Here is a 71,225-nt window from a genome sequence, read left to right on the forward strand (position 1 = left end):
ATGTAACACATGTAGTAGTTTACATTAAGAATTGTAATGAGAGGAGAGATCACGAAACTTTAAAGTAGCTTTCAAATGTACATATCGATAGCAACTGATCGTATTATGTCATCACCATTCATTTCATTAACATAATATATCCTTCTCTTACAAGCAAAAGAAAATGGCATATCCCAAGTCGGTAGAACTCCAAAAGTGATATTTTTATTTTATTTTACCCAAAGTTAAGCTTACTACCGTATCACTTACGAAAAGTGAAACACAATAGAAACCACCAAATAACACCACATGTTAGTATACGATATTATTTAGGGAAATGTGATTTGAGATTTTCAAAATAATTTAGTAAATTTCTTTATAAACATGGGACTCACCAAATAACACATGTTAATGTAGTACATTATTTAGGAAGGTGTAATTTGAGAATTTTAGGAAAGGTGGGACTTTTGACAATTTTCGGCTTAATTATGAGGTAGTAAGGAGGGTCAGATATTTGGGTAATGTATATACAATCGTTATACCCTACACCACGGCACACATAGCATTGTGCGCCGCGCGTCTCCCAAAACGACGTCATTTTGGGAGGCGCGGTAGAAAGTTGCTGGGATTATGTGTATTTGTTCACACAGTTATGTGTATTTGTTCATACAGTTATGTGTATTGGTTCATACAGTTATGTACATTTTTTATACAATTATGTACATTCTTTTTATACAATTATGTACATCCGAATCAGAGAATTTGTGTGTATTATGTTAATAGTTGATGTGTATTATGTTAAAAGTTTATGTTTATTATGTATTATGTTAGATTATGTGTATTATCTTTTAAAAAGAGTATGTATATTTTGTTATATAATTATGTACATTCATGTATACAATTATGTGTATTCTAGTATAACATTATGTACATTCTTGAACAGCGGATTTTTTTTTAAAGAAAAAACTACTGTTATTCACTGGGGCGGGAAATTAAAAAAAAAAAAAAAATTAAAACGACGTCGTTTTGCATCTGGGCGCATAGTGCAACGCGCGCCGTGGTGTAGGATATAAATTGCCATGTATATAGTACGAGAAAAATGGTCTCAAAAGCAGTAGTTTATATGGGTTCTTCAACAAATTAAAAATGGTGGGAATTATTAAAGAGAAGAATGATTCCCCTCTTCTAAAGAAATGATTGTAACTGATGTAGTAAATACAATGGATACTATTAATTCGTAAAGTCTACGATCGGGTTCGATTTCAGCCCTTTTCTTAATCTGTTTGTTGGTTTAAAATCTTGAACTCGAGTTACGTGATAGTGGGTTAGAGGTTCTAGGATTTAAGGTAAGGTTTAAAAATTGCTAAAAGTCCTTCTATACCGCATTTAATTAATGTGGTATTTATAGAGAGTATCAAGGAACAACTTATCAATTTCTCGGCATGCACGGCACGTGAAACACATGCAAAGGGTGAGGCCGGTGGTCCATATTGATCCGTCCACGTGTTTGAAGATTCCTATCGCTATAGGGTCCGCTATCGTTGTGCTCAGCTGGTGCTCCAAGTACCGAAGGTTAGATGCTCAGTCCCAACCTAAAGTGATCGAGGAAATCAGATCAGTACTGATCTCCAATCGGTTAGCGGCACCCTCTCGGTCTGGGATCCAAACCGGGGAGACACGCGCTTGGGTCGGTCTTGATCAGACCAGGCTCAGTTGAAATATTGGCCTCCATACCGGTCAAATGTAGACTACAATATGGTTGGAAAATTATCCCTATCAATAAGATATTGATGAATTCAGGTTAAGTTAGGGTTGATGATTTTTCATACTTTAAGAGAGGACAATAAATGTGCTAATCTTTTGACTACGTTAAGTTAATTGGGTAACTAGAACAACAGAGTGTTGATTCAACCTTTGGAGTGTATTAGATCATCACCAACCCAATTACATCAAAATACCAAAAATCTACACTAAATGTCACATCAAATTTTTACACCAAATATTATTCTATACTAAAATAATTTGATTTCTCAAAATTTAAAAGTTTATTAGTTCAAATTTAATTAATTTAATATAAAATATAATTTGTGGAGTAAATAATAATATTTTAGTACAATTTAATTTTAGATGTAATCATTTTAATTTTGTTAAATTATATTTTATGTAGTTTAATTTTTAATTAATTCATATTTAATATTAATCTTATTTTAATTGTCTTAAGATCTTTCAAATGATATAATTTATGTTTAATAATATAAAATTTATATATAAGTATTTTAACAAAATACATAAATTCATTAAAATAAAATAAATAATACAAAATGAATTAACACAAACAAACATGAGCAAAACAATAATATAATTTTTTTTTTTAGAAAAAAAAATAGTGTCGATGAGCAGTGTTACGTCATATTTGGCACAACACTATTCAAGATCGGCAAAAATTTGCCATTTTACCATATGCATTGAAGACGAAATTTGCCATTTTTTGTGTTGCTACCTTTGGAGATAGTCTTAGGCAACAACTTTGTTTGGATGCATTTGGGATATTACTGGATGAGTTATGTCTTAATTACAAACTTTTGTGCTCTAGTTGTGCTTGGTTTGTTTTCATTTTTTTTTTTTTTTTGAAAACGTTTTCATTGTTTTTAGTTTTTCTTGATTGTAATTTACTAAGGGTTTTATTAAACTAGACTTATCATAAACGGGTACTCGACAAATTATAATTTGCACAATACATTGTGCACATTAAGAGTTTATGCATATTATGTTAAGAGTTTATGTGTATTATGTTAAGAGTTTATATGTATTATGTTAAAATTATGTGTATTGTGTTAGAAGTTTATGTATATTATACTCTACAATTATATACATATGAAACAAAAAAATTTTAAAGCGCACAATAAATTATGCGTTTTGGTGCACCATATAATAATTGCTGATACTCGGAGTAAATCAAATAATGAGCACAAATGGGTAAAATAATGGACATATGGGTCCTTTTGACCCACAAAATAAATATTAGGCTACTGGGCCAAAATACATGCCTAAATTGGGCTATTACAAAGTGATACAAGTTGCTAAGTGCCACCGCCCACCAGGGGCTATTAACAATCATTATTCCATAGGTCAGGGTCCACAAATTTGTGTGACCCATAAATAAAAAATACATTTTTAATATATTAAAAGTATGTTATTTGTATATATAAAATATATTATTTGAAAGTACATGATCTTTTATATATTATCAAATAATGTATATTCAGTATACAAATAATGTAGTTTTAGTATATTAAAAATGTATATTGCATTTATGGTTCACATAGCTATGTGGACCATGGTCCACAATAATTTGCCTCAAAGAACAAAGACAAGGATTTATTATGAATATAATAGGAACACAAGCATAATCTTGCCTGCCTATTATCATCCCTATCAGAAGTGAAACATAACATATTAAAGGAACCAGAAAGAATCCAATTGCCTCTGTTATAACAAAGCTGAGGTCAATAAAACTGGAGATATATAAAAGGAGAAGATTATCATTCTATTACTCCATAATAATACTATAATAGTCATAATCATGTAGCAGCTATGGCTTTAAGCAACTTCCAACAACTAATTGGAAATGTATACAAAAGCTGCTATTCTGTTCTATTAGATAATATCATCTGATTGATGACTATGTTACTGCTAGCTATTACATTGCTGCAAATGGATACATTATTACATAGAATATTTACCATTTCTTGATAGTTCTACTACTTTGTCATCACCTGTAGCTCCCTTTACTGAATCCAATGGAATTTTATCCTTTGCTAACTCCACGTCGCTTTCCTCACTGGCAGTAACTTCTTCCACAGGTTTGTATCTATAAAACCGGGCACACGTGACATAGTACACGAGATTTAGTGCCTGTATACCTGTTATGAGCCAGTAGTAGTTTTCCAACTTTCCCCTATTCAGATTCCGGTCTGGTAGCCAGTTCCCTTCTTGGCCCCTGCCGGTATAGCTGTGCACTAAAGATACCACAAGGGTGCCCATGTAACTTCCGATTGAAGAAGTTAATGAGTTCAGCGCAGCTGCAGTGCTTCTCATGCTTTCTGGGGATTGCTCAATGAGAAACTCAAGGTGCCCAACTGACATGAAAACTTCAGCTATTCCATGGAGGCAATACTGGGGAATTAACCAGAACACACTAATAGGTATGATGGCAGCGGGTTCATCAAGTAGGTTATAACGTTCAGCAACTGCTTTTCGCTTGATCTCAATGAGAGCTGACACAATGGTGGCAAGGATGTTAACTGCAAACCCTATACCCATTCTCTGTAGGCATGTAATGCCTGCAGGATTTCCAGTGAATCTGCGAATAAAAGGTACAAAAACACGCTCATAGAGAGCGAGGCCAATAAGCACAGTCAAGACAGTAAAGACAGACATGGTGGCTGGAGGAATTTGGAAGGAATGGGATTGGGACAGGTGACGATCCATACTGCGTGCTTGTTGGATAGTAAAGCTGCCAACATGTGAATATGAAGTGATGAGCAATATTCCCGCGGCCCAAACAGGTACCATCCTGAGAATGCACTTCAGTTCCTCCACTCTATGCACTGTAGCAAGCCTCCACAGCTTTGGCTGGTTAGATTCTCTCATGTCAGAATCATCAACCACAGCTGCTCGGTCAATAAACCTTGAAACATCAGCACCACAAAGTATATCCAAGTAAGTTAAATGGTCCTCTCTGCAAATTAATGGTCTTTCTTCTTCTTTTCTAAAGCTTAGTGTTTTCAAGCGTGTAGCTAGATAAATGTAACATCAAGAATTCAAGATTAACCTTTTATTTATTAAGCAGCTGGGCTTTTAGTTTGATTCACATTTATAGCCACACAAACTATATTGATTATAGAATTTAACTTTTAATAATGTATCTTACTTGAACTGATCAGTATGCAGAAGCCTCCCATTGGATGAGATTGCAGCATCGAGTTCTTTATTTTCATATAGGTGACTAGAATCAGCAGGTATGGCAACATTCCTCTTCTTCACAGATGCAACAATTACCTGTGCCAATCTTATCAATGGACTTCCTCCAGGTTTTACTTTTCTGTAAAGAGGGGATCCTAAAACAAAAGCAACAACTGATAACCCCATAGCAATGGTTGGAATTCCTAGACCCCAAGCCCAACTGACATTATCTTGGATATAAACAATAACCGTCAGAGAGGTTAATGTGGCCAATCCCATGCAGAAATAATACCAATTATAGAAGTTCCATTTACGACCCTCTACTTTTGCCTTTGTCATGTCAATCTGATCAGCAGCAAAAGTAATAACACAAGGCCGAATGCCTCCCGAACCAATAGATGTCAGGAGTAGACAGATATAGAGAACCCAGAGCTGCAGGTTTGAAGCTTCCGTGCAGTTCTTCTTGGTGGGGCATGGTGGAGGACGGAGCTGTGGCATGATTGCCGAGGTAGTGATACTTACCATTCCCTGTAACATGCATATGGTAGATCAAGCTCCAAATATATAAAAAAGATAACAAATTGCATATTTTGCGTTTTTGGACTAAATTATCTAGTTAGATCTTTGTCTATAGTTCATGAGCCAGATGCATAGCTAATGTTGTCACTTGAAGTATACTGTTTATCATCCAATAAGTATGCTTCTGTAAGAAAGATGGGAACTCATATACACTGCAAGAGAGAGAGAGAGAGATACCAACACATAAATGATAGATCCAACAATGATAGTCCAAAATCGGCCAGCAAAAGAATCAGCAATTAGAGCACCAACAAGCGGCATGAAATTGGAGGTTCCACCAAAGTTGGTAAGGGTATTAGATGCCTTAACAAGAGGCAAATTTAGCACCTCTGTCAGGTATGTTATCATGTTGGCATGAAAACCAACAGCCGCAAATCTATCGCATATTTCATTAGCTGTCAAAACACAGAAAGGAATCGTTAAATCATAATCTGGCATCAGTTCCTATACTTATAACTAATACAGAAAGTTATGCCAAACATTAAAACATACTAAAGCCATATCTAATTCTCTGGTCTCTTTATCTTTTCATCATTTACTCAGAAATAAATCCTTCTGAGATAACGAAGGCAAAACATGAAGACTGCCAAAGATCAGAAACACTAAATTTTGAGATTCAGAATGCTACTAATCAGTTAAAGAAACAAGAGCAATGCAACATACACTATACCATTGAAGCAGTATGAAGAGCACGGGCATGGTTTGTAATCATATCATTATCTTTTTCTTTATGATCTGGTGAACCATCACATAAGCCTTCAACTTATGATCTAATTAAGCACTCAAGCACTATATTTAGAAGAAAGAATTAATAGACAATTTAATCAAGAGCCATCTGCTCGTTCAGGTCAAGAATAGCAAAACCCACCAAAATATACACTGCCATTTCAAAGCTCCCAACGAAACAACTGCTTTTCCAGTTATCGTATCATTAAGAGATGGAATTTTCGGTAGATTTCCAGCCAGTGAAGAAGAAACTCTGCTGGGAATTTTATCAAACACATCCCATCCCCTACAAATCAACTACCCCATGAGCATCGCTATCCCTTCTGGGCCAAGATTTTCCCTCCCGGCCGGCGGCCGGCGGGTTTTCCTTCTCTTCGCCGTGATCAGTATCGCGTTTCTTTCTTTTGTGTTTGGGCGGGAATTTCAACAGAAAACGGGTAGCCATTATGATTGCCACCGCCGACGGATAGTTAAATTCAGTATATTTGAAATTAATATTCCAATCGTCTCATTTTATATGTGATTCCAGGCTGAATTAAAATTATTTTTAATTTTATTTTTTTAATTTAAATTAATTATCTTATATATTTAAAAATTATATTAAAACTATAATTAAATATAAAAATATAAATTTAAAAATAATTTTAAAATATTACTAAAGAAAATTAGCTAAGAAGAAACAATAATTTGATTAATAAATACGGAGTAGTAAATAAGACATATAAAAATGTGATAAAGTTAACTTTAACGGATGAAGGTTTAAAAAAAAATCTTTAATTATTGGCATGTTGATTGAATTAACACAGCTCATATAAATATATTTAATTAAATTAAAGGGTGCAAATTTAATTAAATTAATCTTATAATTAACTTGATTATCACATGATTTTAATTTCGTCTCTTCATATAGTCTATTGTTAAAATAAATAAAATAACGTATAAGAGCATCTTTATTTATTTTTTTCAATAGTAATTTAGGTTCAAAACATTTGTACAATTGCATTACTGCCAAGTTTGTTTTTTTTTTCAATATTTTATATTATCTGTTGTGTGTTTTACTGCCTAAGTTTTGTTTTTTTTTTTTTTTTTTAATATATACTACTGCCAAGTTATTTATACACTTTATGATTTAAATAATACAATATTTTTCCATATATCAGATTCAGACCGGCCTCCACACTGAACTTTGAAAATAATTTCTGAATCAATAAACGCAGTAAAATCTGCATCATATATCAATGATTCCTAGTTAAGAATATAATAATAATAATCTGGAAGTCATTTTAAAATTAAAGTGATTAAAAAATTATATATCGATATTTATGTGTTTCATTAAATATATGCATTAATACAATGCGAGGCGGTTGAAAAAACATTTATGGCATTGATGAATTAAAAGGAGCGAGAAACTAGATTGAGGGAATCTTATTTGGATCACAACAACTATATATCATCATAAACATATATAATCAATTCAACTTGAATTCATTGAATTGAAGCAGTGAAATTATGGAAGAATATAATTGAAGGTGAGAGGGAGAGTGCATGTGAAGTTACTACACATACCAAGGATAAATGGCATTGTTCTAATGCCACCAAGCTTCCTCTTCCTGCCACTGCTACTTGTTTTCTTCTCCTCTTCTTCTCCATTTTTAAGAGCTTTGTCCTCCACCTTCATGTCTGCACCATCCATGTTTGGCCTGCCTGCAGCAGGAAATATATATATGCAGAGAGAGAGAGAGAAAGAGAGAGAGAGAGAGAGAGAAAGGGAGAATATATATAGATTTGTTTTGTAATTGCAGAAGCTGTATGTGCAGGAATTGAACACTGAGCTATAAAGACTGGTGTGTTGGGACTATATATATACATTAATTTCAATGTTCAAATGTTATGTCATGCATGTGATGCTTGTCCATGTTGTTTTGTTTCCTAGCTACACATACATATATGATCAGTTTATATATATATATATGAGTACATTATTGTTTTTGTAATTACTCTCTAGCTTTATATTATCCACCAAAGGGCAATATAATAACCAACTATAATCAATCATATATAACATATATTAATGGATTAGGTCAAGAAAAGGGGCATGCACATCATATCACACTCAAAAAATACTCCCCATGCCGATGTACATAAACTTTTAAGTGTTTTTTCATTATATTTAAAATACATTTGGTGCTAAGACAAACTTTTCTAAAACTTTTAAAGGTCATTTATGCACCAATACTAACTAACTATATTTAACCTCACATTACATTCTCTTGTATTTCATGTTTTAATTTCTTGTTCCCATACTATCTAAACTATATATATATATATATATATATATATATATATATATATATATATACACGAGAATCATGGTACACTCACTCGATCGACCATCCCTCTCGAGACATCGCCCTGTTTGGTAAACATAGTTAGCTTATCGGTCAATTTTGACTTATTTGACCACTATTAGTTTGATTTAGTTAAATAACCAATATGAGTGTTTGATTAATCAGCTTTTTGTAATAGCTTATTGCTTTAAAAGGCTAAAATTTAAAAAGTTTTTCAAAACAGCTCTTTTGATCAATTTTTTAAAAAGTTATTTTGCATGTAATCAGCTATCAACTAACAGTTAATTTACTAAACATCTTTCTACAATCAACTAATGCTATCAAGTAGTCAAACTTATTAACCAATCAGTTAACAGATATTTACCAAACACTCTTATATCTATGTACTAGCATTTTGTAAGCGCAATGCGCGAAAACTTATGCCCAATATTAAAATATTTGTAAGTAACAAAATTTAAAAAATTAGTTAAAATTAAATTTTGCAATTTCTTAAAGTGATGATACTTTTGAATTATCATATATTTGAATAATATAGTGATCAAAACAAAAAAAAAAATAAATTATATTTTTATATAATAATAATTTACAAATAATACTAAGCTAACACTCATATATATGATATATTGATATGGATACCACAAATAATATACATTATATATATATATATATATATATATATATATATATATATATATATATATATATATATATGATACACATATATAATTTAACATTCATATAAATATTTAATTAAAATATAATTTATAATTAAATTAATTGTTATATGATAATTTTAATAAAATGATAATTAAAAATAGGAAAAAGATATGATAGATGTAGGTGTATGGTGAGATTGGTAGATATATTAAAAACTAACGGTATTATAACGGTGTAAGGGTGATTTTGTCCAATGCAAATGAATGTACAACAATTAAAGCAAAATGTATATATTTATTAGCATATAAAAAGGGGACAAAAATCAAGGACATAACTTGTGTTGACAATTATTATGTTTTTAGATTTTAGATATGTATATAACTCATGATTTTATTGTAAAGAGTCTTTATCTTTTGACCGTTGGTTTCGGACATTCCTAAGGGGTTTCAATTATTATGAGTTGAAGTGCATCACTATAAGCTTGAACCCTGCAGAAAGGTTAAGCTAACACAAAATCTCTGTTAGATCAGACTTTGATTAACGTAGAGTACAGTTGTTAACACAAAATCTCTGTTAGATCAGACTTTGATTAACGTAGACTACAGTTGATATATATATATATATATATATATATATATATATATATATATATATATATGATTTGATGTGGCGGCCTTCTCCCATGCGTTCATTTTGGAACAATGGATGACCTCAAATCAATGGTTGAAAATGGATGAAAAGGAAGAAATGCGATGACATTTTTGTAATTTTGTGTACTATATATATTTTTGTGGTGCACTAAGTGATGGTTTGTGATGCACTACTAAGTGATTGAAAATCAATGAAAATGGCAAAAGTGCAGTAGTGACATTTTTATAATTTTGTACAATATGTATATTTTTGTGATGCACTAAGTGTTGTATGTGGTGTACTGGGCATTTCTTTGTGGTGCACCATCAAGTGGCTGGAAAAAAAAATGTAGTGAGTTCAATAGACCCGTTGAGTAGTACCATTAAGTTGGACCAACGGGTCTACTGAACCCGTTGATATGCCCCATGACCAACGGAGGTTTGACACCCTCGTTGAGTGGTGCACTAAGGGTTGATCTGTGGTGCACTTAGAGTTGTTCTGTGGTGCACACAGGAATTCTTGATGGTGCATTGGACTCAAAGCACCACCAAGCATATCCAAATGCACCAGTATATTATTTTTCCAAAAGGTTGAACCCCAACCCGACAAAGCATCTGGGATGATGTAAATCATGGTAACTCAACTGAACATTGTTCTGTGGTGCACACGGGAATTCTTGGTGGTGCATTGGACTCAAAACACCACCAAGCATATCCAAATGCACCAGTATATTATTTTTCCAAAAGGTTGAACCCCAACCCGACAAAGCATCTGGGAGGATGTAAATCATGGTAACATGAACCATGGAGGTTAGACCTTTGCTTACTGTGCACAAGGAGCCCCCTCACTTTGAGAGGTTGCTCCCACACTGCCGCTGGTGAGACTCGATCCCTGTTCATTCTTCCAAACTTTCACCTCTATAACCAGTTGAGTTACCCATGCAGGCGCACCAGTCCATTATTGAAATTACCAACGGTTGATCTGTGCTCATCCAATGGTCGCGATATGTCCGCACAATAGAGGTGGCCACGAGCCGATTCAGGATTGAACCAGTCATGAATCAACCCGGAAAAAAAAAAAAAAATCGAGCATGGGCTTCATCAGGCCTAGCCTGGATTGGGACCGACTTGTATAGGGCTGGTCCATGTCTTATTACAAACAAGCCCGGTGCCCATCTCAAAACCGACCCAGGATCGAGTTCAGGGCCCTAACCAGCCCAAGCACGGCCTAGGCCCGGACCTTCCCCATATGAGTTTGAATTAAAAAATAAAGTGTTTTCAATTTTTTAGATAATGTTTCTTTCAATACTATATCTATAGATTTTTTTTTTTTTTTACTTGAACCTTACATTTACCTGTTAATTGTCAATTATTGCATATTATATATTGTATTCATATTCTAATTTTATGTGTTCAAGGACTTCAAAGTTTGAGTGATTATGTTAAACTGGTTAGAAAATGTGCTAAATGATTTAAATACAATAGAAACAATATATATATATATATATATATATATATATATATATATATATATATAGAGAGAGAGAGAGAGAGTGAGAGTGAGAGTGAGAGAGAGAGGTTAAAATATTGTGAGCACAAACATGAAATAACATGATTTTAAAAAACATTTTAGTTAAAAGTAAAAAAAAAAAAAAAAAAAAAAAAAAAAAAAAAAAAAAAAACATTTTAAGTTAGTAGAAAATATTTTTTTTTTAAAAGGAACCAACTTAATTTATTAAATCAGTAGATAGAACATCAACAAGAAAAGGAGGAGGGCAACCAATCCACTCCTTGCAATCTGACATAGAAACGGCATGCCTTGCAACAGCATGTGGGCTGCACGATTCGCAGATCGCTTAGTAAAACTAAAAATTACATCGGTAATCTGAGATGCAATTGCCTTTATGTCATCTAAAATTAACCCAAAAGACGAATGAAAGAATTCAGAAGATAGAGCGTTAACAGTGAGTTGTGAATCAGACTCCACATCCACATTCCAACGATTCAATCCTTTAAGCCAACTGAGAGTAGTAAAAAATATTATTAAGTTTTAATTTTGAAATGAATGGTTCACTGGTATCTGATTGTCCCCTTCCTATGTAATAAAAAAATATTATTTCAAATAAACGAATTATAATTATTTTATATATAAAAAGAAATAAATCATAAAATCTTGGGCCTAGCCTTGAATCGGCCCAAGAAAAGCCCGGGTCTAAGCCCGGACTTTGGCCACCTCTACCGCATAGGAGGATTAATCGGTGCCTAGGCGTCCGTGTATTTTTTATTTTTAAAAAATTGTTTAAATTTTTGTAATTTTTTAAAACTTGATAATTATAAACTATTTAATACTTTAATAGTAAATACTAAAATATTAAATATTAACTTAAAAAGCATCTAGAGTTTGAACAATTTAGTTTTATTTCGCTCAAAACGATGTGGTTTTGTGAGAAATAACACATTTAAAAAAGAAGGGAATAATAGTTAATCGGCTGATTAGGTGACTTAGACGGTCAGCGCCTAGGCAGCCGACCAGCCACCTAAACCACTGATTATGGTTGTACGCTAGGCGGACGACCAGCGCCTAGCGCCTACGGATTTAAAGATAGACCTATGGAAGAAACTAAATGAGAAATTTAAAATGCATGTGTGCAGTGTGCATATCAGCATATGGAGCATTATTATGATGTGTGCATATTACGCATGTTCTTATGTTGTACACAAAACATGCTTAACATGCACACATGCTCCATATGCACATGCGCGTTTTTAAATCCCTAATTAATCTTATCCATAAATATTTTTTTTAATGCACTAGATTGGTTCTCATATACTCATGGGGGTTGGTTTTCATAAGAACATCACTATATATATATATATATATATATATAGGGATGCACTCAGGTGCGAATAAGTGCTCAGGAGGGAAATGCGAACGAATCAGCGCGTGACACGTGTCCAGATCTAATAACTTAAAAAAAACGCGGTGACATTTTCGTAAATAATTGAACATCGAAGTGCAAGTAAAATCACTTACAAGTGCACCTTCACCTATAAGTGCATGTAATTTTGCCTTGTTAGCATTCACTTTCCGCAAACATTCATGTACCTGGGTGTGCTTATAAGTATATGTGCAACTATTTATAACTATAGGTGCAACTACTTATAACTATAGGTGCACCTACTTTCACCTATAAGTGCATGTAATTTTGCCTTGTTAGCATTCACTTTCCGCAAACATTCATGCACCTGTGTGTGCTTATAACTATCTGTGCAACTATTTATAACTATAGGTGCAACTACTTATAACTATAGGTGCACCTACTTTCACCTATAAGTGCATGTAATTTTGCCTTGTTAGCATTCACTTTCCGCAAACATTCATGTACCTGGGTGTGCTTATAAGTATATGTGCAACTATTTATAACTATAAGTGCAACTACTTATAACTATAGGTGCACCTACTTTCACCTATAAGTGCATGTAATTTTGCCTTGTTAGCATTCACTTTCCGCAAACATTCATGCACCTGTGTGTGCTTTTAACTATCTGTGCAACTATTTATAACTATAGGTGCAACTACTTATAACTATAGGTGCACCTACTTTCACCTATAAGTGCATGTAATTTTGCCTTGTTAGCATTCACTTTCCGCAAACATTCATGCACCTGTGTGTGCTTATAACTATATGTGCAACTATTTATAACTATAGGTGCAACTACTTATAACTATAGGTGCACCTACTTTCACCTATAAGTGCATGTAATTTTGCCTTGTTAACATTCATTGATTTGAGTTCAGCGGGTAGTAATACCCCTAAAAACCACTCGCAAACATTCATACACCTAGGTGCAACTACTTATGACTATATGTGCAACTACTTAGAACTATAAGTGCAACTACTTAGAACTATAGGTGCAACTAAGTATTGATGCTCAGTGTAAATTTTTACTTGCACCTATAATACATTTTACATGCACTTGTAATACATTTTACTTGCACTTCGATGTTCAATTATTTACGATAATGCCACCGCATTTTTTTTTAAAAATCAGTGTTTCTCATCCATTAGATCTGGACACGTGGACGAACAGAATTCATTCCTATTTCGCGCCTGGGCGAAGCATTCGCACCTGAGTGCGATTATATATATATATATATATATATATATATATATATATATATATATATATATATAAAAGATTATGTGAAACAATTGCCTTAGGTGAAAAATAGAGTTTAATTATATCCGTAGATGGAGCTCCAAATCAAGGGTCCAAATTGGAGATATTTATAAAAAAAATAAAATAAAATAAAATAAAATAAAACGCGGTGGCATTATGGTAATTTTGTTTACATAAGTTAGTTTTTTAAGAGCATTTGATCTTGAATGAATCACTAATTACTAATTTTATTTGAATAATGTGATCGTTTATGATTTGTGTTGATGATCATGCATTAAATTTACTCTTTTAAATAATTTTTTCATATTTTTCTACCTAAGAGTACATATTTTTGCCTTTCCAGAGTTCTAGTGCATCTTTTTATGCCTTGCATAGCACTATGTTGTGTCTTACTGTGGTCATTACTTTTAAAATCGTAAGTGTTATATATATATATATATATATATATATATATATATATATATATATATATATATATATATATAAAATTCAATTCCCGTGCGGTTAAATTTGAGCCATTGATCGTTCTTAAATCAACGTCCAGGATTACCAAAATTTTAAAAAAAAAAAAAAAACGCGGTGGCAATTTGGTAATTTTTCCATCTAAGTCAAATTTAAGGTGCGTGAGTTTTGTGCTTAAGGTGCGTGGGTTTTGTGCTTAAGGGTGCGTGAGTTTAGTGCTTAAGTTGCGTGCATTTGTGCTTAAGGTACGTGAGTTTTGTGCTTAAAGTGCGTTGGATTTGTGCTTAATGTGGATAGTTATTAAAACGTAAGGTGTGTGGGTTTCCTTCTTAAGGGGGTGTTTAATTGGTTGGATAGAAAACATTTTCCATGGAAAATGTTTTCCTATAAAAAGTGAAGGAAAATGATATTTTATGTTGTTTGGTTGGATGGAAAACATTTTTCATTGGAAAAAGTTTTCCTTTTAAGAATGAGGAAACCCAATTCCTAGTTCATCCTAGGTATTTTGTTTTCCATGGAAAACTAATATGACAATTTTACCCTCACCATTCTTTATTAATTACTTTTATTATTATTATTATTATTATTATTATTATTATTATTATTATTATTATTATTATTATTATTATTATTATTATTATATTATTGTTGTCTAAGGATATATTTGTCATTATATTCATTATTCCTTACCATTCCAAACTCAACCAAACAATGAAATTCATATTCCCAGTAATTTCTTTTTCACCAACCAAACAATGTAATCTATTTTCTTGGAATTTATTTTCCATTGAATTTCAATTCCATTTCCCTTCAAATATTTTCTAGCAAATACCAAAAGTGGTCGGAACAAGGCTTTTGACTTGATTTAAGATCACTTTCAGGTGGTCGGAAATTTCAAAATTTCCAACAGTGGAAGGTGCGTGATTTGTATGCTTAAGATGCGTCATTTGTGTGAAATTTAAGGTGAACCATTTTAAAACCTTAGGTGCAACAACGCAGAAAATTCTGTATGCAATAATGTACAATTATGTGAATGAGCTTACTCACTACTGCAACGAGTCCAAAAAAAAAAAAAAAAAACAGGGAATAATATTTTAAAAATCTTTTATTTGAAGTGATTGATTTTCACATTTTTATGGATTAGATTTGTCCAGACAAACTTATGGGAATGAATGGACTCATATGATCATTAGTCTATATAAAACACCTGCTTAGACGTATAGTAGTACAAAGTTGTTAATTAAAGAGATGGAGTTGAACGTCTTTTAATTTGCTGGAATCATATCATATGCATGTATGTATGTGTGTTGTATTATAGCTGGTTGTAAAAGGTACAAAAAACAACTATATATAGCATTATATTATTTAGCTAGGTGATGTATGTATCCATGGAATCTGCAGAAACTTGCGAGGGAAAACCGACAATGTTGACACAGACATCATTTTATACAGTCATGGATCATATATGTTTTTAGCACCACATGCTGCATATATGCGTACGTGTATTTTCATAAGAGAATATAATTGAAGACCAATCCTATAATATCATATCATATCAATAGCCTTTGCACCACACAAAAAAAGAAAAAAAAAATCAAATTTCTGAAATCCTTTTAGTTTTTCCGTTTCCTTTTCTGGGTGCTTCAATTCTTGCATTATTTGCTAATATATATGTACAACGTACGATGTTCAATTCATGTTCTGGACTGATTAGGAAATAAGTGTCTGTAAATGTGTAAGTATGAACATCGTTAAGTTAATCTTTCATTCATTTATTGGAGTTTTGTCGTTTTACTTTGCGGCTGTATATATTATTCAAAGGGTTCACACTAATGTTTTCAGAAATATAATGCATGTCATGATGAAAGAGTGAAGATGGTAACTGACATTCAGTCGGGCTCAATCTGTGAATGAATTATTGGTTTTATGAATTTGTATTATTCAGTGGGGGGGGATGGGAGATTATAATGGAGGATGATGAGATATGGTTAAATCTGCGACGCACAGAACCACTTTGGTGTGACGGGCAGGCAGGCGGGTATGGGGGACAGCCTGCCTTTGCCTACAGTGGCGTACGTACGTTAGTTGCAGCCACAAATTCACTACCCAACACTAACTAGATAGAAACTTCTTTGTATTGCACGAGAAAAGTAAATTGTACGTGATATGTTTTTATATTATTTACCGAGATCATATATAGTAATATGGCCATGAATGGGTGTTTATGGAGCATAAATCACAAGATCGATAGTTCAAAAATACATATACATTAGTGCCAGCCTGATGAGCATATTAGCAATCGTTATGCCTTGGACCCGTGTCCAGCAAGCATGCTGGACACGGGTAACAGTGCCGTTAGGCACTGTTATCTCCTTTTTTTTTTTTTTTTTTTTTTTTTTAATTTCAGATCACTTTATTATAAAAGTATATGTTCATAATTTTATTACTATATGTTAATAACTATACATTCATAACTTCATAACTGTACGTTCATAACTCTATAACTGTACATTCATAACTCTATAACTGTACATTCATAACGTCATAACTGTACATTCATAACTCCATAATTGTACATTCATAATTTTCGAAGCTCTATGTTCACAATTTTAGAGCTCTATGTTCATAATTTTATCACTATATGTTCATAATTGTAAGTTCATAATGTTAGAGCTCTTTGTTCATAATTCGATCAATAACTGTACATTCATAATTCCATAACTGTAGATTCATAATCTCATAACTGTAGATTCATAACTCCATAACTGTAGATTCATAACTCTATAACTGTACATTCATAATCTTCGAAGCTCTATATTCACAATTTTAAAGCTCCATGGTCATAATTTTATCACTATATATGTTCATAATTGTAAGTTCATAATGTTAGAGCTCTATGTTCATAATTTCATAATTGTATAACTGTACATTCATAACGACATAACTGTACATTCATAATCAAAAAAAAAAAAAAAATAACGCCGTTAACGACAAAACGCGCGCGAATTTTTTTTTTTTAACTAAATGACGCGTTTTTTTTTAAAAACGATGTCGTTTTGGGCCCGTGTCCAGGGCATAATTTGCCGCATATTAAAGGCATGGACTGTATAAGGCAAGTAGGCAACAAACAAGCAATCATTATTGTATGGACCATGGTCCACACAAGTTGTGTGGACCATATTTTGTCTACTGTAAAATAATGTACATTTAGTACAAAAATAATGTACATTCAGTACAAAAATAATGTACATTATATTCAGGGGATGTACATTATTTTTGTTCTGAGTCTACATTATATTTTATAATGTACATTCAGTACAAAAATAATGTACATTTAGTATATTAAAAATGTACATTTTATTATGGTCCACATAACAATGTGTGGACCATGGTCCATACAATAATTTGCCACAAACAAGTCTACCAACCTCTTTAGGAGCCTGTCCAACCCTAGAGACGGGGAAGCCAACCAACTTAAGTCGTTCGTGCATGTTTGCTCACCGGTCTTTTTAGACGATATAATCTCTAATACATGTTACACTTTTCTTAACTTACTTGGAGGACTAATATTGAAAACCTTGGACATTTCTCGACCTTATTAGAGCCTTCGGGACTCATTATAATTAGGACTTGTACTTAGAACAATAATTATATAATTAATAATACCAATATTCCTAATATATTACTCCTACCGTCCTATTTTATTTAACTTAACAAGTAACATACTACTCTCTTTAAAAAAAAAAAAAAAAAGTAACATACTACCTTGTACTCCTCGTAGCGTATAACCTAACCTATTAATGCTATCACTACGTGCCCACAACTTGATCAATCATATGGCTTTGTTTGGCAGAGCTTATTTAAAAGTTTATATATAGCTTATAATTCTGATAATGTTTTCAAAATAAGTTAGTAGCTTAAAATAAGAGTTTATTTTGAAACACTACCTTAGGTAGCATTTCAAAAATAAGCTAGTACCTTCTTAAATTTTTTTTCTCTTTATCCTTATTATTTTAAATAAATGATATTTTTTACCCCTCCCAACTAAAACTCTTTTTTCTTCTCCTATATTTTATTCACCCTTGATGTTTAATATGCTTGAGCAGCATCCAAATTACGGACCGCGCGATGAAGTTCAAGATTCAAGTAGTAATATCTCCATCAACGAAAATTTAAGTGAGACCTCTATTGAGATGAAGAAGATTCGCAACAATATTACTACTTCATTATGAGATGCTAGGTCATGATTATGTTAATAGTTTCATTTCAAAATGTTAAATTTTAATATGTAAACAAACCTATTTAAATTTTTTGAAGAAATCATTTTTAGTTTTTTTACATTTATCAGTTTATCAAAAAGTTAATTTTACTAAAACACTTTTAAGTATAATCAGCTAACTTAACAACTCTTCTTATAATAACTTATAACTTTTCTACTTTCAGCTACTTTTTCAGTTATGTTTGCCAAACATAGCCTATGACTTACTAACAAATCAGTGCTATGAGCTATGTTAAGAACATACAGGGCCGGATTTTAGGTTTGTGTGGCCCTGTTCTGGTAAATAATTGAGGCCCTCCAAAATCTGAATTTTTAAAAGTAACATATGGGAGTTTCGAACCTTTGACCTCCAAGTTAAAATATAATATATACATATTTTTACCATCTCTTCATAGAACCTTTTTAAATTAATTGTAAACTTTTAATTTTTATTCTAAACAAGCTAGGTAAATATTAAATATTGGACCTCTAAAATTTGGGGCCCCTCTAAAATTGGGGGCCCTGTGCGGTAGCCCAGCTTGCACAGCCTAAAATCCGGTCCTGAGAACATAAACACCTTTTACTAAATACAAATTCAATTACTTGCTAATACTAATACAAGATCTGATCAAAAGATCAATCGATCGTCTTTGATAATCTTTGTTTCCATAGTTTAAGGTTGAAAACCTCCAACAATCTACCAAAGAAAAGGCTTTTGGCAAAGGCCTAGCCTCTTTGATTCATGTTCAATTGAGTTACTATGATTTACATCTTTCAAGATGTTCTGTCGAGTCGGAGTGTGTGGAGTCTTTAGGATTGTGGTTCAACCTTTAGAAAAGAAGAAAAGGTTTCTGGCATGAAAGAGATTCCAAACCTGGCCAGTTGTTGATAATGCATAGGTTTTCAAAATTTTAAAAAAACAAAAACAAAAAAATAATAATAAAAAATAAAAAATCAGTGCCTTTAAATTGTCATTATTAAGATCGATATATAGTATGTTCCAGTCTTTATTACAAAAATTTGATATTTTTAATATTTGAAAGACTCATAATTCTTTATAAGGTAATATTTATTCGTTTTATCCTTTTGATCATGTGATCACCCATTTAGAATGATGATAGAGATGTCATTACACTATATAATAATTGACTGATATTTTTAATCTAGTCATATTATCATGTGAATACCTACCATTATATTGTTGTCACTATATCAGATAAATCAGTTTTAAAAAATTATAAATCTATTAAAAAAAATTAATTCCTAACAAGTTTTCAATGATAAAACAGTAAAATGCAATAGTTTAGCGATTAAAATAAAGTTTTCTAAAAATTGCCATCAAAGAAAAGTCATTGTTCACAATAATTGAAGTGGGGCACAAATATGAAAAATAAAGTTTTTAACTACCGTCTACAATACTCAAATTTATTACGTTAAACTTATTATTTAATATATTAATTCTTTAATATTATCATAAATGCTAATATTTTCATATTTAAAAATACCTTCTCCCAAGAAGAATGGGATTATGGGAATAACTAATTCTATTTGGTGGATAAGTAGATAATCATTCCCTTTAAAGGTGCCTACTAATATGTTCATAATTATATTGCCAATAATACATCTTTTGTTAGGCATTTTGATTTTAGATATTTCAAACTCCCCCACCCCCTCACCCCAAAAAAAAAAAAAAAAAAAAAAAAAAAAAAAAAAAAAAAAAAAAAAAAAAAAAAAAAAAAAACAATAATAATAGTCAGAACAACTGAAACAATATTATTTTCATTCTTCGGGAATAATCGTGACCTTGAACAATTCTAGCTCAACGGTTCTAATTATAGTTCTAATTTAACGATACATCGTTTAATTTGAACCAAATTAACACTATAGCTACTTGGAACATCACACGACCTATTCCATCCAACCTCAACGGGTATCAATGAAATACATCGCAATAATGCTAACATGAATATTTCCCAAAAGCTCGGTGATATTTTAAGTTATCTATCAACTTATATAATTTTCACAAAACTACAAACCATTTAAAATTTTTAAAAAGCACATAAATAAATAAGTTTGAAGAATGGTTGACAACCATATCAGATGGTGATGATTAGGCAAAAAGTAGCACATTTAGCTGACATATCTGCTTACCTATGCTGGAAACATACGTGGTTGGTGTAGGAGAAAGAGTACAAAAATCATATGTATATATATGATTATATATACATATAAAGATTTTTATATGTCCCACACAACCCCAAGGATCAAAGGGTGATAATGCAAGTTGCTGCTAAATGGTCTGTGAGCCTTCCCAATATGGAATCCAGTCAAATGCAGTCCCCACACCCACTCCACCCCCCCCCCCCCCCCCACCCTCACCCCCTTGGCTTTGCTAAGGATGTCTAGCCAACATGTGTATCCTAGAAGAAAAAGTAGAAAGATATGTAGTGTTTTGATCTGTGCTGGTGCATTATATTCATCCTTATCAAGGTTTGTAGTGTGTGAACTAGGTGGTTGCACACTACTTGGGTGAGCTTTATATCACATCACCCATCATTCCTCCATCTCCACATACCTATAACATATACACACACAAAAAGAATCGTACCCGAATCCCGAAAACCCTCCAGGATCGTACCCCAATTTCGAAAGTCCTCATTGTCTTTGTACTGTCCTGAAACTACACTAGTGCCTACAACAAGGTTAATTTCATACCCCTCGGTAAGAATCGGACACTGCATCCTGCAACTGTCAGTGAAACAAAACTATTATTAGCTTCTTTAGATTAGTCAGATACACCCATGCCTACAATCCATACCCCTTGATAAGAATCGAACTTTGCATCCTACAATGCCAGCGAAACAAAACTATTAACTTATTTAGATTAGTCAACCAATCGAGTTATGTCCTCACCGATAATACATACACTTAGTTCAACTAACAAAAAGACTCTGGTTATAGGAGAAAGAGTGTCATTTTGTGCATCTTCTTTCTTTACAAATGCTGCATGATACAACAGCTTTACACTCTACACTTCAATAAAATCAATTATATCACACTCAAAAAATTGCCAGCAAATCAGAACCTGTAAAGAGTATCATGCCAAGCTAAATATAACATAAAATATATAATGCTAACAAATCAAACACCTATTGAGCTATCATGCCAAGCATCAACTGTACACTCATGTTTTACCTTGTCACATAAGTTCAATGGCATCATATCATTTTTACTTTATTCTATGACGTACTTAAGCTTAGACAAAAAAATTCTTGCAGAAACATAAAACACAAAATGGGAAAAATGTTTTTGGAATAAACCAAGCAGAGGCAGGGGCTCTCCCCTTACAGGAAGAAAATGTCCAGTCAATATTGGTGACAAAGATGAGAACCTAGAACAAGTAACAATGTAAGCATATGATAAAAGAAACCAAAAGACTTCTGCATCGGAGTGGTTGGTGTAGGAGAAAGAGTACAAAAATCATATGTATATATATAATTATATATACATATAAAGATTTTTATATGTCCCACACAGCCCCAATGATCAAATGGTCTGTGAGCCTTCCCAATTTGTAATCCAGTCAAATGCAGTCCCCACACCCACTCACCCCCCCCCCCCCCCCCCCCCCCCTTTGTTTTCTTGTAGCCACTACTCCCAAACTAGTCAATGGACTTTGGATTTGCTAAGGATGTCTAGCCAACATCTGTATCCTAGAAGAAAAAGTAGAAAGATATGTAGGGTTTTGATATGTACTGGTGCATTATATTCATCCTTATCAAGGTTTGTAGTATGTGAACTAGGTGGTTGCACACTACTTGGTGAGCTTTATGTAACGCCCGTGCACCTTTGCTATACATTTTCGAGGTTTACTACATCTTTCTGGAGTTTTTTAGCACTTGTACATAACATCTCATAGTTGATAGAATATTTTAGAAACATATACCTAACACTAGAGGTAATAGAGATATATAGAATGTTTTAAAACATTAGAGAACCCTTAGTTTGTGTAGAGATTTAGAGAATGTTCTAGAGCTAGATTATTAGCCATTAGATCAAGTAAATCGCCATCATTCATTGGGGGAGGTGGAATGGTTATAAATACCCCTCATGGGTGCTCATTTGTAACCATCCATGAGTTCAAGTAATCTAAGTTCCTTAGAGAGCTTGTCGTTCTTAAACTTCTTTGTGAGATTCTTGCCTTACTCATAGGCCGCACGTGACGTCGTTAGCTTTACTTGCCTTGCCGCACGTGACGTCGTTAGCGAGAACAAGTCCGCGACATTTATATCACATCAGCTATCATTCCGCCATCCCCACATAGCTATAACATATATACAGACAAAAACAATCGTACCCCAATCAAACTATTAACTTATTTAGATTAGTAAACCAATCAAATTATGCCCTCACCTATAATACATACACTTGATTCAACTAACAGAGAAAGACTATGGTTATAGTGGAAAGAGTGTCATTTTGTGCATCTTCCTTCACAAATGTTGCATGATACAACAGCTTCAAAATCAATTTATATCAATTGCCAACAAATCAGAACCTGTAAAGAGTATCATGCCAAGCATCAACTGTACACTAATGTCTACTTTATCACCTAAGTTCAATGACATCATATCATTTTCACTTCACACATACTTAGACAAAAACATTTTTGCAGAAATAAAAAACCCAAAATGAGAAATGTAAAAAACCCAAAATGAGAAATGTAACCAAACTGAGGCAATGTAAGCATATGATAAGCCCAGAAAAAGCATATAGGATTATAGGCATGCGAAATTAGATTTTGGTGAAACTCAGTACAAATATAGTTTAACTCCAAGTGTGAGGGTAAGATAATTATGACTTAATTGTGCATGATTCAAAAATACTTCAACTAACCAACCACCGAGAATAGCAATGTCTTTATAAACAAAAGACTTGTGCATCAGAGTACAAAAATATGGAAAAATAAGTAAACAACTGAATAAAGATGCATAATTAGATGTTGAAGTAAACCAAGTACGTACCACAAAGAGTGCAGAACCTCACCTCCGTTTATCTATCAAATGAAAATAAACAAAATCCATTAGATTAAAAATATCAATCCACACTAATTCACAATGCATGGCAGATCAAATATCATAGTTATTCTAAATCAAATCAATGAAAGCTCAGGAAAAACATAATTAAGTACACATTAAAAACAATTGTTTTACAAAATCACACAGCCTATACATTGCCATAGAGGCAACTGAGGTGCTCTAGAAAACATGTGCTGCAAATAATTTCACTCCCATTTAATCCTTTTTCTTTTTTCCTGTCAAAGTTTTTTTCTTTTTTCTCTTTTGGGGAGAGTTTTTTTCTCTTTCGGGGAGAGGGGGATTGAGGAGACAGAGACAGAGAGCACCTGAAAATAAGGAAAGAGACAGTGTGCAGAACAATAAAAGTAACACTCCTCATTTCTGAAAATTCAGCAGCAAATAAAAGAATTCGTTTATTTTCAATCACAAAAAAAAAATTAAGGAAAAACAAAAAGAAGCTACTTTCTAATCCATATATTACGATTTCTCAGTTGAAATCCCTTAGTCTTTTCTTCAGCGTGTCCATGGATTTTTTACGGGCACTTTGCTTAGTATTTCCTCTTGCAAGACTTCCGAACAGTCCATCAGCAGCGTCCCTGTACTTGTCACAGATAGTCGCAACCCTTTTATAATCCAAAGAATAGTAGTTCCTCTGCCGTATCACAGGATTCATGAAGTTCTCCGGTTGACTGCTCAACAGAAGGTTTATCAATTGTCTAGCCTCTATCAAGCATCCTCGGAAGCTTCCTTCGCTGTATATCTCGCTCAACCCGGTGCTGTGAAACTTCTCATCAGCAAAAGATTCCAATGCCTTCAAATCTTGGTTGATGCCCATCACAACATTAACGTTGAATCTTTTTACAGCGTCACTAAGAAAAGCTCCCACAATGGAGTTGGAAATATGCTCGAGTGCACCACTCCCGACTTTATACAAAGCATCAAGAGGCAAAATTTGCTGAGCAGTGGACATAAGGGTGTCGAGGTAAATAAGCACCTCGTTAATATACTCATTTCCTCCCTGGGGAGCATCTTCTACCGTCCAGTTCACGTTTTCTGTGAGTGACATGAACTCTTCCAACTTGTCGTTTACCAAGCTTAACAAAGCAAGATAAGCAGCATCCCTAGAAGTTTTGAGAACAATCTTGGCAGTTAAACTGCCTTGAGGTCTTTCAACTGACCGGACAGGGATCCCACATTGTTGGGCTGCATGTTGAAGAAAATAATCGCACGCTCTTTCTAGAACAGCTATATTTGCAGCAATTTGCATAGCCTGAGACACACCAGTCGTGCCACTGTGAATCGTGTCGAGTATTGCTTCATTTAGGACATCAATTAAGAGCTTATCCAAATACTTCTTGACAAAATCGAAAAAGTTCATTTGGCTTCCATAAGACAAATAATTAACCGAATCCTTGATGAATGCTCTAACAGTTCGACAGCAATCGGGTACCATAGACGAGAAGGGAGCAATGAAAGGGAATGCGGGCATTATATCAGAGGTCTGAAGATGAAATACCAAAACATTTGCCTGGTAGTCCGACTCCTTTTTCATTACCATCTGTTCATATGTATCATTCGTGATGATACCCATGATTTGTTGCCTACACTCTGCCAAAAGAAGTTCATGATATTTTTCACGGCTACTATTGAGAGTCTCGAGAATTGAGCCCACTTCGTAGCCATAATCTCGGAGGGTTGCCCCAAAAAGAGTCACGTAATCCTTCACCAAGAGAAGATGACTGGCACTATCAACATGGGAAAATTGGTCCGACAAGACTGAAGTAACTTTGGCCACAGCCGTTTCCCACATCGTCTCGAGCTGACTCGGTGATAGAAGCCCACCAGCAGTCCGCATTACCCGATCCTCAACAATAAAATACCCCGCAGTCTGAGCCAAGAAACCCTGATGGGATTCAAGAAACGGTTGAGCTGAGGAAATTTGCAAATCTGAACTTAGCTGCAAGAACCGATTTTTGTAGTAGTATTCGCGAAACTGCTCTGGGTATCCAAGACATTTGTGAATGTGGTGGGCTCGGTAAAGTGGTGTAAGATCGAACTTTAAAATGGATTCTTCATCTATTTCTTCAACATCCAAGCTATAACTGAAATGTCCCAAACCCAAACAACTCTGTTCCTCAGCCTTTCTTTGACGAGCTAGCATATCTTCATCCCTCTGGCGAGCTGATGCTGCATATGAAATCGCAGTCTGCCCAATATCTTTCCCGGTACTCCTTATATGGACAAGCCATTCATTGACTTCAGTGCACACTTTCTTCTCAATGTGTGACTTTATTAGCGGTATTCTTACCTCTATGATTGCCTTGAGCTTCTTCACGGGAATGTTCTGCAAATAATTTTTCTCAATAAGATCTACAGCTTTGAGAGCAGGATAAAATTGCCCCTGAGAAATGTGGGTATTACACTTGACACAAAGCTCCAGAACTTGGACACAATTCCTGGACATCTTAATCGCCTCTGTAACATTCTTCTTAATCGAATAGGATTCAAGAAGATCTTCGAGTTTCAAAAGCAGGGCACTTCCAACGTCTTGCAACCTGAAATTTTCAGATGCAAGTTCGCTTTTGAGCTCTTCTGCATCAACTAATACACCGCGAAGCTCATCCACTGCAACAATGAAATCCTCATAGTGAAGCTTGCAAAGCTCCTCTATTTCAACTTCTTTCTTCTTGACCACATTTTTAAGCTGATGTAGGAGGGCTTCCGGCTTCCCACTGTCGAAAGAATGCCTCACCAAAGGACCTAAATCGTCCCCATTGTTTATCATAGTAACAAGAACAGTATCCTCAGCAGCATCGCCATTCTCTGCCACAGTCCTCCTCTTAGTTTTAGAACTCATGATTCTAATCAAAGCCTGCATACATACATTCATCAAAATTCAATACCTACGTAACTTGATGAAATGGCAACAGAAATATATTTCAAGTTCAACATAGTTTACCCAGAAAAGAAAATGGGGATTTTGTCAATTTACAGAGTATTTGTTTGAGACAAGAAATATAAAAAATAAATCATACCATAAATAGATCCACCCTCTCCTCTCTGATAACAACAACGGAAAGTACAAAAACAGAACAAATAAAGAACCTAAAAAAGTAATGATGTAAACATAACTGGGCTTACATTAGCGGAAAATACTAAACAATTCCACAACCAAAATCACCAAATACTACGAATGGCCGTAGAAACCTCGTAAACATTCAAGAATAAGGGGTGGGGGAAAGTAATGTTTTTTGCGAAATGGGCATATGTGAAATTGAAACTTTAATACTTACCCAGAAACAAAGATTGAAACTTTAATGTGATGGAGGGAGATCCAGTCGCGTGCCCTAGAGGGGGGAGTTTACAGTTTTCTCTCTCTCTCTCTCTCTCTCTCTCTCTCTCTTCTGCTGTTTTCAACCTGAACAACGAAGAAGAGAAGAAGAAGATCTATGGGGGAAAGGTTTCGGTTCTTGTGATATGCTTCAGTCTGGATTGATTTCCTGTCATTCCAGCCAGCTACAATTCGATGTTTCTAATGCTATTACTCCCATTTTCTGAATAAACAATTAATCAATAATCAATAATAATAATTAATGATAAAAAGAAATAAATATATCATTATATTTCGTCTATGTTTATGTTTCTGAGAGAATGTATGTACAAAGTACGGAGTATTAGTGTTGTCTTGTCGTGCCCAACCGCCCCAGGAAGGTGAACGCCACAAAACATTCTCTTTGAAGCCAAGACAACCCAAATCACACTTTAATCATTTTTAGAAAATTAATACACTTCATTAATCTCGTGATCATGCTCAATGATTAAATAAAAAGAAAATGGACAGACTCATCTATTAACTTGTTAATTTATCTATTTTACCTGCTATAAAATAACATGTATATATGTAATAGACTACGAGTCCCTAAAAAATTAAATTATGGCTATGGGGACCGAAAGCACAAAAACAATGCCATTAATGAGAGAGAAAGAGAATACTGTCTGCAGGCAATTGAAGCATATGCTTCATCTCAACTAAAAGTCTAAACTGATAGTTGATTGCATATTAATGATTATATGCTCAACACAGGCACATTTGGAGTTAGTAGAAAGCTGAAAGTTACAGATCCAAATGGAACTGAAAGAAACAATAAATTACATTGATAAACACATAAGGGAAATATATATGTGTTCTCATACACAAGTTAGAAATGGCTGCATCATGGTTCTGGTTCAGGTTACATGAGAAGCTACAGAAGATTTAAAAAAAAAAAAAAAAAAAAAAAAAAAAGTCTTAGATATTCCCTTCCCAGGGTGTTATCCTCTATCAGATCGTTCATCCTAGCAGAGGGTTGGTTCTTCAAGTTCCATGCATGGCTATTGCTCAGCTGTAAGCACTACTACTTAGACATTTTGCTTTCTACAAAATTGCTTCAGAAGATGGGTGGACTTGCTATCTGTCATATGTTTTATTGAACACCTCTTCCTTCCTCAGGTAGTCACTAGATGAGGGACCGAGCCCTTGAACGGGAGCATGCATGAGTATGTGACGTACTTGACGCTGTCTACCAGTACAACGACGAAAATCCGGGAAAGAGACTTCTTTCCCATCACGCCATCAACGTCACCATCGCCTCCCTCTCTTGGATCAACAAGCACAGAAACAACCATTGAAGACAGTGAATTGTTATTCCCTTTCAGCTTTTCTTTGTTTCCACTTATTTCAGCAGTTTCTTCAGAGATGTTGTGAGATGTTGCAGAAAGGGGAACAGAAAGACCATTAAGAATCCTTCTATTTCTTCCCTTTTTTGACTTTGTACTATTCCGAGTTTCTTCTAGAGACACATCCCTCATGGAAGTTGCTGGAACTATTGCTGATGACACATCAAACTGGAACACCTCACTGCACATACCAGAGCTTAACATCGGCCCTGCACCCACAATATTACAAGAAAAATGCATGATATATTTGGTAAACAATATAAACAAGCTATATTGCAAACAAGCCAAACTATCTTATTTGATATAACACATTCAGCATACTTGATATAAAGTAAAAACTTAGTAGACAAGTATTCGCCGGTCTTTCACGAGGCACTAAATTACTCTAAGAGTGTCAGGTCACTGTAAAATGTAAATAGATAGATACACACACATAAACATTAGATAAAAACTCCATATTTATTTATTTAATGTCCATAATAGGTGGGTGATATTAATATATTCCATTACATACACTACACAAATCAAGCCACTCAAACAAATAGGCAAAGTGCTTGATTTGAGCTCATTCAAAGAGAGTCGAACTTTGTTTTGCAAATGGATGTGTTCATTTACAGGCTGACAGCCCTACTTGCAAGACCTTAAATTATGCAGAGATGTCAAGTAAAGAAGTTCATCAATTCAATAAAAACACTAAGATAGTTTGCAATGGTAATAGGTTATGAATATTGAATTTTACCGGCAAGGCCTTCTCTGAACCATTGCTGTAGCCTACCATCAGCTCCCGTTGACCTCATATTGTCCTTACCCATAGAATCAGAACCAAGAGCCCTTTGCCGTTCAGCTGCACCTTGGTACATATGAGGATGCCTTCCAGCAGTAATAGCAGGGGCCATATTTTCAGGAACTGCTAGACCTGTCTCTTGACTAACCTTTTCTTCAGCACTCACATGAGATGCCATGGCTTTCTCACTTGCCAGAACAGAATGAATGATTAAGTTACCATCAATTTTCACAAGCTTGTCATTCCTCGGAACATATAAGGAGGCTGCAAGGGGCACACTACCATTGCCTGACTGACCAAACTCATCAGCATCTTGCTCACTATGTTGCTTTCCTCCTCCACCACCATGACCTTGCACACCAAAATGGGTAACATCACTAGAATGTTTTCCATGCGCAGAACTCTCACCTTGTCCAGTTCTATTAACAGCCAACACTCTAGCAGGGTGCTTTTCATAGTACCCACTCCTGGTATTCCCAGTAAATGCCTCTCTTATTCCCCCATATCTTACATTCACCGTGGGAACCAATCCTCCAACTACCAATATAAAAAATAACAAGCCAAGGAAAGTAACACTAGCAACCTTTTTAGTCTTTGGCTCATTCTTCTTACTCTCCACTTTCTTACTACTCTTAGGTGCTGAGACTGTTTGTTGTGGCTTCAACCTTGGAATAGGAACTAATGGCACTTGCGACCCCTGTGGCTTCACCATATAAGGTGGGGCACATGGCATCCACGGATACATAACGGGTGGATACATCCCTGGGGGAGGCATTGGGGGCGCAACAGCCACACCATTCCCACCCATCTGCTGCCTTAAGCTAACATTTTCGGCCATTATATAAGATATCTTGGAATTCAAATCTTGGATAGTTGAATGCATTGTCCTCACTTTATCCTCTAACTCCTCAACATAATGCTTCTTCCTTTGCCTCGAGAGCTGAGCACTCTCCCGATTTCTCATTAATCTTGTTTTCCTCTTCTCTTCCTCTTCAATAGTGATATTATCATTATTTTCACTGTTATTCTCGGTGTTTGTGTCATCAACTGGTTTTCTATATTTGCTACTCCTAGACTCCACATTATTAGTATCTTCAGCCTGTTTTTTCCTCTTTAACATAGAGTTACTACAATTGTTAATATTAGCATTCAATTCCTCCAACTTGATTTTCTGATCAACCACACCAATCTTTATTGAATTATTGCCAAAGTCAGTAGAAGAATTTACCGATTTATCCGAGTCCGTGGACAGTAAATCCGGCGCTGCAGAGACGTTGGGACCACAGTTGCCCGAACCCTCAGACTCTGGCGAAGGACAATTCAAAACCACATCTCCACTCGAGCCCTGGTTTTCATTTCCAGACCGCTGAGAAGCCTCGCGATTAGACCCATTCGACTCAGGCGATGGAACATTCAGGTATCCAGAGACATCTCCGTAAATCTGCTGAGATTCCGGCGAGTTCACGACCAAAACCCTAGAAGAGCTCGAGCTTAGCTCCGGCGAAACAGAATTCAGAAGCATGGCGTCTCCGGCAATCTGATCGGCGGAGAAATGACACAGTTCTGAAGACGACGACTTGAAAATGCTAGCAGAATTCTTAAACGCCCCGATCGGTTCACAGCCAGACCCGGGTTGCACGTAACAAGTGGGACCTACATCAAGCTGCGCCTGCACCGGATCACAACCGGCCTGGTCGAGCGAAACTGGTAGGAAATTTTGACTGAGAGAATTATCCGCACCGAAGGGAAGGCAGAAATCATCGAAGGAGAAGTCGAAGGGGAAGTCGAAGTCGTCCATCACCACGTCGTCGTTTTGGAACATGTGTGCGGCTTCCAGAGGTGAAATTGGGAGGACGTCCTCCAATCCATCGGCAGCGCCAGTGGCGGTGGTGAGGTTGAGATTTGATGGCGGCGTCGGTGGCTCCGCCACCGCTGTTTTGGCCATGGTTTGTAGGTTTCCGACAATGGATCACAGAGAGAGAGAGAGAGAGATATTGCTGAACGTTTTCCTTATTTCCTTTTTCTGAAGACTGAGCTCTGAGGTTTAAGTCTTTGGTAGGTTTATGCAAGGGAGTGGACAGAACGCGTTACAGAAGGACGTGCACGACACGCATTTAATGCCCCTCACGTGAATATGGTAAATTTATGTGGTCACCCACTCCATATTTTAATATCGATCCATAAAACTTTTAATAAAGTTATTTTTTTAATATACATATCAGTGAAAATAATTTATACATTTACGGTTTGTAACAATTAATTCGAAATTTAATATAAAAAATTTACATAACGTAATAATTATATTCAATTATATATTTTTTATTTTTTTTAATACTCATGATTCTTTACAAGGTAATATCTAATCTGCCCAAAGAATCTAAGTCTCCACCACTAGTGTTTGAAACTATGACTATTCATTTAGAATGGTAACCGGGATGTCATCACATTACATGGTAGTTGGCATATTCAATTATATTATTTGAAGTAAAAAAAAAATAAAAAATCTTTATTTGAGTTTATCATTGGTTGGTTGCTATAATATCCGAATCTATTTTTGTATATGGGAGATTTTTTAGATTTAATTTATAAGTTTTTTTTAACTTAAGTAATTCTAATTTTGTCGAATTAATACTAAATCTATAAGACCTTGTCCCTAGAGCATGTGGATGTAATTTAAAAGTTTTTAATTGTATGAAATGGATATTTTGATTAATTATGTTTAAGATGAATGATGTTGATTTTTAAGTTCTTAAATAATTTGTATGTAATAAAGTGAATAGCTAACATGGTAATATATCTTCTTCACCCAAAAAAACATGGTAATATATCTTCCTTTTTTTGGATACTAAGATTAGATATAATAGTCACACAATATTTATTATTCTATTACCCAAATACCACTTTTAGTATTTTTTTTCAAAATATTCCATATTGATCATAATATTATTGTAATATTGTAGTAGTATGACTATTTTCTTATCATCCGTCAACAAATTAGTTTAAATAACATTAAATATGATAACATTACGGTCCTTTTTATATAAAGTGAGTTGACTCGTTCTATTTTTATTTTTATTATTTTACAAAAAAAAAAAAAATCTCTAATAATTCACAGCTAGAGTCACCTCTCTTTTTCAATTGCAATCCGTGCCTCTATAGTAATGCCTCCACAACTTGATCCTTCGCAACAGTAAAATGATGCATATAAATTTTTTTTTAGAAAAAGTATCACTTAGCTAGAACTAAATAGACTTAAATATTTAATGTAATTTAAACATATTTGTTGACAGATGATCGAAAATAATCATACCAACAATAATAATAGGATCAATGATGTTTAAAAAAAAAGTCAAATATTATATTACCTATAAATCTTTAACTAAAAACATAAATAACTCTAAATAATACCTATCTATATAGGGTTGGCAATGAACACAATCATCCGTGGTTTGTATTACTTACTTGGGTAGTATGAAGCAGAGCGCGTGAAGCAAGACGATAGAGGCGAGAGTGGTGGAGCGGTTGTGACGCGTCGTAGCCGGTAACTCTCAACCCCCCGCGCACGGCCGACGCTTATCGCGAAACTTCTTAGCTTGACTCGGATTGCACGTCTCCTCCATAACGTTGCACTTCCTGTTTGTTTTAGGACCACTTTTTTAATTTTACGCATTTAAATCTAATCCTGCACCAGGACTATATGGTCTAATGGTATCCGGGTTGGACTTCCAATTGGAAGATTATGAGTTCAAGCCTTAGTGGAGGCGTTATTGATTCTTTGTGTTTCAGTAGGTTGAGAAAGTATATGAACAGATACTACAATGTAATAGAGCCAGTAACTTTCAAAAAACAAAATCTAATCCTGCATTTTTCTTTGTCTATACGCTTAAATAATTTCGTTATCTTTATTGCTAGGCCGTACTAATTAACTACGGACTATGTTCTTATCCATCCTATATGCGATGATAAAATATTGATGATTCGTTAAGGTGTTACTCACAGATCCGACGGAAATAAAGAACAAAAAAAAACTTTATCTTATACCAATCAATAGTCAATAGTCAATTACCATGTTCAAAGAATCAAAGATAATGAGTATAATTTTAATTTTTAAGATATGTAATACAATTATAAACTCTTCTTATTTTGTATATATAAGACTTGACAATCTTTACATGATCGGTTAATACAATACAAAATTAAACATAATAAGTTAATTTTTAGTCTTAAAATTTACTTGATAAAAACTCATTAAATTTCATGTATTAACGGCTTAATCAGCTGAACTCGTTAAAATTAGCATTCATTTTTATTTTTTCAATGTTATTTTATCATGTTAAGTATATTATGATATGTCATGAATTGAATAACTTTTCTATTTTGTTAGATTCAATTGTAGATTTCTTAAAATATTTTTTGTTCAAAAGTTTTTTTTTTTAAACGTCATTTTAACATGTCTAATGATTTTAATAGGTTATTGTGTCATCGCGTTCAAATTTAGAATTCTAATCGGGTGATCTTAACCCCATGACTTCCATGGTAAAATTACTAATATGGTGTTCTTTGTAGTTTGGGTATCATTTATATTTTTAATAATTCAAATTAAAAGTATTAAAAAAATGACTGAAATGGTAATTACATTGATTACTAAAATAATGATTTGTTAGAAGGGAACATTAAAATATGTGGATTAGTTATGATGATTGCTCTATTTCTTTTCTTTTTTTTGGGTGGGGGGGGGGGGGATTTTATTATGCATGTGCTGGTTGGGGTCAGAAGTATATGAACACCTGCCCCATAATAAAGCAATAAAACTTTGGATGCACTCCATATATGCCTACATCTTGCTTTCCTGGTAAGAAACTTTGGGTAATATATTAAGTATTAAGACGATGCATAGAAGGAAATATATTGACACGAAAATACAACTTCGAATGTCTTTTGACAATAACAAAGTGTACTCTAACAAGCATTATTATTTTAATAAGTATTTATTATTATAAGCATCAGATGGGCAGGGAGTCAGGGACATGCCTATTGTGTTAGGGTACGGTAATTAATAGAGCCAGTGAAAATTATTTGAAGGATAAAAGTGTAAGGAAGCAACCCACCAATAACTATAGCAAACATGGCACCTCATGGCAACATAGTTGCCCGAGCGAGTACAATCAAGACAATAACGGTTACGTTGTGGCCAAGTGAGTAGTGATCACGGATCGAGTGTGGGAAATGGACAATAAGAACATGCATGTTTCTAACCAACTCGAACACTTATTTTATCAACCCAATCACTTTCATTTTAGCACTAGCATAACAGGATCATGTAGTTAACGATCTAAAACTTTACGAGAATGACTCAATTGGCAAGGGATGAGACCTTCAATTCATACCCCCTAGGGCCAAAATTTTGACAGAAAAATTGAGGAGTTCCATGGGTCTTCTCCTTCAAGACAAGCTTGTTCATTTATTTAAGCCTTGTAATAGTCTTGCTATATATTGAGCATCTATTTATATATTGGGCTTGATCATTTAGCCCAAACACTTAATACAAAGTATTATTTTATTACGGACCAAAGGGACACGGGCAAATTATTGTGTGGACCATCTTTCATATAGCTGCGTGGACCATGAATGCAATATACATTTTTAATATACTAAAAGTACATTATTTGTGTACTGAATATACATTATTTGATACTATATAAAAAATCATGTACCATCAAATAATGTACTTTATGTATACAAATAATGTAGTTTTAGTATATTAAAAATGTACATTTTATTTATGGTTCATACAAATATGTGGACCATGGTCCATAGAATAATGATTAAGGGGCACACACCTACAACATTGCGTATTATTTATGACAAATTATACCATGGGTCAAGGTCCACCTTGCATTGTGGACCCTGGTCCAAAAATAACCTTCAAATTATGTATATGTAGTTACTTGTTTCTGTATTTGTAAATAAATTAAAGACACGTCACATGATCATTATATACACATAACATGATAACTACAAACACATAAACTATTAACTGCATGTATAGAATATTTTAATTGCAGACATTAACATATTATGTACATACAGCTAACAATTTATGTGTATGTAATTACTATGTTATGTGCATTCAATTTGTTTACAGATACATAAATTGTTAATTACATGTACAAAATACGTTAACTACATACACATAATTTTTAAATCATGATTCACAATGCAATATGATCCCTGATTCATAATATAACAATTGATTATTTATTTAATTGTTGTGCATGTTGCCTAAAATACCCTTGATGACCCAATTTAATGATTGACTTGGTCTAATAAAAACATCAGTATCAATTATTAAGTATCTGACCCTATTACATTGTAGTATCTGTTCATATTTGAATGTTACATTGTAGTATCTGTTCATATTTGAATGTTACATTGTAGTATCTGTTCATATACTTTCTCAACCTACAGAAACACAAAGAATACTTTCTCAACCTACAGAAACACAAAGAATACTTTCTCAACCTACAGAAACACAAAGAACCAGTAACGCCTCCACTGAGGCTCGAACTCGTAACCTTCCAAATGGAAGTCCAACCCGGGTACCATTAGACCACAAACATAATAAGTTTCAATCCAGGTTATACTCTTAGTTTATGTCCGTTTTTTATGTACCTTATGCTATAAAATGTGTACTACACAATTTTTTGTATAAAAATATCCATACTGTTATAACTTTTATTATCTTTTCACATCATTATTACTATGCACATGCATACACAATACTTTTTCCTACATTCTTCCATGGTAAGTTTGATTTTATTTAGATTTTAATTAAATGTTACCATAGCTATATTTAGTAATTTATCATTTCTATAATTCTTACTTCAATAATATAGATATGAATTCTACAATTATAAATATATAAATAAATAAATATATAAACAAATATACACACACACACACTATTTTTTTTTTGAGCAAAACAGATTATTGTATTAAATCATTAGCGAGACAGCTAACAAGAAAATCTGGAGGAATATCAAACCATTTCCCGCAACCTGCCACAGAAAAGGCCTCCCTAGCAACAACATGGGCGGCACAGTTCGCAGATCGCCTAACGCATCGGAATTCTACATCGCCAATTGCCGATGCTAATTTTTTAATATCGTCCACTAGAAAACCATAAGCCGAATTAAAAGAACTAGAAAGAAAAGCATTATAAACAAGCTGTGAGTCTATCTCCACTACAACACCACCCATGCCCGTGTTCTTTAACTAGCTTAAAGCCTCTCGTAAACTCATTGCCTCAGCTTCCTTGATGCTATACGTTCCAGGCACCCGCACGTTCTTCGCAGCAAAAAATGATCCATCATCCCCCCGTAGCACCCAACCATAACACATTGCACCGGCCGGCAAATTAACAGTAACATCCGAATTCAGCTTGAACTTCCCAACTGGCGGAGGCAACCACCTTGTATTATTAACATCCACAGTTTCATCCGGCAGTTCAGACCCCTCCTGCGCTTGTCTCCAATTTTCCCAAAAATTCATGGTCCTACGCAGCATAACATTAGCATTAAAAACAACCCCATTCCAAACACTCTCATTCCTACTTGTCCAAATACCCCAACATGCCATCACATATTTTGCTAGCAAGTCACCAGTTAACATCTTAACATTATTTAAAAACCACTGCGAGGCAGAATTACCATGTTCAACGCTCATCACCGGAATCCCAAGCTTAGTCCAACAACCTTGCGCCTCTGTACATGTAGCAAACATATGTCTTGCACTCTCGTCTTCCAACCTACACATGTGACACATTAATGAGCAATACACCCGTTTAGAATTAAGTGCATCACAGGTTGGCAAAAAGGAATTTGCTAGCTGCCAACCAAAGTGTCGTACTTTTGGTGGCACACCTAAATTCCAAATACGTGCCCAGGGCCGCTGGTCAGAAACCGCACCATTCAAACGTTTATAACATGACTTAACGGTATAGGCTCCTTTCTGATCCCAGTACCAATACCAAGAATCTGATGGTTTACGCAGACTTACAGGTATATTCATGATCATAGACACATCCCGGGCATTAAAAAAATTAGTAACCTTATTAACATCCCACCCCGTACCTTGATTATTAAGGAGCGTTGCAACCGGGGCCAAAGCTACCTCCTCAGTCAGCGCTGTTGTGATGAACGGATTGTCCTCACATGGCAACCATGCATGGTTCCCTATGGTTGTGTCAAGCCCATTACCGATACTTCGACGGCACCCCTCCCGCAACACATCCTTGACCGCAAGCAATCCCCTCCAAATGTAAGACGGGTTTGACACCTCTTTTGAATCAAAGAAAGCACATCTTGGGAAATAACGCGCCTTATAGACACGTGCTACCAGCGACTATGGCCTGGTTACCAGACGCCAAGCTTGTTTTCCCAGCAGGGCCAGGTTCATCTCGTGAAGTTTCCTGAACCCCAGCCCCCCAACTGCCTTGGGTTGTGCCAAACCTTCCCATGCACGCCACCTTATATCCTTCCCGGAACCCACAGAGCCAGTCCACCAATACCCATTCATTAAAGTCCTTATCTCCTTGCATAAGCTAAGTGGTAACAAAAATACCATCATAGCATATGATGGCATTGCTTGGATGACATTCTTTAACAACACTTCCCTGCCTGCCCGTGAAAGAAATTTAGAGTTCCAGCTGCGCACCCTCGTTAAAATCCGTTCCTTCAAATACCCAAGTATCTCCCTCTTTTTCCGTCTTACCAGTGAGGGTAGACCCAAATACTTGCCAGTCGTATTGCCCTCCGCGACCCCTAGGATCTGTACAACCCCGTCCCTAACCGGCTGTGAGACATTGGCACTGAAACAAATGGCAGATTTGTCATAATTGATTCGTTGCCCTGACGCTGTCGCGTAAGTATCAAGAATGTTGCGCATCCGTTCACTCTCCTGAATATTAGCACGCAAGAACAGAAAGCAGTCATCCGCGAACAACAAATGTGAAATTGCGGGAGCCCCTCTTGCAACCCGTGCCCCATGCAATCTGCCCATACTCATTTCCTCTTCAATCAGCACACTAAGGCCCTCCACAACGAACAGAAACAAATACGGCGATAGTGGATCGCCTTGTCTCAACCCACACTCTGGAACAATTGGGCCTAACTCCCGTTGCTCATATAATATGTGATACCGAACCGCGCTTACAGACTCCAACAGCACATTTACCCAATGCCTGGCAAACCCCATTTTAACCAAAACTGCCTCCAAAAAGCGCCACTGCACCCGATCATACGCCTTACTCATATCGATCTTCAACGCGGCCACCCCCTCCTTCCCCTGTGTTTTTAGTTTCAAGTAATGATGGACCTCGTATGCTAACATAACGTTATCCGTAATCAGCCGCCCCTGCACAAACGCGCTCTGCGACCCCGAAATCAGCCCATCCAGTAAGATTTTCATACGGTTCGCGCACACTTTCGCCGCGATTTTATACACCACATTACAAAGCGCAATGGGCCTCAAATCCCCCATCGACTCCGGGACTGCCTTTTTGGGAATGAGCACAATATATGTGTTTCTCGCCCTTTCCGGTAAGTGTGCCGTCTCAACAAACTCCCGGCAGAACAAAGTAACCTCCGGTCCTACAATATCCCAGTACTGCTGAAAAAACCCTGGCCCTAACCCATCTAGACCTGGCGACTTATCCGGGTGCATTTGGAACACCGCAATGCGGACCTCCTCTACAGTCACTGGTTTTAACATTCTTGCGTTATCATGAGCAGAAACCCGTGTGGCAATATTTCTAATAACCTCTTGCATGTCCCCATCATCTGCTTTAAACAATGTCTGAAAGTAATCTAGCATCACACCACCCACGGCTTCCTCACCCTCAACCCAGTTCCCCGTGCCATCCTTTAGCCTCTTAACCTTGTTCCTCCGTCTCCTCGTTTTCACACATACTATTATTTTAAAAAATACTTTAATATAACTAAAATTTTAACATTTAGAATTGATACACATTAATGGATATATGCTCACACGCCTCCTCACGTGTACGGTGGATTCGCTTACGAGTGGCGTTGAGATTCGTCGAACCCATGACCTTTGGTCTGGCTCTGATACCAAATTGAAGCATGTGCTCCATCTCAACTAAAAGCCTAAGCTGATAGTTGGATACACATTAATGGATATATGGTCACATTTAGTATTAATATATTGGGCATATATTGCATATAAAATACTAGTGCAAGAAGGGAATGTTAAGTTGTAATTTTAGAGAGAAAAAAATGCATACTAGTATTATTTTTAATAAAATAAAATAAATAAATAAACCTATTTGTTGCCACAAAAAAAAAAAAAAAACAAAACAAAACAAAACAAAAAAACAAAACAAAACAAAACAAAACAAAACAAAACAAAAAAAAAAAAAACCACACACACATTGTGCTTGCACTTGTCTAACAAACCCAACGCATGTTATACACTATTACATAGAACAATAACAAAACTAACTTCTAAACTTCTGTTAATAAGAACATTTAGCATGCTCATCATGATCTTAGGTAACTCAAAAATATAACATTTGTCAATCAAAATATTAATATATTTTTTATAAGTAATAAATATTTATTTTTAATTAATACAATATTTTTCAATATATAAGTATTAAATTTTTATATTGATCAGAATCATCAGAATTCGATTTTAAACTGTCCAAAGGCCGTATAATTTGAGTAGCTAACGGATTTGACAAACGAGGCGTTAAAGTTTCCAAATTAGCCCCCTGTGACTTTTCCAACTGCCACGGGATGACAAGCGCAAAGCGGTAATTTCACAACGGAAACCATTTTTCACAGTGTGAATTGTGAAACCCCAAAAAGAGATATTTTTAGGCAGGGAAAATATAGGGCGGCCAATGGAAAAAGCAGACGAAAACGAAGAGGAAGAGTCAATACGATGTTGGATTGGTGATAAGGGGCAACTGAGGGTTTCCTATTCCCCCCAATCTGTCTCTCCTTTCCCTGACCCGAAAGGAGACCCAATTCCACCTTCATTCTTCTTCTTCTTCTTCCTCTTCTTCTTCCTCTTCTTCTTCTTGATCCTTCTCCCTTTTTCGTGGGCGAAGGCGTAGAGGGAAGAAGCTTCTTTTTTTAATTTTTGTAGGATTAGAATTTATCGGGGCGTATAAATTTCCCCATAGAGCAAAGGGGTTGTCTTGGATACGGGCTTCCTCGATGGCGACCCATGTTGTGTCCCCGTCAGCTGCTGCTGCTGACGTTGTTTCGACGCCGGAGGTGGCTCCTGCTTACCTGTCAATGGTGGACCCTTTTCTCGTTGAAGCTCTCCAAAACCCTCGCCATCGTCTCACCAGTCAGTAATCCTCCTCAAGATTTTAGCTTTTTTCTCGAATTCTCGTGCCAATTTTGAATTGGTGTTTTGTTTCTTTTCTTGATTTCATTGTTTGAGTAACCTATTTGTCATGATATTATTTGGCGGGGAATCTTCCTTTTTTTTTGGGTGTAAATTTATAGTCGATTATTGTCTTTGAAACTGTGGAATCAGAGAATTGAGTGTTGGTATTAGTTGCTTGTTGGATCTAATTAGAAGCAACATTGTATTCCTCATTGTTACATCTTTATGTTTCTTAGAAGTTTTTAGTTCTTAATTGTTTAGCTGAATTAACTGATATGTTTCTAGGAGAGGTTTCTTATGAGAATTTTCTTTCAGATTATCTTTGTAGCATTGTGTTGTTAATTGCTTTACTATTGTTTCTATGGATAATCTTAAATTCTGGGACATTAATGTTATAGGGTATAACTCAGAGATGGTAATGATCAGACTAACCGTACCCCTTGACCCTTGTGCATGAAGCAATGCGAAATTTTTAGGCCTTTTTAGTTGCACTCAATAGAATTCTAACCTTCATGCAGTTGGCATGTGTAGTTATGTACCATTCTCCTGAATATCTTAATGGAAAGGTTAAGATATTTGAATGACCGAATGGTTTGCCCTAGTGGGTTTTTATGTTTCTAAAATGTAATTTTGTGAATTGAACAATTGAAGGAGGGAGACTAATAGGTGAAGAGTTTACTATCCTTACTGAACTGTGTATGCTGTTTGTACATTTATTTTCTTTTAGATGATAAGTATTAGTCCTGATTGTGCTGCTCTTTAGTGTTCACTGACCGTTTTGCAACTTATTGGTTGATGTAGTCTTTGACTTCCTTTTTTACTTTTCGTGATAATTCCCAGTTCTGCGGATGGAACTCGACGTTCAAAAGTTTTTGCAAAATCCCGATTTGGAACAGTTTGAGTTTCCACACTTCCCTACTTCCTATCTTCGTCTTGCAGCGCACCGAGTTGCTCAACACTATGGGTTGCTGACTATGGTGGACAATGTGGTTGATGGTCAGGGAACTCGTATTTTGGTGAAGAAAAAGGTTGATACTAAATACCCGACCCTCTGTTTATCTGATGTTCCACCCAAACAATCAGAGAGTGAGAAACTGGATCAGAAAAGAATTGTATTACGATCAAGGCCTAGTAGAGCTTTGACAGGACAGAGTGAATTGGGAGCCAAGCACAGTGCTATAAGAACCATGGAAGAGAGAAAGGAGGAATATGATAGGGCACGTGCACGTATCTTTAACGGTCCAAACAATTTCGAATCAGAAGATTCATTAGTTCACAGTGCTTCTGATGGGAGGGACATCGTGGATGAAAATGAATATATAAAGAGCTCAGTTCTTGATTTGGAGAAAATTTTCCGCAGCAGGGAAAATAGACCTGCCTCTCGTGTAGCCATTTTTAGGGACAGGGAGAAGGATCTTACTGACCCTGATTATGACCGAAGTTATGAAAGGTATGCTCATTCTTGATATTCTATTTATCATTCAAAATGTTAATTAACAGTTAAGCAATTTTGGGTTTCAAATGATGCAGATATGTTAATAAGAACATTCCAGTGAATCAGAGCTTTAACATGACACCATTCGGCATTCAGAAGTTCCAGCCTCCATATGTGCAATATGATTCTGGTTTTCCCGTGCAGGGCCAAATGCCCGGGACTCCTGCTTCGTTTAACTATAGCAACCCATTACCGAACCCTTACTGCGTGATGGGAGGATTAAATCAAATGTCTACCGAGGCTGCCAACATGCAGTGGCCTACCCAGTCTATGATGTATGCACATTCATACGAGCAACTTAGGCACGTTGCTTTTCAGGTACTTGTTGCCTCCCTATCGACTACTCGTTCATTATATATAATCAGCACAAACTATTGACTTGTCGTGGAGAGCTGTTATTTTATAAGATTTTCAAGAATGCGTTCTGATTGTTATTTATATTTTTGACAACAGGCCCCCTTCTATCAGCAGCCTCTAAGTTTTGATTACTCTCAACACCATTCCTGACGACTAGAACTGTCTCTTCCATGGCTGTCTGTATAACAGGACACTGTATTTTTGCCACCTATTTTAGTGTTGTCTTATTTTAGGGCCATTGTATAACACTGACTCACAAACTGCTATTATTCTCTATTACTATCTTTTGCTATTGTTTCTGGGATTTATTCAATGGACCTGGTTACTGTTAGTACCTCCTATTATTCTCTGTAGTAACAACTTTCTAAAACCTTTTTCAAAATACTCGACACTTAATATGATGGTAGTTTAGGGGGTGTTTGGTAAATAGCTGTTAGTTGATAATTGTTAGCTGATTGGGTTAGTGGTTTGACTTGTTGATAGCATTAGCTGATTGTAGAAAAATGTTTGGTAAATTAGTTGTTAGATGATACCTTATTACATGCAAAATTACTTTCGATCAAAAAAGTTGCTCAAAACAGCCTTTTGAATTTTAGCATTTTAGAATAGTAAGTTGTTACAAAAAGTTAATTAATCAAACATTCTTATTGATTGTTTAACCAAGTCAAAAAAGCTAATAGTGATCAAATAAGTCAAAATTGACTGATAAAGCTAACTATGTTACCAAATAAAGCTAATATATTATTCTAAATACACCATCAATCTTAATAGAAATGTGGGTTTAGTGGCAAAATTGATGAAGAAATTTAGTGTTGACGATTAATTTGATATTATTAAAAAATAATAATAATAAATTGCTCCTTAATTGTTAGAATTTTAACTCGTCTTATCTTTTGAAGGTCAAAAATTAGAATTACTAAGATTTTTAAGACAAAACATGGAGTTTACTTAGATAAAACAAACTAGATTTGGAAATGAAGCGTCGTACAGTTGTACAAATTGTCTTATTTTAAGAGGCAAGATCAGATCTGTAATCTGAATAGGGTCATAAAAAATTAGCAAATCTTGCCGGTCTTGTAGGCGGGTGGCACGTCTTTAAATAATTAATTAATGACGGATCTTGCTTATCTAAACATGCTTATATCCCATCAATAAATAATTACACCTCCCTGGATCAACTAATCATACCTCTACATTAAAATTACTAAATCATTCTTAAACACTGCCAATGTTTAAATAACAGCTGCTGTTTAAAGCAGTTTTTTCATTTAACTTTTTGAAAATGTCATTTTATATGTAATCAGTTAACAGTTAATTTATCAAACATTTTTTTTTTACAATTAGCTAATATTATCAACTAGTTAAATCTACTAATTCAATTAGCTAACAACCAATTAACAAACACAGAAAGTATTTAATAATAAAGTATAGCAAGGGGTGAATTATTACAAGTTGAATATAGAATTAAAAGTACGATGTGGGGTCAAATATAAACTGAAACAAAAAAGTATAGTATAATCATTATTGTGTGTACTTAGTTTTATATTAATGGCAAAAAAACACATTATAATATCATCAAACACTACAAAATTTCCACATAATGAAATTGGAAAAAATTACAGATGTCCTTTTCAAGCATCGCATAATTAGTTAATCTTCTGCTTTAAGGGAAATATAGAAATATCAATATAATATCGTATACGCAACATCTCTGCCGTACGTTTGCGTGGTGGAATCAATCCAATCACGAGCGTATAATATTGACTTCTTCAATCACACTTTTTTATTTACTTATTTAAAAATTTTTATATACTAATGCACCATCCTGATTCCTGGATGAATATATGTAATTATTTTATTTTCACTTTTTTTTGGGTGCATCTTATGAGTTATGAGGATAAGAACTTGATAGAGTTCAGACCTACTATTTCAACAAGAGTATAATTTGCCCTTAAATTATATTGTAAGGAGATAATTAGAAGAAAATTAAACACCAAAAACCTATGCAAGTGAAGATGGCAGGTGAACATCAGTCATATGTCCTCTTATCTAATGAGTCGCTAAGTTACTATGATTTACCTTTCAATTGTCTTGTTGGGCTAGAATGTAGTGTTCCTGGAAGGATCGAATTTCACCTTTTTGTGGGCAAGAGAAGATGGCAGGTTTCAACAATATATGCATTAATGTACATCCGAACAATTAAATAGCGAAACACGTTTACCAACACAGTTGGAAGAACCCCACCCGGATGAGATACGATCAAGACTCAACTGAATTAATTTTATCTTTAGCGGTATGCAACACAACAACTATGTTCTTATACTATGTGACATGTCTAAGCAGTCATAGGAGATGTTGATCGGATCAGATCCCAACTTGCATTTTAAATCTCAGATTGAGTTGAGTGTAGTGATTTTTATACTAACAAATGGCTCAACTAACCAAAAACATCATCACCTGTCATATGAAAAGGGCAGACACAAACTCAACTAAAAAAACAATCTTTTTAGCTTGTAAGACAGCAATGGGAGGAAAATCCTATGAAATTTACATGAACACAAACACACTAGAAAAAGGAAGCATGCATAACCTCATCTTTCTGAAAAAAAGCCTTTCCAGCTTCATTTTCTCACAGCAATATAATGACATGATGATCTGCAATATAATGCAAGAATCTCCAGGCACCTTAACTGCAGTTTTAGGCCTTGGCTGCCCGTACAGCTTATTAGATTAGCAGTTACTCACTCGATCAGCAGCATTAAGGAAATAAGCAATAAAAATCTGATCTTCATAGATAACATCAAGATTGTGACTGTATTATTGTATGTTCTCAATCGAGGAGCTGAGGATTCTCCAATAGGCAATATAATAGACAGTTTAGTTCACTATGCAATTAAACAGACAATGTACAAGAAGCAAGGTTCATGTTCAATTCACATCTAAACTAAGAAGAGCTAGCGAGAGAATCAATTAAGCTCCATATGGGCAGGAGAAATCAGTATATATATATATTGCCTTAACTTGCCGCCCCTTGATGAAAATCTCGTTCTTACATCTCTAGCTACACTGCAATGGCTCTTACTAATCAGTATCCATCTGCATTTGGACGATCAAGATTTCAGCATGTTGAGCATATAGCTATTAATGTGCAATCCAACTATCAGCTTAGACTTTTAGTTGAGATGTAGCACATGCTTTAATAGCAGAAAACACGAATACTGGAAACATAATTACAGTGAGGAAAAGTACTCACACTATGCACATGACACTAATCCTTAAAAGCAACATATATATGCACCCATACAATTCAAGGAAGACAAAAATGGAGTAGATTAGGTGATTCACAATTCTATGATACTCATCACTCAAACAACTAAAACACAACAGAACAACAGTAAATTAAAGTAAAGTAAAACATTATTCTAAATTAATTGCTAAATGTTATTGGAAGCATAAATTTTTCACAATATCCTGAGGCCAAATTGAAATTGAATAGGAAAAAAGTCAACAGTTACCCCCAATTCATTTCAGTCATCTCCGGTGGGGAAGAGTGTGAGGACTTTCCGGCCGTTTGCGGCGGCGGTGGCGGATTCCACGTCATCCACATACGGTGGTACAACAGGGCTGCTATTATGTACAGGAGTCCCCATCCTCTGGACCCGCTGCTGGGATTGCCGGGAAAGAAAAGGATGCTCAAACTGGCCGCCGTTGGGGGGTGACCCGAAATGCCTGTACGGCTGATGAAGCTGGGGGTGGTGCCCCACCACCGCCGCCATCTGGTGGTGGTGTTGCATTGTTGGAACGCTCACAAACGGCATGAAATGCTCGGAATTAGGCCTCCCCGGGTGCAAAAAATGGGCGGGCACCGGCGAGCTCGCGAACAAGTGGTCCGTCGCGGGATCCACTCCCCCGCCGCCGCCGGAGTTGTTCCCGGCGCCGCCGCCGCCGTTCGACAACCCCTGCATACGCTTCAGATAGAGCCTATACTTCTGCAAATGGCTGGCGACGTTCTCGCGGGTCAGCCCATCCACACTCATCAGCTGCATTATGGTCTTGGGCACCGCATTCTTGATCCCCAAGTGCGCCACCGCGTCCACAAACCGCTTGTGCAGCTGCGGCGTCCACACCAGGCGAGGCCGCTTGAGAGTCCGGGCAGGCTCGTCCCCGCCGGCCCCCAACTCCGCCGAGTCAAATTCCGCCGACGAGTTCGGCTGCGAAGATGGAGTGTGAACGGCGGACACCGGCGGCGCCGGCTGGTTCTGGTGGTGCGATTGCGGCAACGGCGTGTTTGGGGGGTTGCGGATATCAAAAGCAAGGGCTAGATCAGGCGTAATTAGGGTTTGAGATAAGGGCATAAGCTCATCCGGAGAAGGAAGTTCTTCTTCCCATTTAGCAAACCAATTGGAATCTTCCTCCCTCATTTCTCTCTCTCTCTTTCTCTCCGCCCCAAGACTTCAGGTGTAGACTAGTATATGTGCGTCTGTATATATATATATAAATAAATAAAAATCTGGGTCAATTGTAATAAGGGTCGCCGGAAATTCAAGATTGGTGGTAGTTTTGAGTTTTGACAGAGAAGAGAAGAGGGAGAGAATGGGGTGGAGGGGTGTTCGAGGTGGATCTTGTTTTCTTCTTTTCAGCTTTTATTATGTTACTGTTGCTGATGCTTTTCTTATGTTATGATTTTTATGGAATTTTGTCTTTGTTTCGAACAAAGTTGTTGCCTGCCCTACTCCATTTTCCCATTCACATCCAACTTTTATTCCTTAAATTTCATTTTCTATTTCATTACTATAGTAATCTCACTTTTAATTACAAACCAAAATTTACCCTTTTACATTTACCAATTTTAAACTCCAAAACAAAATTTATGTGATTTTATTATCTCACCCCACTCCATTTTAGTACTTCTTGACTTAATTTGTTAATTTATCAGCCTAGTATCATGTTGAATTTTGTTTGGATGTTAGTGAAAAAATTCAGATCCTTGTATTGATTAGATCTGAATTTCTAGGTTGAGTTTTGTTTGGATGGATATGATATTAGTGAAAAAATTCAGATCCCTATATTGATTAGATATGAATTTCTAAAAAAAATTAACTTCATATCGTACTAAATTTAAAAGTTTTTAATGCAATTGTACCTAATTTTATTATTCACCTTAGAAAAATGTTATCCTATCAAACTCTATACAAATCTATTATTGATTGATTGGCTATCCAAGTATCCATGGAACATGTGTGTGTATGGGTGAGTGACAGAGAGAGACGATTGGTACTAGTGTCGAATTGTACATGATACAACAATATATATCTACATGATTATATCAAATATAATTTAGTACCGTATAAATTTCATGTAAAATTGATTGATTATGCGTGACAAAATAAAGCAATATGGTATGGTTGATAGTAACTAATCTCATTTATGACTACTTTGGTTATAGTCAAAATTTATTTAGGGCATATTTAATTATTTATAATTAAATATTTTTATGTTGTCACAAAATTCTTCTCAACTTCATAACTACTCCATACGTTATAGCACAACTGCACAACAAAACAATGATGAATTGCGTAAATAATATAACTTTATCAAATTCCAAAATACAATGCAAAACAAAAATACATATACATATATATATATATATATATATATATATATATATATATATATATATATATATATATATATATATAATGAGGATTCATGTAAAAACACGCTCTCAAGTAAAAAGTGGAGACTGGTCTAATAATCTATCCATTTGGATAAATCAAGACGCGAGGGTTGCTAAAAAATAAGAGAAAATAGTCATGATCAATTTTATAAGTATTGCAAACTTGAAAGTTTGTAGTCATTATAAAATTGGCCTTGTATTTTTATTTATATTTTTTTTTTTTACTAAAATCTCAACTATTGATGAACTCTAATGTAATGTTATGATATACACATCGCGGCAAATGTTTATGTGATATATTCCTAGTTTAAAAGGGACTCTTTCTTAAGTGTGTTCAGTTAATTGAATTAATGAAAATAAGTTCAGTTAATTCAATAAATTGTATTATACATATTTCAATTCGATGAATTATTTGGCTAAAATGAAATTTTTATTTAAAATGAACTAAATTAACTGAATACATACTCTTTCTCATTTCACCAATGGTAACCCAATATATCAACATTTGATAAAATAAAAAATAAAAAAATTAGCCAATCTAGTAAAGTTCTATATGTTAATATTCAAATTTCCATTGAATTCAAAAAATTATAATAGCTGAATTTAAAACTAAATTCAGTTATTAAAGATATTAACATTTTTAAGGCGCAATATCATACAATAAAATATACAATATATCTTAAAAGAAGTGAAAATTTTTTCACATAAATTGGATACCATTATCGTTATTGTTATGGCGTAAAGAAAAAGTAGAGCATAGGATGAGAATTATGGAAGAATTGTCAAAAACGTGGGGGGAAACAAAAGATTGAATCATAAATTGGGCGTGAAAAAGTCATACATTTTAGTCTTCAAAAGGAGTGTTTTAATAAAATATTTTAAGAAAATGCTACTTTATTTTGTACTTCTAATTTATATTCATACACACAAAATTTTGATGTAGACACTTGTATTAAAATTCGCATTAAAAAATAATTTATCGGAATTCGTCATATCATAGAATAAAATTTAAGGAGTAAGATTAAGGAGTATATGTAATAAAATTTTATTTCCAATTATTTTTAATTAGGACTTACGAGTATTATTATTTTCAGTTACATGTGTGTATCTCTATCTACTCATAAGTCATATCCACCTGGCGCGTGTATAACACACCCATCCCCTCAATGGGTTTACCAATCATATCAATCACCCTCTCTAATGCTGCTTTCCATGTTGGTCTATAAATGAGGTCATGGTCTACTAATATATATGTATATTAAATACTAGATTTGTTCTTGTCTTAACAAAAATTTTCAAATGATATCATTTATATTTAATAATATAAAACTTATGTACAAGTATTTAATAAAATATATAAAAATAAAAATAAAGGATATAAAAGGATTTAACAAAAAAAATAAAGATAATATGACTAGAGTTGAAATAAGATTAGTAACATGTAATTGTAATAATATGATCTAAGTAGTCGAAATAAGATTTGTAACTTGTAATTGTAATAATATGGCCAGAGTAATCGAAATGAAAAGTACCTTTAACCATATATATGGTTAAAGGACTTATCTTGGAACTAAATAACATCATGTCAGACCATATGTATATTCCATTTTTAGAATCTAACAAATTATGCCTCTTCAATACCGTAGAGCTTTCCTCTATATATGAATCCACTCTAACTTAACGAGAGATATAAGTTTCGAAAAGTTAATATTGATTGGTTCTAATTGACTAGTTGAAGGATATTTTTAAAAATAGTGAAAGTCAAATTATTCTTTTACTTGTAGAATATCATGGCTTAATTTTATTTGTAATAGTTAATGCTTTTGCTATTTAACATTATATAATTTTTATTTTATTTGTTATATTTTATTTTGATTTATAAAATACATTTCACTTTTAATTTAAAATATAAAAAATGTCTTCACAATCGAAGGACTAGGCCAACCTCATTAGTGATTTTTACTTGATTTATGCAAGAAGAAAAAACCAAGTAAATGATTTTGGCAAAGGGAGAGGATGATTTTTTATTTATTTATTTTTGATGAGGAAAGGGAGATGATGATTTTTCATTAATTTTTCTTCATGCAAATTATGGTTTTTAGTAGGGTATGTCTGAAAAGAGAAGAAGAAAGCAATTGGCAAAATCGTGCATAAAATTAGATCCTAGTTTTTATTTTTTATATTTTTATTGGGGGTGGTGGGTGGGTGGGGGGTGTGGTTAGAAATTATTTTTTTTTTTCTCTCCTTTTTCTTTCTTCTAACTTAATGGTGGCTCAAACATTTTCAGTCTCAAGTATAAAATAGATATTATCTGGTAAAGAATCATAAGTATTTAAAAAAAAAAATTAATTGTGGCGGACAAAAAACCTAAAAAAAAAAAAACAAAAAAAAAAAAAACAAAAACAAAATAAAAAAATCAAAACAAAATTAATGAGCTTGCTCTAAAGGTGAAATAATTATTATTATTTTTTTCTTTTGTGAGGGGAGTGTGTTAGGTACACGCGTCAGCAGTTGAAGTGAGCGGATATAGACAACAACTAACATAGACGAAGTTGTACGGGGAATATGATTGGCCGATTGGTCCTAAGATTTTTTTTTAAAAAAAAAGTAAAATAATAATAATAATAATAATAATAATAATAATAATAATAATAATAATAATAATAAGAAAATTGAGTCATTCTAAAATAATTGCGAATATCATGAAAAATGTTACGGAGTATATAACAACGATAGAGAATGACACCTTTTATTTTTTAATTATATAATTATCATTTTTTGTTCAACCGTCAACGAAGTAACTTTTTATATGTGAGTTTTGGTTCGGGTGGGCAGTATTTGGAAGAAGAGAAATAAAAAGTGGAAATGATATAGTTGGGGAGACGAGAAATGTTATTTTCTTATAATTTATGGGCACAAGTTTCTTTTTTCTAATAATAATTTGTGATTTGAATAAACTTAGTCTAATATTTTTAATAAATTCTTAGATTTGAATTTAGTTGATGAAACAACCATAGAAAATTATCTTTATACTTGTTAAGCATATATATAATATAGAAACATAAATGTGTTGTTCAACTATCAACTTAAATTTTAGTTGAGACAGGACATGTGTTTTAATTTGGTATCAGAGACAATCTCATGCAAGAGGTCTTGGATTCAAATCATTGTGTTACCTGACAAAAGTTTAGCTTTTTAATTGTAACGGAGCACATGCTTTAATTATATTGTCAGATATTGACTTAATATGTATGTAAGTCTCAATTACAATCATCTTCCATGTAAATGACAAAATAATGTATGGTGCAAAAATGAAGAGTCAATATCAGTAATGTCGTTGGTGATTTTATTCATACGAAAGGTTTTCATTAAATTCTAAACGTTAAAAATGTGCAATCATGAGTTAATGATTTTTATGTGGTGCCTCAACTACTGCAAAACTATGACAACTTCAAGTATAAAATGCTAGCCAAAGCCTTGTGGTCGAGCGGCATAGCTGTGACCCTTTAAATGAGGGGTGTCAGGTTTGAACCTCAGTCTGCGGGCATTGACTTATTGTGCTTCAGTAGGTTCTTTGAAGTGCAAGTAACAATTTCATATAGTACACTTACATGCAAGTAAAATGTATTAAAAGTGCAACACATAATGTAAACTGAGCTTGTTTCCATCAATAATTTTGCACAAAATAAATAGATTCTCTATGAACATGGCGGATTGAGCACCTCCATCCAATCATATGTTTATTAGTAATTATTTGAAAGATAATTATAAAGTGGAATCTTGTTGACATGTATTTATAACAGCTATGAAGGTTGATTATCTATTTTAAATTTGTACTTTAAATATAGATCAGTTTAAGATTTATTTGACTTAGAATTATAAAAGCTTTGTTGTTAAGAATGGCACAAGAGATCAGATATGATTAAAATGAGATGAAAAGAGAGACAAAATGCAAAGTTAGGTCACTTTGTGGATGGGATTTCCTTTTGAGTTGAAGTGGGAATCAAATGAGTTATCAAAAGTGTTGTTTGGTTCCATGAGGCCGGTGTGAAGATAAGTCCTGGGGAGTAATTATATAATATAATAATTATTTTAATCAATCAATTAATTATTGTGTACCTTTTTTGTTAGTTTAGTTAGAAATGTTTTAGTATCCAATAATCATATTAAATTTTGAGTAATTCTACATGTACTTTCATTTTATATTGTCATTTTTTACTCCTTAATATGCGGAATAAAATTTGAATACTTAGTAGGAGTTAAAGTTGAGTGAGATTTTTTGGAGTCCAAGTAGTATTTTTGTTAAATTTTAATCAAAAAATAAAATTATTGTAAATTTCACATGATAAATTTTTTTCATTATCTTGTACTCTATTCATAAAACTAACTAACGAAAGTTTTAACGCGTCAACATATGAAAATTACAAATTTAGTCTTAAAGGTTGACGAATAAATTTGATAATAGAAAACTGAATCCGATTGATTTAGAATATGAAAAAGAAAATTCAATAATCAATGAATTTTTAGTGAAATTAACCCAACCAACTCGAACCTTAAACATTACTTAAAGAAAATGGAATCTTTATTTTTCCTAAAGTGTAATCAACAATTTATTAATTAATTAAGAATGTGGGTGGATAGTGGATAGTGTTTTGTTATTATTGATTTAAGAGAAGACAAAGGAATATTTTTGGTTGCTCGATGAGCATAGTGGTTAGTGGGTGTTTGGTTGTAAAACTGCAATCATCAAAACCTCTTCACCATATTTTTATCCCACACAATTGACAAAAACGCCTTTAAACTCGTACTATATTCAAACTAATCCTCATTTACTCCAGATCGACCTGATTAAAGGACAAAGTGCTGAAATCAACCCAATTAAGATACAAAATACTGTTTAAACTCACGATCTCTATTAAAAAACAAAAGTACACAGTCATTTACGTCAAACAAGCTGGTTCCACACAATTGACTTTGATTTCAAGATTCCTACGTGATTCTTTTTTTAAGGGCTGGCGATGCCATTTTCAGGACACGTGTTTGGACGATATCCCATGAAAATGACAAGGTATCTTATATTATTTAAAAAAAAAAAAAAAAAAAAAAAAAAAAAACCTCAACTCTCACGACTAATATCCTAACAACGTAATGAAGAAGAAGAAGAATAGTTTAAGAAAGAAGCCAATCACATGGGTGTTTGACTGTACTTCAGTGGATGCCCTTTTTGTGTTAGATTCCAAATATATGCATCTCTGTCACATTTCTGATCATCTTCTGTTATGACTCATGAAAACAGCAAACAAAACGTTTTTTTATTCCTTTTTTCTTGGTAGAATAGATCTGCACTTCAAAACTGTTGTCTTGTCTCTCTCTCTCTATGTGTGTGTGTGTGTGAGAGAGAGGGGAAAAGAACCATTCATGGCTGCATATGATTACACAGAATCCATTCCATCTCAAAATTTTATGTCTCCAAAGATAAAACATATTAAAACCTCACACACTAATTTACAATATCAACCAGACAAAACCTGGAGATCATCTCAGCAGTATCACTGTTGATATCTGGCAAAAAAAAATCTCGAGTATTAATAATAATGCCTGAATTATATCTTATCTATCAGTGGGGGATTGAAGGCAAGAAACACGAGTTCTTCATTGGAAGAGTTGTCTTAGATCTTCTCCGAGGGAAGAAACCATAGTGTCTAGCTGCTCAAAGACCGCAAAATTGAGGAAGGAAGCCGATAAACAAACATAGCTGTCGATCTTAATACATCCCTGTTGTTATTGTTTGAATCGGACAGCACAATAGAGTTGTTCAGTGATCGGGTCAAACTCATTTTAGAAAACAGAAAATAATGCAGTTTCAAGTTTATAGTTTTGACCAAGGAAAATATAGAGAAACAAGATCACTGTCTTTTACTTAAGAGTGGACTGTGTGTTTAACATGAATCCATTAAGCCTATGAAATTATGCCACCTCAAAGATGCAATTCCCCGAGAAAGAAAACCAACAAAATAGGTGATGATATTAACTAGGGAGGGATAAGAGTTTACCAGAAATGTGTCTCACTTGATCTATTTAAGCACGGTGGGGACATCAAATCAGCTCCTTTAGTAGTAGATGAGTGAACAAGTCTCTGAAACTTAGTTGATAACGCCTTGTACGACAGAACATCAACGGGCTGTACTCTTAGAATGCCAGCCTTCAAGTGCTCCATTTTTATTTCTGAGGCTCCAAGATTCTCCTGACAAAAAAAAAAAAACATTGTAAGCTTCTCCAGACACGTTTATCTATCTGTATTGACACAACAATGAGATTCCAGCATACTTCGATAGCTGCAATAGCTGCTTCACGGCAGATTAGGGATATATCAGCACCCGTACATCCTTTGGTGAGAAGGGCAAGTTCTTTAATGCATATGTCAGAATGACACGGAATCTTTCGCAAATGAATGCGGAATATATCTTCACGATCGTTTTCATCTGGTGGTCCCACGTATAGAAGCCGATCAAAACGACCTAGCAAGTTGATATATTATTAGTTATGTTCAGTTTAAAAAGAAGATATAGCTCCTAATAGTATATGCAAGGAGAAGAGGCTGCACCTGGTCTTAAGAGGGCAGGGTCGATCTTGTCTGGCCGATTTGTAGCAGCAATAACAGTAACGTTCACTCTTTGCTGCAAACCTATTTCAGAAAACATATATTTGTATCATACCGATGCTAAGATAGGATAATTTTCCATCAAAGTTTATCCAGAGACAAAAATAAATAAATAAATAAATATATATATATATATATATATATATATATATATATATATATATATAAGCGTATTCAAATGAGGACAACTATATTATAGAGGACTGTGAGGACAGATGTAGTCGTGTGCCATTAGTCTGTATGTCGTGTGCATGGCCGAATGTAGTCGTGTACCATAATTTGTATGTCGTGTGCATAGATTTGTTAATTAATAGAGCCTGGGTTCGAAACCTGATGTTTAGATGTATTCTTGTGTGCCATTGCGTATTAAATTGTGTGCATGATACTAATTTGTCGTGTGCCCATTATCTGTCCGCACAGTCCTCTATATATTGCTGTCCTCATTTGAACGTAACCCTATATATATATATATATATATATATATATATATATATATATATATATATATATATATATATATGTTCTTCAAAGAATAGGCTTTCAGATTTGCTTACCGTCCAATTCAACCAGAAGTTGACTCATCACCCGGTCTGAAACAGAGACTCCATCGCTCTCTTTCCCACGAACAACAGCAAGACCATCTATTTCATCAAAAAATATAATAGAGGGGGCATTTGCCCTCGCTTTTGCAAACAGAGCTCTTACGGCCTTTTCTGATTCACCTACCCATTTGCTGAAAAGTTCGGGGCCCTTCACAGCAAGAAAATTTAGCCCAGCCTCAGAAGCAACGGCACGAGCCAAAAGGGTTTTGCTACATCCCGGAGGACCAAACATCAAAACCCCAGTTGGGGGGCGGGTTCCAATCCGTTTAAATGCTTCTTGATGCTTTTGGGGCCACTCAACAGCTTCCATTAATTGCATCTTAATCTCTCTTTGCCCACCAACATCCTCCCAGTTAACCTTTGGAACCTCAAGCATTACCTAGTAGCAACAGTGACAATGTCAGATATCAATTCAGACTGTTCATCTATGCATTACAAAATTTCTGTTTCTACATTATCCAAAACTTTTAAATCCCCCGAACGATGGACAGATACATACCTCTCTCATGGCACTTGGTCTTACTTTAAATCTAGCACTTTCAAAATCACCACTTGTCACTGTCAAAATACCGTTTTCTGTAGTGCATGTCCCATTTACATTCACTCCATTCACAATATCTGATGAAATGCATGTTTCTGTAATTAACGATGAGCCCTCCACAGCACTGTTGACAGATGGAAGTTTACTTTCTTCAGAGCAAAGGGAAACATCCATGAGATCATCAGAGCAACCATTGTGTAGGGGAGTTGATGATTTGCTATTTGGATCACCATATGACATTTTTACGTTTACATGCCTCCTGAGAGAAGACAAGGCTGCTTCATTACAGAGAGCTGCTAGATCAGCACCCACAAAACCATGTGTAGCTGTAGCAAGATGTTGAATATCCGAGTCCACAAGTGAATGTTCCATCTCACCGAGAAGCACCAGTAGTATTTCGTAACGCTGTCTTGGAGACGGTACGCCTATAGAAAAACTTTTCCAGATGGGTGATACACATTACTTCACACTTACGCACAAACTGAAACTGCTATAGTTATAATCAAAGATTGGGCTAGGGTCACTATAATGCAAATGGGCCAAACCACACTAAAAGATTGAATCCAACCAATTAACTGGTCTAACCCATGGCCTTATGAAACCCATATGTTCTCTCTTATTTTATCAATGTGGGACTCTTAACAACTATCAAGCAGAGCAGTCAAGTATAGAAGCATTGTAAATGACAAAGACAAATCGAGTGGCATAGTAAAATATTTAATAAGATAAATGAAAGGCAATAGATAAAGTCATATTTCAAATCACCTATTTCAATTTCTCTGTCAAACCTTCCAGGCCGTCTAAGTGCAGGCTCGACACTGTCAGGCCTGTTGGTTGCTGCAATAACAAGCAGCCCATCGGTTCTGCTTATTCCATCCATCAAGTTCAACAAAGTTGCCACCATTCTTTGAGAAAGCTCATCACCTCCATCTTTCCGCACAGGTGCTATGGCATCCACCTCATCAATGAACACCTGTAGATGTCATTTTATCAGAGCTATAGTGATCGTATCCAATTGGTCCCATTCATAGTGGTAATTGAAAAATAGATATCCTAAATCCCACGAGGAATTTAGGATATTTTGGAAATTGTCTAACCACAGCAGGTGTAGCCTGGGCAGCTGAATCAAAGATTTCATGCAACGCTCGTTCACTTTCTCCATAATATTGACTTATGATTTCAGGCCCATTCACGGAGAAAAAGTTCACACCAGTATAGTGAGCACAAAATCGAGCCAAAGAAGTCTTTCCTGTTCCAGGTGGTCCATGAAGAAGTACTCCTTTTGTAGGTCGTAAACCCATGCTGAAACAGTCACAAGAACCATCAGTATAAAGTATAAACACCTTGCTATTAGCCAAATAATTGGTTTGACCGATGAATAGTAAATAGGACATATAAACTAAGAGTCTAGGACAGAGGGAGTAATTATTAATGTGACAGCAAGCATACCTAGCAACTACACCTTTCACTGCTGATGATATTATTATGTCTTTTAACTCTGCAGATTCCTTTGTAAGGCCACCCAACTTTGAAACATCGGATGCTATATTAGTTTTGCCACCTGCACACTCAAGTTCGGTCAACAAGGCAGCTCCTCTTGTTGGAGCACCTTCTTGAATATTTTGTGGGAACTGTATACAAACTTTAGTTTCATGATCAATCAAGAAAGCAACATTTGCATGGTTCTCCAAATCTGTGGCATGTGGAAAAGGTTTCTGATCGCTTTTGTCCTTCAAACGTTGATTGCCTTTTGTGGAGAATTTTCTGGCTCCTGTGACCAGAAATGTGCAAAGCCTAGAAAGTACTGGGACGGTCACAAGGTTTCCACGAAGTAAGCTACGAGAATGTAGTGAAAAACCAACACAAGTTTGCATAAGTTTTTTTGAATTCTCATCCTCCAGAACTTCCATCATGTAAGTTATGTTGCTAGATATACCATTCGGATCAGATGAATTTGAGACTGATTCTTGATAACTTGATGCATTTGACTCATAAGGTCCAGGTGAGCTAAGTCTTGTATGGGAGTGTGACGGAGTTTTTGGGGATGAAATCTTTCCATTCTCAGCTCGACCCATTACCGTTCCAGTGGTAGATGCTATTTGAGAGGATACAGTACTCTTCACCAAAAAATGTTCCTTTGAAGATATAGGTTTTAAGTATAATTCCTCGCAGTTGCACAACGAAAAGCGACTAGCTTTAGGGTTCGGTAAATTCTCATTTCCATTTAAAATAACCCGCAGTGGTTGACCAATTACAGGATGAACAAAAATAGTCCGTCCAGAAACAAGACAGCCCATTGTCCATGAAAGGTTTGAAGAAAGTCGCACTGCAGACTTTAAAACCTACAGACAGAACAATGTCAAGTTACATGCAAATTCTTCCTCCTCTCAAATAATGCAAAGTTACATGGATTTATACATTTTCCTATAAAATCAAGAATGGGACAGATGTCATAAGTCAAATATTTGAAGAAGGGAGCCAAGAGGCTTGTTTCACTAATTCTACTAAAAAGAAGACAGACACACAGAAATTGATGAAGAAGAAGATTGACCATTTCCAAAGAGCCAAGAATTTGCAGCCATATAAGTCTCAAGAACTCAGCAAAGAATGAATATATTTGCAAGAGATATACTCAAACCGATATATAATTGAGTATGAAAATCAGTCCCCCAGATATTACAGTGAATTCATCACTCATAAGAATTCTCTAGGGTGATATGGAACTCTGCTCATAGAAAGAAAAGAACACAGAAAGAGTGCATTTAAGATAATACTGGCAAAAAACAGTTAAGGGCTGGGAATCAGTGAGCAATTCCATCTAAACCTTTTGGTGCAATAATACTTCAACATTGTATGACAAAGAATTCACTGAAGGAGTTATGATTCTTTAGCATTAGCTTGTGAAGCCTTTAATTTAGGTCAATTAATGATATCTCAAGCTAGCTTAAGTACTAAACAAACTCTCTTGTACTTCTGCACTCCCCAGATCCTGTTAATATATACAATAAAGTCTTTACTAAGCCTCAGTAAGTTTTCAGAAATACTCCTAACTTTCCAATTAGTCCAAAACCACAATTTCATGGAAGTTCATCAGTACTGGCAAAGACATATCAAAGTAATCAGGAAATCAAAACTAGGCTTGTTTTCAACAAATATAAGCATCTCCATGGGATTCACCATTTTCTTTTAAGGTAAGGATAATAGCTTGACTCTATTATAACGAGGAAAGACAAAGGGAAGCATTCCCTTTGCTCTCGATTTAGAAGCTCCATATGCACATATTTATTAGTCAAATATTAAATCAGCAGGAATACTTGGCCATAGAAAGAAAGTTAAGAACATGTGATTTATTTTCAAACCTTACAAGAGGGGAATACAGTTGCAAGAACAAAATAGTTTCCTGCTTCATCAGCCAATTGCTCTGTAAACCCAAATCCAAGGTGCCTTTTGCACTCATCTGGTAAAGCGCTTAGAGGGAAATTACTGAGGCCATCCGAAGAAGCAAGGGACACCTGTTTGTCACATTGATAGCAGCATACTAAAAATCAAGAGGCAAAATTTTAAAAATAAATAAATAAATAAATAGTTCAGCTTTGCATGTTAACCCAACAAATAAAAAATCCACAATAGCAGTGAACTTAATTTAGTTGATATCAACTTAAAAGGCTAAAGTTTCAATTTTTTAACTAATCAAGAAGTAATGGCATTTCAAAGCATTTGCCATGTTTCATTCTTTAGCCAGAATTTTTCAGATAAAACTGCCTAAAATGGTTCACAGAGCAAGCAAGCTAAATAAGAAGGTCACAGAAAAACACTATCTGATGGAAGAAGAATGTGGCTTATTTACCGAAACGAGAGAGCCCGGAGCAATGGAAGAAGCGACCATGGAAGCTTCGGAGAGCCAAATTTTACAGCCGCCAGCTCCGGAAGAACCCACTCCCTCAGCAGCGGCAGCCTCTTCAGAGACGCGGCCAATGAAAGCAGCCGTGGATATGAAAGACGGGAACTTTCTAGAAGCTTCTTCAAGGTAGCAGCGGAGCTCATCTTCACCGAGTTCTGGGCCCCGGTTTGAGTTCGAAAACGGCGAAGGACTGTATGGGGATGAAGGCACCGAGGGTGATGGGGAAGGAGAAGCGTTTGGGTCGGATTGCGAGAGCCTTGAGGCGGATTTCGAGTGTTTCTTCTTGGAAGAAGGCATCTGAAATTGATGATTTATTCAAGAATTTGAGGATTTTTCCGGTCCGCTGCCTCCGCCGCAGGGTTTAATGTTTAAACCTCAAAGACGAGTACTAATTCTTTATTCATTACGGAGTATTATTTTACTTGAAATAAGTTTGGTTGGAGCGATTGATCGGGCACTTTTCTCCCTTAAAGAAAATCATAGTTCGAACCTCTAGTAAGAAGAAATTAATCCGGCCAACACCCTTAATTGAACTGGTCCAGTGTGAACGGAGCTGTTCAAGTATGGTAAAGACTTAAAAGTGTCTCCTACACAATCACTTAGTGATCTGACCAAAAATAAATTATTATTTTACTTAGAAAAGTTTTTTTTTGGGGGCACATAGTCGCCATATTGCTCAAATGGTTCGACTTTTATTGTTATATCTCATTCGGGAGAGTCATAATTATGCCGTTCGTCCATAATGTCTTTGACTTGTATGATTGTATTTATATTTATTACAACATTATATTAACCATGGTTATACTGTGAAACATGAACAAAAAAAAATGATTAATGTTCCCTCAAATGAAATGGGCATGTTGGAAGTTTAGAGTATATACACCAACCAAAAAAACTGTAACACTTGAAAAATGAACCATTGATTAGTAAAAGTGGTTACAACCCTTGATTGGGCAAACAATAAAACAAATGCCTCATGGATGTAACTCATTAGTAGTAATAACAAAACAGCAAGCCATCTTTCATCACCACACACAAATCAATCAAATTCCCTTAAAACCCAAAAAAAAAAAAAAAAAAAAAAAAAAAAAGTGTAATAAATGAAACACCAGTTAGATTCACAGCAAAGCATCGTCGTCCGGGCCAGCAAGATTCACCTGCCATTACAAAAAGCTCAAGCCTTTAGTGTTTGATGCAGATAATAAGGTAAAGATTCGATGTGATACTTACGTTGCATTCGAGAGCGTGTTTCCTGGCCACGACTAGAGCTCCGTTTCTTTCTCGCTCCGAGTCAAAGACCAGTACGAAGGACTGTCCTTTTCGCGGTTGCCAGAACAATGACTTTGCTGCCGAGTTTCCTCCCCCTCTGAACCCGCACAGCTGAGGTTGAGAAACAAGGGGATAAGAGAATTGTTTATGTTTGGTTACGCTAATCATGTCTTACGTTAGAACACTTGAAGTTATTTGGGATTAGATTATCATCACTGCTATTCCACATTCGGTTTCACTTTTGTTTAATTAGTACCTGCATAGACCCGGAATAAGAATCTCTAGCTTTCGTAATCCATCCCTTGTTTAGCTTCATCCTCATTTTCCCAACATGAAATGAATGAATCGAGCGCGATGAATAGTTCCTTCCGTTCATCTGGGCAATAACCACCTGAGAATCAACAAGAATTAGTCCAACTCGGTTTTAGCAATCTTGTTTTATAAGATCGGAAGAATTTCACGGGTTTTATTATATACTGACGATGTTAATGTTAATTTTCAACTTTCTGTTAAGAGTCCCACGTTGATAAAATAAGAGAGAACATATGAGTTTATAAGGTCATGGGTTAGACTAGTTAATTGGTTGGATTCAATCTTTTAGTTTTGCCAAACAGAACCACTTACACTGAATTCAGTATTTGATTTCCGAAGAAGTGTCTCGACATAATTCCCCAGTCCAGCAGCTGTCAATAACGAAATGAATGAAGTTTATAGCGAATTAGGAAAGAAGTGAGTGAATAAATTCATTTATCGCTAACCTTGATCTATTTGGCCAATAGTCGTGACCGAGGCCTTTAGGCCATTTGAGACGATATCAGCTTCAAGAACTCGTCCAACATCAATAGGTTCAGGAGCATAAACAGATTTATCCGCACCTGGACATCATATTACAATTCAATCGACGAAAGAAATGCATCATTTAAAGCAAAATAAACTTTGAGCACTTTCCGATATTTTTCTTCCAATTTGAAGCTCAAGCACGATCTTTATCTACAAATTACCTAAAATAGGTTCCCTTCTGCTGCATTCAGATGATAAACGATACCACTGAATCGAACATTTTGAAAGATCAACAGCTTCGTCTGAGCATGGCTGGATTCGTAGAATTGAGCCCACGCTTTCTGAGCCAATTATTCGATACAATTGAGACTTGTTTTGCTCCGTTCTCTTGCTCATTGCTAACTGCAAACAATAGGAACGCCATCCTTTTAGAAATTGAAAATTCATCGAATGACAAAATAGTATAATTTTTTTTTACTATTTTGAGAAACAAGGAAAGAAGCAGACCTCATTTTGAAGCTTAAACGAAACCACAGACTTCTCATTAAGTTGAATTCTCAGTGCTCTGAGTTCGTGTTCCATGTCCATCACCTACAAAAATAGTGTAGTTTTTATCGACAAAAGTCTATTTTTCATAATTTGCTGTAAAACTTATCTGTTTCGAAGAAATACCTTGCTGGGCTGATGCAAGACTCTAATTCTTCTAGCTTCTTGAATCTCCTCCATTAATTCCTCGACTTCCTGCTACAGAAAACAAGACATTTCAGCCTTCATAGTTGCCGAAACTTGAGAATTTATGCTTCGCAACTACTGAAAAGAGAAAGTCAAGAAGAAATTAGAACTGTAAATTACCTGTTTCCCCGAAACTTGAGAATTTATCTCTTGTTCTTCGAGTGCTTCACCGATTCTTTGCACAACTGCCCTAGCACTCTCAATTTCAGCACAAGCAAACGATCTTTCTTGATTAACCAGCTTTTTAGCATCTTCTGAAGCCTGTAGAAAATAGAATGTCGATATACTATTCTCGTTTGTTTCCCTTTTCTTATAGCATATGTTTGAAAAGATGTTAACTTCTTCAAAGCTTCGATTTTATTGTTAAGGTTAATGGTACAGACGGAAGATTACGCACCTGCTTTAGAATGCTCACAAGTTTGTTCACTTCGAACTTTTCTTGTATCAGATCTCCTTCTTTTTGAGTTAACCTTACAGCCAAGGCTTCCACCTGAACAAAAAAATAATAAAGCTATACTTTTTAACATATTTTAGAAAAGCATTTATATCTGAATTAATGAATAACAAAAATATTAGTGAATTTCCAGCAAATCCATTAATATATAGGCACCACTCATCTCTGGGTAGTAACAGAAAGTTACTAACCATAGCAATAGCTATCTCGACATCCTCTTTATTCCGACCTGCCAATCTTCCTTTCAGAGTTTCCAGTGCATCTCTTAGTTTCTTCAAAAGTACGTGTCCCTCTAAAGAAGGTGCATCTCTTAGTTTAGCCTGAAATCCATTTACAACATTTTTTTAGAGCTTATTTGCTAATATTTTATCATCAAAACTAAAGAATAAATCTAGGAAATGAAAAAACTTGGGGCCCCCACACCTCAGCCCGACAGAGCATTTGGAAGAATGTAAATCACGGTAACTCAGTAGCTCAGTAGACAGGGCCAAATGCCAGTGTGCATAAGGGATCTGCCCACTTTGGGCATAATCCCCACATTACCCCTGTCGAGTTTCGAACCTTCGTCTCTTCCCCCAAATACTGCCTACTGAACCAGTGACCTAAGCTCGTGCGGGCTCAACAATTTTATTCTTAAGAAGCTAGTTGGGGGTAGATGCAATTAGTATTATGAACTGAAAGTGGTAGGTAGTTCGGAACCTCATTAGCCAATTTAGCAGCAGACGACAAATTCTTGTCAAATTTGCTAGCCAGGTCACGAACAGAGAGACGCTTGTGTTGCTCTGTTAGCCTAGTAGTTTCTTCCTCGACAACCTCCTTTAGGGATGGGCCTTTGTTTTCCAATAACGCCTCCTCTAAAATTTGAAAATCAGGCCCCAACTTATATTTGGGGAACTGATTAGAAGCAAAGCTCACGTCTGCTGACACCGATTTAAATGTGTACATCTGCACCTCGCCCCCTACAAATTCTGGACTTACCTTCGTCATCTTCCCAGTTATGTTCTGTTCATCAAAATTTAAATACGTAACAGATGAATCAAGATGGCCTAATGTCGTGGCTAAAAGAAAAACAGAATATCCAGTATTAAAAGAAAAAAAAAAAAAAAAACATATTGATGATGAAAGTCAACAAATCATAGGAGCTAGACAGTAACGGGAAACAAAGCCTTCAGCTATAAGATACCAGAGAAATGTAAAGCTGCATATGAACTATGAAGGATTGCAATCTCATCATAAAAAGCACCCAACTACTTTTATAAGAAGAGACATAATAATTAGAAAAGATACTATGATGGTGAACTGTAAATTGGTTCCTAAGATCGAAGACATGAGTTCTTAGTGAACTAAACCATAACGATTAACAAGCCACCTACCTGAAGCCAAGCTCTACCGAAACTTTGTGAATACACTCTTCTCACAAAGAACAACTTTTTTAAGAATAAAAAGGAACATATAGCCAATCAGATCAGAGAAACCAAATCAATGCATACATAAAAGAGAAGAAAGAGGTATAAGATCTTTTTGTTTCTTTTTAAAGAAATCATCTTCAGAAATTTGATTTTCACCTAGGAATGGGAAAAGATAACATTTTATTTCTGTTTTTCTGAAGACAGATGAAAACCAAATGTCAATCTCTCTTTTTCTTGCTGATGGTGATGAGTGGTTGTTTTGGGGAAATTTGTTTTCACTACTATAAATGGAGATCCTGGATACTATTAGACCAAACATGAATTTCCTTATTTCCTCAGAAAATCCAATATTAGTTACAAATAAAAAATAATAATGTTACCCATCTGAAATATGCATACATACAATGTCAATAGTTTAGGCCATAGGACAAGATACTTTCCTTGTGAAACACATAGTTATGATACTTAAGACAGGGCACAAATGAGGAAAGATGAGATTTTTTTAACAAGTAAACAAACCAAATTACATGAAATTACCCTAGAATTTAAGAAAACAACCCAAAAGAATGAAATATGCAAGATTTTTTCTTTCTTTCAAGAAATTAACAAGAAAATGAAATTGGTGGACACCCATATATAATACACCATTCTTTTTTAATGAAAGAAATTATTTGTTAGCAAATAATCCATGGAAATGAAAGTGTTGGATACCCAGAAGAAGTATGGAAGTATATGAATGGAACTTACAAAGTAGAAGGGAAATGCAGGAGGGAAATATCAGCAGCACATATTCATCATAAACTGTAATGATCTTCTCCTTCTTCCTCTTCAAAACCCCAACCTAGAGAGAGAGAGAGAGAGAGAGAGAGAGATGAGTAAGCAAGTTTGGGTAGGGTGAGAAGAAAAATGAGAGACATGAATGTCTGCTTTTCTAAAAGCAAAGTAAGAAAAGGAAAAGGCTTCTCTGTGGCCTGACCAGTTTACCAGACTATTGTATTTTCCCCCACCTCTCTCTCTCTCTCTCTCTCTCTCTCTCTCTCTCTCTCTGCTTTGAAGACTGCGCTGTGGTCTACCTCGACAATAACTACGCACACTCCAAAATTGGCTGTAAAACAGTCTTTGCTCTGTAGCAACCAACAAACCATTCTGCAACAACTATGCTCTCAAGTTAGATAACCAAAACTAATAAGAACTTATATTTTAAGGAAAATACTGCATCTAGTTCTATTTTCTACTCCTAATTTTTATTCCTACACACAAAATTTTGACGTAAACATTTATATTAAGACCCACATAAAAAAAAATAATCTATCAGTGTTCGTCACATCAGAAAGTAAAATTTAGAGTATAGGATTTGAAAGTTCATGTAGTAGAACTCATATTTTAAAATAAAATATTTACACCAGACAATCCCAATCAAATTGATCATGCTATTGACTTGGTAGTAACAAGTTCGGCTCCAGTCAGTTATGAGGAATATAAATTGGTTTATAGTTCTTTGTCCAATATGATTAAAATTTAAAAGAATGAGATCTCATCGAACAAACTAAGTTAGTCAGATAAATTCTTAAAAATTGTTTATTAACTTAGTTTGAACTGGTGACAACTTAGTTAAAGTTATTTCTTGCGATCTTTTGACAGTTAAAATTATAAAATGCACTTCACCTAAAATATACAAGAGAAAACTATGCAGTTATTTTACTTCAGAATTTTTAATTATACTATAATATATTTAATTAAGTTTGTGCCTTTAAAAAATAAATATAATAAATGATGGGCCAAAAACAGTTTAACCTTGGCATGTGCTGAAATGGTTAACATTAAACACACGTAAAAGTCATTCGTACGTCTCCATCACACCATCTTCTTAACTAAACTCTCCACTTTTCTACTCATCTCTTTCAAATTTATTTCTTTGGAATATATCACACCTATAACCTATTATCACATATTATAACCTTTTTTGGCACGTTTCTCCATTCAACAAAAATATTTGTTCTATTAGATTCATATGAAAATTTTAATAACACAAGTCTTACCATATATCATAATTTTATTCACAGTATTTTTCTAATGAATTATAATATTTCACGAGATTAAGTTCGGGATAGAACAACATTTATATTTACTTTACATTATATGGTTAGACCAATAATAAATACAAAGTTATGATAATCTTTTCTTCTTTTCTTTATTTTTTTGAAAAAAATGTCAAATAAGTAAATTATTTTCTTTTTGTGTGCAATTGGATCATTGAACTTAAAAAATGTACAATTGAATCATCATACAAGCAAAATATGTGCAATTAAGACATTCTTTTAGATTTCTTTTAATGCAATTTGAGTTGAAAACATTTCGCTCATTCCTCCCAACTACTATGACAAAGGGAATGACAGTTCTTAGTACATGTTATGTAAGCAATATGCTCGAATTTCACTGAAAAAAAAAATTAATTATACATATTTTTAATATTTAATGATCTGATTGTACATTTTTTTAGTTCAATAGTCCAATTACACAAAAATAACAACTTCAGTGAATTATTTGAATTTTTTCCCTTTTTTTTTTGGATTTTTTTGTTGAGATTTGGTTGATCCAATCTGAATTCTGAGGCAATTGGTTAAATGTGTGTCATCGTTAGTTTGGTGAAGTGTCAATTTGATGATCTGACAAACAGCGTGTGGGAGTGGCAATAGTGTCATTGGAATGTTTTCTCTTTGCTCATCATTTTAAATCTGTTAAAAGGTCACGGTTGAATAGTGCAAAAGCAATTCCCCACGCGCTGTCCCAAGGGACCCCACCGCATCTCGAAGCGCAATTATCCGAGGATCGTTGGCGCGTTCCGGAAGTGCGCGTACGATGATGATGATGATACCTCCTCGGTTTTTTATGTTTTTTTGGCGGGCCGTGTTTTGCGGTTAGATTCGCGGTCTTGTTGTTGTTAACCCCCTTCCGAATGGAGTAATTTACGGTACTGCCACTTAGCGCCATTCCGTCAACGTGGATTCGTTTTCCAGCTTTGTTGACCTAACGCCTTAACGATGTTTCGAGGACTTATACAATCACTGCACGTGAAAATGTGAAATGGCGCGTGCATGGTAAAAACGCATTATACAAATACTGATGAAGGGTATATAACATTACTCTTTTATTTATTTATTTTTAATTTTTTCAGTTTCAATTCTATATTTTCTACTTATAAAACTTATGTATTAACACTCATTTTTCAAAATTTATTGTTTAGACTAATGTTTAAAATGTATGCACATTTAATTTCGAGCACTTTTTAAACTTTATATTAAAAATATTTTTAGATATGTTTGATTTAAATAGAATAAATATAACTTTCTATATTTTTAATTTATAGGTTATGGACAGGGTTGAAAATCAATGTAAGGAGGTAAACATAATAGAGAAAAATATAAAATAGAAAATATAGCATTAGTTTCTATATTTGTTATAGGTTAATTTGGATAATTTGGTATGTTAAGGATGTTTTTTTTTTTTTTTTTAAATCAAATGATGAAGTCGGTCGTTAAAGGCGCACTAGAAAAGGATAACTAAGTCAAAGCTAAACAATTTTATTTTTGTTGCCAATGTAAGCCTTATTTTCAATCCTGTCCGACCCTAGCTATAAGTTCGGCGGTAATTATGAACCTTTTTTTTTTTTTTTTTTTTGGGTTAAGTAATAAAAAATGTATCCTTTGGATTCCATTTCATATACTTTTTTTAGTTCTCATAACTCTGTTACATTGTGGGTATTTGTTCATAATTAATTTTTTAACCTACTAAAGTATAAAGAGTTAATATCGCCTCTACAGAGGCTTGAACCGCAATCTCCCATATGAGAGTGTAATTTGGTGCCACTAGATGTTCTTGGCCCATTTTATAAATTTTATATGTCAACTACTATATAGTGTGATTACAACCCAGTTACTATTCCAAATGGGTGATCGTTCGAACTCCGATGATTGAGGTTTAAGTTCTTTTGCCTGAAAATGTTTGAGAAAGTATATATAACATATACCACCTTGGTAGGGAATATCCCGACCGATATATCTTTACCCCGACCGAGCTCCCTTTGTCTTTTTCTCTTTGTCTTTGCAGGTAACAGGTCGGGCTTCATGTGAAGAACTCGGTCGGGGTCCGACCGGGAGTTGCCCGAGCGATAGTGTTGACCACCGAGCGGTAGCCCTTTGGCGAGAGAGCTGACGAAGGACACGTGGCGGCTCTTTACGACGACAGATAGGGTACCCGGAAAGATGACACGTGGTGGCTACGTGGAGAGCATGCCGAACGACCGGATTTGTGTCTTCGGCGCAGCGGCTATAAATACCCACAGTAGCTACAGTGTAGGGGACTTTTGGACGATCGATAGGTTGTTACTAGAGAATCCCGACCGCAGTCAGTCGGCACTCAGAGCAACCAAGTAGATTGTACTTAGGGCCTTTACCGTGATCAATAAAGACATTTACTCGCTTTAATTGGTCTCGGGTATCATTTAAATATTGCTTACGTGGAATTAGCAATATCACACCTCATAAAGAATAATGGTATTTCAATATATATATATTTATAATATTTAATATTTCAACAATTGTTTTGATCGACATTAATGATTCTCCAATGGTTAATTTGACCATTATAATGACTCTTCAACAACTAATTTAACTAGGTTAATCTAATGAATCAAGTCATCTATTTACATTCATATCAAATATATGAATATTATCCTATTACTTATGCAACATAATAATACAATAAACAACATGGTGGCCAAGGTAATTAATGAAATCTAACAACAGTAAAGATCAATTGGAAATGAAATCCAAAACTTTGTTGAACATATACTCCTTTTTATTCATAAAATTCACTATTAATTATTTACTTATTTCTCTACTATTTTTTATAATTTTTAAATTTATTTATAGTATTTTTGATGTAGTTTATAAATATATAAATTTTATATAGTAATCCTAAATTTAATACTATGAAAGATTTATTTGTAAATTATTATAGTCAAACTTCATTAACAAAACCTGACACGAAATACCAAAATGGTACAAAGAGAATATTTTACAATTCATATCAAATTGCAAAGAAATTAGGTATTTGGATAACAATTTGTTTTTTGTTTTTACAACATTGAGTATTGGGGATGTAACTATCTCATAACTCATAAAAGAATGTTTTGCTATCTTTAAAGTCTTATCTGATACGAACATGATTATATTAATATTGAAATATATCTTATTTGACTGATTGAAAAAAAAATGTGATCTAACAAAGAAAAAAAAAAAAAGAAAGAAATTAGGCAATTGGTTAACAATTGCTCTCTAGTTGCCCTTCCTTGGAAGAACTTAAAAGCATCAATTAAATGGCAAAACAAACCAATTATAATTCTAGGGTTCTATCTTTCTCATGATGATAGTAATCATGACTTAAGTAAGGTATGTTTAGCCCCTAAGAAAAATAACCATAATTATTTCCCTGCCTAAGTTCCACGCTCCAATAGTTTAATGACACGTTTACAAATATATCTAATTAGGGAATGCACTTAAAATAAACTAATTACCAGCAGTGTTGTGGGGGTAGATAATGTTGTTGTACTAATGATGGTTTGTTAGGAGCATACAACTTAATTCTCTGGGGCTCCTTAGCTCCTCTTTACTCACCAAAAAAAAAACTTTTATAAAACTAAAAATTATTAATATAATAAATAAATAAATAACAAATTATGTAGGGCATGCATTATAATGGTTTTATTAGATATACAAAAGGCTACTTGACAAAGATTGCTTGTGAACTTTGAAAAAGACTGGAATTGTTTACACATGGTGGGGTGAGAATATTTTCATATTTTCCATAACTCATAATTAATAGCATTTTTTTTTAAGTGTTAATATAACAACCCATCCTCTGATAATATATAATATATGTTTTTTTGAGATTTTCCTCCACAATTGTTATTGTTAGATCATATATGTATAGAGATGGAGTCAGAAAAAAATAAGTTAGAAATCGAAGTTAGTACAAAAATTTCAAATGTCAATTGGCAATAATAATAATAATAATAATAATAATAATAATAATAATAATAATAATAATAATAATAATAATAATTTAAAAAATACATTTATTTAAATTTAGTTTACTTGTCGCTCTCATATCAAGTAAAGGTATTATTGTAATTAATCAATATTCATTTTACTGATTAACTTAATATTTTTTAGTAATTTGAAGATGAAAATCAATATCATAAATTCAATAACCATTATTAATTTTTTCATTTTCGATATTAATCCTTTAAACTAGTAAATGTGCGTCTTAAAAGTGTATATAAATAATAAAAAAAAAATCAATAATTATTAATTAATTAACCAACTAATAAAACTAAAGCATATGTTTTTAGTTTGAAGACTTTTTATGTTAAATTGCAAACTTTTTTGAGTAGACCACGAAGTATCCTAAGCAGACCCTAACTGTAAGAGAGACTTTTAAGTTCGTACCATACTCAGACGGAACGTTATGCTGTGAGCACGTGCCCACCTTGCAAAGTGGGC

At 34.6% G+C, this 71,225-nt stretch overlaps 7 protein-coding genes across 15 annotated transcripts; 1 reads left to right on the forward strand and 6 right to left on the reverse strand.

Moving 5' to 3' along the window:
- Nucleotides 1-3,503: 3,503 nt before the first annotated feature.
- Nucleotides 3,504-8,086, reverse strand: LOC109159227 (protein NRT1/ PTR FAMILY 3.1-like). 4 transcript variants are annotated; one of them, XM_019307314.1, is made up of 5 exons: nt 6,194-6,815; nt 6,016-6,078; nt 5,701-5,918; nt 4,913-5,472; nt 3,504-4,669 (listed from the first exon to the last, which is right to left on the reverse strand). In XM_019307314.1, exons 3-5 carry the CDS (start codon nt 5,869-5,871, stop codon nt 3,706-3,708), a joined length of 1,695 nt encoding a protein of 564 aa, XP_019162859.1. In that variant the 5' UTR covers nt 5,872-5,918; nt 6,016-6,078; nt 6,194-6,815; the 3' UTR covers nt 3,504-3,705. The 4 variants fall into 4 exon arrangements, with proteins under 4 accessions (XP_019162859.1, XP_019162857.1, XP_019162858.1 ...); XM_019307312.1 differs by lacking the exons at nt 6,016-6,078; nt 6,194-6,815 and adding an exon at nt 7,816-8,086; XM_019307313.1 differs by lacking the exon at nt 6,194-6,815 and having other exon boundaries at nt 6,016-6,141.
- Nucleotides 8,087-24,213: 16,127 nt separating this feature from the next.
- Nucleotides 24,214-27,447, reverse strand: LOC109159269 (exocyst complex component SEC15A). The gene is made up of 2 exons (XM_019307371.1): nt 27,156-27,447; nt 24,214-26,733 (listed from the first exon to the last, which is right to left on the reverse strand). Exon 2 carries the CDS (start codon nt 26,718-26,720, stop codon nt 24,351-24,353), a length of 2,370 nt encoding a protein of 789 aa, XP_019162916.1. The 5' UTR covers nt 26,721-26,733; nt 27,156-27,447; the 3' UTR covers nt 24,214-24,350.
- A 530-nt stretch (nt 27,448-27,977) lies between these two features.
- Nucleotides 27,978-31,399, reverse strand: LOC109159129 (bZIP transcription factor 17-like). Its single transcript, XM_019307152.1, has 2 exons — nt 29,319-31,399; nt 27,978-28,788 (listed from the first exon to the last, which is right to left on the reverse strand). Exons 1-2 carry the CDS (start codon nt 31,306-31,308, stop codon nt 28,349-28,351), a joined length of 2,430 nt encoding a protein of 809 aa, XP_019162697.1. The 5' UTR covers nt 31,309-31,399; the 3' UTR covers nt 27,978-28,348.
- Nucleotides 31,400-40,305: 8,906 nt separating this feature from the next.
- On the forward strand, nt 40,306-42,967 carry LOC109159260 (cAMP-regulated phosphoprotein 21-like). 2 transcript variants are annotated; one of them, XM_019307354.1, is made up of 5 exons: nt 40,306-40,440; nt 40,471-40,742; nt 41,625-42,234; nt 42,315-42,597; nt 42,733-42,967. In XM_019307354.1, exons 2-5 carry the CDS (start codon nt 40,607-40,609, stop codon nt 42,784-42,786), a joined length of 1,083 nt encoding a protein of 360 aa, XP_019162899.1. In that variant the 5' UTR covers nt 40,306-40,440; nt 40,471-40,606; the 3' UTR covers nt 42,787-42,967. The 2 variants fall into 2 exon arrangements, with proteins under 2 accessions (XP_019162899.1, XP_019162898.1); XM_019307353.1 differs by having other exon boundaries at nt 40,306-40,742.
- Nucleotides 42,968-45,403: 2,436 nt separating this feature from the next.
- On the reverse strand, nt 45,404-56,593 carry LOC109159185 (transcription factor PCL1-like). The gene is made up of 3 exons (XM_019307251.1): nt 56,588-56,593; nt 46,152-47,065; nt 45,404-45,732 (listed from the first exon to the last, which is right to left on the reverse strand). Exon 2 carries the CDS (start codon nt 47,055-47,057, stop codon nt 46,164-46,166), a length of 894 nt encoding a protein of 297 aa, XP_019162796.1. The 5' UTR covers nt 47,058-47,065; nt 56,588-56,593; the 3' UTR covers nt 45,404-45,732; nt 46,152-46,163.
- Nucleotides 53,603-60,398, reverse strand: LOC109159184 (calmodulin-interacting protein 111). 2 transcript variants are annotated; one of them, XM_019307249.1, is made up of 11 exons: nt 59,965-60,398; nt 59,477-59,629; nt 57,567-58,459; nt 57,215-57,419; nt 56,883-57,090; nt 56,076-56,542; nt 55,529-55,955; nt 54,918-54,998; nt 54,641-54,831; nt 54,367-54,557; nt 53,603-54,088 (listed from the first exon to the last, which is right to left on the reverse strand). In XM_019307249.1, exons 1-11 carry the CDS (start codon nt 60,313-60,315, stop codon nt 54,016-54,018), a joined length of 3,240 nt encoding a protein of 1,079 aa, XP_019162794.1. In that variant the 5' UTR covers nt 60,316-60,398; the 3' UTR covers nt 53,603-54,015. The 2 variants fall into 2 exon arrangements, with proteins under 2 accessions (XP_019162794.1, XP_019162795.1); XM_019307250.1 differs by having other exon boundaries at nt 59,482-59,629; nt 59,965-60,206.
- Nucleotides 60,399-60,908: 510 nt separating this feature from the next.
- Nucleotides 60,909-65,813, reverse strand: LOC109158619 (stomatal closure-related actin-binding protein 2-like). 4 transcript variants are annotated; one of them, XM_019306505.1, is made up of 14 exons: nt 65,639-65,813; nt 65,410-65,503; nt 63,953-64,255; nt 63,445-63,573; nt 63,197-63,289; nt 62,920-63,060; nt 62,740-62,811; nt 62,575-62,658; nt 62,289-62,469; nt 62,046-62,162; nt 61,912-61,970; nt 61,544-61,678; nt 61,249-61,398; nt 60,909-61,175 (listed from the first exon to the last, which is right to left on the reverse strand). In XM_019306505.1, exons 3-14 carry the CDS (start codon nt 64,238-64,240, stop codon nt 61,137-61,139), a joined length of 1,488 nt encoding a protein of 495 aa, XP_019162050.1. In that variant the 5' UTR covers nt 64,241-64,255; nt 65,410-65,503; nt 65,639-65,813; the 3' UTR covers nt 60,909-61,136. The 4 variants fall into 4 exon arrangements, with proteins under 4 accessions (XP_019162050.1, XP_019162052.1, XP_019162049.1 ...); XM_019306507.1 differs by lacking the exon at nt 65,639-65,813 and having other exon boundaries at nt 62,740-62,808; nt 65,410-65,619; XM_019306504.1 differs by lacking the exon at nt 65,639-65,813 and having other exon boundaries at nt 65,410-65,619.
- Nucleotides 65,814-71,225: the final 5,412 nt, after the last annotated feature.

The sequence above is a fragment of the Ipomoea nil genome, unplaced genomic scaffold (assembly GCF_001879475.1).
Source record: "Ipomoea nil cultivar Tokyo-kokei standard unplaced genomic scaffold, Asagao_1.1 scaffold2826, whole genome shotgun sequence".
Classification (NCBI taxonomy): domain Eukaryota; kingdom Viridiplantae; phylum Streptophyta; class Magnoliopsida; order Solanales; family Convolvulaceae; genus Ipomoea; species Ipomoea nil.

Excerpts from the sequence above, each read along its gene's own strand:
- LOC109159227 (XM_019307312.1), bottom strand. The coding sequence starts at position 7,942 with ATGGATGGTGCAGACATGAAGGTGGAGGACAAAGCTCTTAAAAATGGA. Across the intron at positions 5,473-5,700 it reads GATCTATCATTTATGTGTTG|GGAATGGTAAGTATCACTAC; the intron begins GTATCTCTCTCT and ends TGCATGTTACAG. Across the intron at positions 4,670-4,912 it reads CTGCATACTGATCAGTTCAA|GTTTATTGACCGAGCAGCTG; the intron begins GTAAGATACATT and ends TGATGTTTCAAG.
- LOC109159129 (XM_019307152.1), bottom strand. The coding sequence starts at position 31,308 with ATGGCCAAAACAGCGGTGGCGGAGCCACCGACGCCGCCATCAAATCTC. Across the intron at positions 28,789-29,318 it reads GTTCAGAGAAGGCCTTGCCG|GGCCGATGTTAAGCTCTGGT; the intron begins GTAAAATTCAAT and ends TTGTGGGTGCAG.
- LOC109159184 (XM_019307249.1), bottom strand. The coding sequence starts at position 60,315 with ATGCCTTCTTCCAAGAAGAAACACTCGAAATCCGCCTCAAGGCTCTCG. Across the intron at positions 57,420-57,566 it reads GTGAAAGGTGTAGTTGCTAG|CATGGGTTTACGACCTACAA; the intron begins GTATGCTTGCTG and ends TGACTGTTTCAG. Across the intron at positions 56,543-56,882 it reads TGACAGAGAAATTGAAATAG|GCGTACCGTCTCCAAGACAG; the intron begins GTGATTTGAAAT and ends GTTTTTCTATAG.
- LOC109158619 (XM_019306505.1), bottom strand. The coding sequence starts at position 64,240 with ATGACGAAGGTAAGTCCAGAATTTGTAGGGGGCGAGGTGCAGATGTAC. Across the intron at positions 63,574-63,952 it reads CTGCTAAATTGGCTAATGAG|GCTAAACTAAGAGATGCACC; the intron begins GTTCCGAACTAC and ends AATGGATTTCAG. Across the intron at positions 61,679-61,911 it reads AATCAAATACTGAATTCAGT|GTGGTTATTGCCCAGATGAA; the intron begins GTAAGTGGTTCT and ends GTTGATTCTCAG.
- LOC109159185 (XM_019307251.1), bottom strand. The coding sequence starts at position 47,057 with ATGAGGGAGGAAGATTCCAATTGGTTTGCTAAATGGGAAGAAGAACTT.
- LOC109159260 (XM_019307353.1), top strand. The coding sequence starts at position 40,607 with ATGGCGACCCATGTTGTGTCCCCGTCAGCTGCTGCTGCTGACGTTGTT. Across the intron at positions 40,743-41,624 it reads CCCTCGCCATCGTCTCACCA|TTCTGCGGATGGAACTCGAC; the intron begins GTCAGTAATCCT and ends GATAATTCCCAG. Across the intron at positions 42,235-42,314 it reads TATGACCGAAGTTATGAAAG|ATATGTTAATAAGAACATTC; the intron begins GTATGCTCATTC and ends CAAATGATGCAG.
- LOC109159269 (XM_019307371.1), bottom strand. The coding sequence starts at position 26,720 with ATGAGTTCTAAAACTAAGAGGAGGACTGTGGCAGAGAATGGCGATGCT.